This window comes from Amblyomma maculatum, chromosome 6, assembly GCF_055883805.1.
Source record: "Amblyomma maculatum isolate TAMU_Amacu chromosome 6, ASM5588380v1, whole genome shotgun sequence".
Classification (NCBI taxonomy): Eukaryota; Metazoa; Arthropoda; class Arachnida; order Ixodida; family Ixodidae; genus Amblyomma; species Amblyomma maculatum.
The window spans coordinates 66,024,901-66,092,339 of NC_139349.1; the positions used below are offsets into that span (position 1 = coordinate 66,024,901).

The 67,439-nt window shown below is 45.2% G+C and overlaps 3 protein-coding genes across 3 annotated transcripts; all 3 read right to left on the bottom strand.

Annotated features, from left to right (window-relative positions):
- Window positions 1-3,719: 3,719 nt before the first annotated feature.
- On the bottom strand, window positions 3,720-22,407 carry LOC146185902 (uncharacterized). The gene is made up of 6 exons (XM_084607945.1): window positions 22,241-22,407; window positions 19,013-19,135; window positions 14,476-14,648; window positions 13,498-13,657; window positions 5,039-5,188; window positions 3,720-3,861 (listed from the first exon to the last, which is right to left on the bottom strand). The coding sequence occupies exons 1-6, from the start codon at window positions 22,405-22,407 to the stop codon at window positions 3,720-3,722; spliced, it is 915 nt and encodes a 304-aa protein (XP_084464071.1).
- Window positions 22,408-33,708: 11,301 nt separating this feature from the next.
- Window positions 33,709-38,172, bottom strand: LOC146185903 (uncharacterized). The gene has a single exon (XM_084607946.1). It carries the CDS (start codon window positions 38,170-38,172, stop codon window positions 33,709-33,711), a length of 4,464 nt encoding a protein of 1,487 aa, XP_084464072.1.
- Window positions 38,173-39,007: 835 nt separating this feature from the next.
- On the bottom strand, window positions 39,008-43,266 carry LOC146185904 (phospholipase A2-like). Its single transcript, XM_084607947.1, has 4 exons — window positions 43,220-43,266; window positions 42,773-43,035; window positions 40,824-40,983; window positions 39,008-39,164 (listed from the first exon to the last, which is right to left on the bottom strand). Exons 1-4 carry the CDS (start codon window positions 43,264-43,266, stop codon window positions 39,008-39,010), a joined length of 627 nt encoding a protein of 208 aa, XP_084464073.1.
- Window positions 43,267-67,439: the final 24,173 nt, after the last annotated feature.

Genomic DNA, 67,439 nt, shown 5'->3' on the forward strand with positions numbered 1-67,439 from the left:
TTCCGACACATTTGGCGATCAATGCCAGTTTATGGCATCGGCGTCCTTTAGGCGGAGCAGGCAGTATACGCTATCGCTTAAAATAGGCAGAGGTTTAACTTCGCTTAAGCCAATTAAGACATATTAACGCAGTTTGGTATTGTTTGTATTGGTATTGGTTGCTTGGCGGTTTGGCATTGAAAGATTGTCACAGAGCTTGGCAAAGTATTAAGCGTTTTCAGTTGGTTTGTGGCTTGGCGAAACAAAGGCGCGGGTACATTTCCCACTTCTGAATGGACACCTATATTTACAATTTACGGCACACAGTACAAAATACATATGTCCTTGGTTCGAATTCCTACCGCGAACTAGTAGTCTCCAACTTGACTAGATATGGATCTAGTCAAGCTGCATACAAACATAAACGGCTAGCTGTATTACAATTTCGATGCAAAATCACATGCCGAGTTTTTCCGAAATATTTGGAACGATGTCGAGTGGGTGGGTTTGTGAGTTTGTGGGGTTTAACGTCCCAAAGCGGCTCAGGCTATGAGAGACGGCGTAATGGACACCTATATTTCCAATTTACGGCACACAGTACAAAATACATATGTCCTTGGTTCGAATTCCTACCGCGAACTAGTAGTCTCCAACTTGACTAGATATGGATGGTAAATGGGAAGGCGCCCTGAGCGCTGCATACAAACATAAACGGCTAGCTGTATTACAATTTCGATGCAAAATCACATGCCGAGTTTTTCCGAAATATTTGGAACGATGTCAAGTGGGTGGGTTTGTGAGTTTGTGGGGTTTAACGTCCCAAAGCGGCTCTGGCTATGAGAGACGGCGTAATGGAGGACTCCGGAAATTTCGACCCCTGGGGTTCTTTAACGTGCACTGACATCGTACAGCACACGGGCGCCTTGCTTTTCGCCTCTATCGAAAAGCGGCCGCCGAGGCTGGGATTCGATCCCGCTTCCTTGGGAACAGCAGTCGAGCGCCGTAACCACTGCGCCACCCCGGCGGGATGGAACGATGTCAAGTCGTTGTTTTTTTTAAGGAAACGCCTCTTCGACGATGCCGTTGCGTAAAAGAAATCGAGCAGCTTGTTTAAAACTGGGTTCAATGAGCAATACAAGCTAATGACGTTATACGAAGCAACTAAGGCAGGATGACTAAGTGAAGACTCCCGCGAGTAAGGTTCATCGCTGCTGAACCGAATATGGAGCGAAAGCATTAGCTGCGGGTAACCAAGAGTTCTTCTTCTTCGTCGGTTTCTTCTTCCTCATCCTCTTTTCCTCTTTTTCTTCTTTCCCTCTTCTTCTTTCTCTTCCTCCTCTTCTTCCTCTTCCTCTTCGTTTTCCTCCTTTTCTTGCTCTTCCTCATCTTCTTCGTCTTCTTTCTCGTCCTCTTTTTCCTTTTCTTCTTAGCGGCTGTTTAAGGTCATTCATGACTGCGGCCACGGACTACGCGACGGGCCTAAACCTGGCGTAGTATTGCATTCGCAAAGAAGTTCAATGACACTTTACAAAAACTCGTTTGCACTTCAAAATGTGCTTGAAGAACAGAGCACCACAATCTAAGGGCTATATGCAAGCAGCATATGGATGAGCCGTCTTTTCAGGGCCCAGAGCATCTTTTCTTATTCATCATCATTCTCAAAGGCCCTTTGATGCAGCCTCAGTCTAAGTATGCTGTCCAATCAAACACAAGGCACAGTCCTCCCAGTCAGCAGTCAATCAAACGCCTCACTGCTCAGAAATTATACACGGGCCGGTAATGCGTAGGCGAGGTCGCTCGTGGCCGCCAGACCGTGGGAACGGAGAAGATGCAGGTTTCTCCTCTTCTTGTATAGTCGAACTACGGCGGTGCAGACGCAAAGGTTCCATACGGCGTAATGTCTGCCAGTTCCGAACAACTGCGGGCGGCCCACTGTTAACAAGGCTCCTTACGAATGCGTGTAATTGCCTTAATACCAGGTACTTTTCTTCTCTCAAACTGTTGCTCCACGTTCATTCTAACAATCCGCCGCTGTCAACTGGCGGAAAGGATTTCCGCATCGAGTAAAGTATGAAAAGATCCAGCACGCCCTTTCTCCATGTAGGACAGCAATTTCGTCCCATCTCTGGCTGGTCAGATGGCACGCCGCCACCTGTGCGGTCGCAGCAGCAGCAGTCAAGCAGCTCTATAGTATCGGCTCCGCAGGTGCTGCTGTATGACTTCCTTTCTTTCGCCCTAAGAGAACGTTGCACCAGTGAATCATGATGTCGAAATCCTCTATAAAATATTGGTGACAGTACGCGAGCTCCTACCATGCGTTACGCGTCATGAGATAACCATCTAGAGCTGCTCACAGGCATATCTGGCGCAGATGTTGCGGCATCGTGATTCCGGCAACAGGTGCTCGTGCGCCAGATTTTGTTTTCATGAGACATTTTCATGGGATCACAAAACAGTGCATAGACAGTTTTTTTTTTTTTTTTGGCCCCAAAATCCGGCTCACAAGGTTCTTTATTTGTACGTGTCAATAATACACGTTTTTAGGCTCCTTCGCGTCGGGAACAAAATTTATTTCACGTTATGCAAGTGCACTATGTCCTCGGCAGTTTGGCACGAGGCGTTCAGTTTCTATGTAGAGCCAATGTTGCGTACTTCTAAGAGGAGAGAAAAAATCTGACACCCGTGGATCTGCCTTGAAAACATAAAGATGCATTTATATCTGTTCTTTTATCGACTACCATTCGCAATAAGCTAATGGATAATCTTTCAATAGAGGCATGCTCTATGACTTGAACCCGCTATAAATTCACGGAATGGACTTATTTAACTTTGAATGAAGAAGACGGCTGCAGTCTTTCCCGGAGACGTTCTGATGCTGATGGCTCTAATGTGCATAAAAGTGAACTTACACGAATCTACCCAGTCCAGCATTAATTCTTCAGCGGCTGAGTTGGTAAACGTTGATGTATTGAAGAAATGATCAGAAGAGGCACAGAACCCAGAGCATTTGGCAGAAATATTGCAAGAGCGACTGACGAAATGGAGAGAGTAAAAGCGAAAAATTAAAGAAGGAAACGATGCGACCATCTTAATTCATAGTACAGGAGACCAGCACTGGGTTAGAAAAAAAGGATATCCTCGAGAACAAAAGATATTTGACCCGCCTCTACTTATGTTTGGTCAGTTTAGTAGTTCGTGCCGTACGTACATTCTCCTCAAAAGCCTATGGTAGATCCGTTAGATGCGGCACGGAAGCACCTATTATGTCTACAATGTATTGTACTTTCAAGCCATTCAGAAACACGGCGGTGTGGACGTCAAGATCAACCCCTGCGCTAGAAACACTCTTTACTGTGAAAAAGCCATTAACGACACTACAGGCGCTAAATACAGCATAACTACAATTTAAAAAAAAAGCAAAACTTATTTGTCAACAATTCAATTTCTGGCATTCATTTCATATTCAACCTTTGTAAAAGTTTCTATTCGCAAAGTCTTCGCGCTCGCTGTTAAAATTTGCTAGCGAGGCTGACGTAAGTAAATTCTCGATTTGCTGCACTTTATAGTTCAGACGATTTATTTGACACCTGATTATGTGCTCACGGTGGGGGCATTGTACCTGGAATGCAAATATATGTTTTATTGACGTAGGTAAAAAAGTTTATTTCGCGTCTCCTTTCGTAGTGGCTAATCTCGTTTGGTGATTAAAGAACAATACGAAGAGTGCAAAAATTACCACTTTATTTCCTCCATATGCTCTTCGTTTGTTTATTTACAAATGCCTCGAAAAAATTCGGAGGGTAGGCAACACTCCATATCTTTGGTTTCGATTTGTCTTCCACAAGCTTTTTACATGGAGGTCGAAGTAGCAACATGCGAAAACTGGAAGCAGAATGAAGCAATCGGGAAAAAAATAAATATGTCAAGAAAAGTCAAGATGATCCAATAAATACGATCAGCCAACCATTTGGTCATGATGATTCCTAATGTACTAAAATTTACCTGTATGGAGATAATGCGGTAGAAAATCAAGATACCAGTTTTGGATATGAGTCGTATCAGGGTTTGTAAGCTGATGTAACCACCAGAAATGTTTCCCCTACCAGAGCAACAAAGATTAAAAATTTGAAAATTATTGACAAGGACAGGTTACATGCATCATCGCCGCAAAATGTGACACTGGCCTTGCGCCTAGCAGCTAGGACCTGGCTATAAAATATTTTTAATGATATATAGCGTACCACTGGACTGTAAGTAAAGCTTTCTTAAAGATGTTTGAATTGTTAGCCAAGCCTAAAATATTATAAGGTCTGAATTATGACCATATTGTCCGCAATGATATAATGTTTTCATGCTAGCAAAATTTTCTGTATACGCGTGTTCTTCGCTAGCTCCGTGCATTTAAAACTGCCATAGAGAAACAACGGGCTGAGGTTTTGGAAATATATAGTGTAGGGAGGAAATTACAAGCGTCTTGAAGGGGCTTTAAGGATATATGGATTGCTAAGTTGCACTCTTACGATATGCGAAAAATTCGTCAACATCTGGTTGAAAAATGTTTGCCCAGAATTTTTGCCCAAGAAAAAATCAAGAAATAGCTACCAGACAGGTTAATCCAGGTATGAATTCCCATCAAATTGTTTTTTATGTGTGTGCTTTCATGCACATTTTATAACTAAACATGTTTGTTGCCCGTAGGACGAAAGCAAAAATTGATTCTTATAACTAACCGTCAGTATTTTTCTATAATTATCAAAATCTTGCTAAAATAACTAAAAAATTGTCGCCGCATGTTGCACTTCTAAAACATGTGACCCCACCTCATGAACGTGTATTCACATGACGTGCTTTCTCTCAATATCCCACAAGGTGGTTTACATTGCTTTACAGCGCCTGTCGGTCGGATCTTCATTTCACCATTTTATAAAGTAATGCGTTTGCTGATAATCACAAATATCGCAAAAAGAGTTCGATGGTAGCAAGTATGAGCTCTTTCATGTGATGCAATGTGTATAGTATGTGGTTCATGTAGTGCATAAATACGCAGTAATAAGCTTACGGGTTGTACTTTGCGCATTTAGTTGGATGGCCGTATTTAAAACATTTGGTCCTGAGCACATCGAAGTAGGCGATACCTACGGAAGATGCAACCACGTCACCAGCAGCCACCAGACAGCTGAAGAACTTTTTATCGTCTTCGCAGTTGGTCCTGTTATGTGTTAATAAAAATACTTTTGTTGAAAAACAAAAAAAAAAGGAATAATAACACCATAAGAGAGCAAGAACCGGATACAGTGTTACACATACTCATTAAACATATCAAGGCATTACTGCACAGCTCGCGACCACTTTGCCCGGCTGTTGAAAAAAACCTACACAGCCGCATCACGCATTTCGTTCTGCGCAGAGGGATCTAGTCCTGAGGTATCGCTAATAATTTCATTTTAAGAATCCGTGCACTCGTAATGCTAATTATTAAGGCACACTTGTAACATAACTGCCGATAGGTAACGCTAAATAGTCAAGGCGAAGACTCTTTTTTGATTGCAACAAATATTTCGTGTATAACGAAACGGCACAAAGGGGGCGTAGAGGCCGTGCGGCAGGAAAGGAACGAGAACGAAGCGTTGCGCGAGAGCGTGGATGCGGCAACATCAAAAGTAGGACAGTTCATCGGCGGTTTGCCGCAGAATTCTTGTGTTCGTGTATTCTTATTCCACCCCCACCGCAACAGTATCTATAGACACAAAGCTTTAGAGGTAGCATCAGCAACACAATAGATGGAGCGAAGGAGTATAGCAGCGGGCAACATTTCAAGAGGCTGGTCTGTGGACGAACTAGTGGATGAGTGACGACGCAGATATGTACACTCTCGAATACTTCATCCTTTTCTTCATTACCAAATGAAACTGAGGGGACACTAAATCTCATCCTGAAGGTTTTGATGCAAAAGTTACTTCTGAGTCTCTGGGTAGCGTTAGAACCGAGAACTCGAACAAAGACGAGCGAAAGCCACCTGCGAACAGAGGACGCTAGAGCATGGCCGGTCTCGAGCGGCGGCAATGGCGACAACGCGCTCTCCGCTCGAGTACGGCCGTGGCTGGAGAAAAAAAAAAAGCGTCCCACTGCGACATACGGTCTGCAGAATGAACGACGTTCTGATCGCACACCATCTGTTGAGGCAACGGCGTACATCACACCGCGGGAGTGTCCGAGTGGCCACCGCACGCTAGTGCCACTATGCCACGTCAAGAAACGATAACAAACGCGAAACTGCGCATTGCATTCAACTAATCGCTACATCCGTAAACTACACTTCTTTCATTAGAGATTTATTTATAGCAAGGAAAAGGCGCGGTAACTGTCTCACTTGTTTTCTGTGGACACCGCAACCGCGCCGTAAGGGAAGGGAGGAAGATGGGAGTGAAAGTGGAAAGAGAGAAAGAGGAGCCGTAGTGGAGGGCTACGGAGTCATTTCGACCACCTGGGGAACACATGCGTAAAAACCTCCGCTTGTATCGAAGTTACGCAAGCGTGCCACTGTGGCCTATTGATTCTGCTTCGGACCAAGGTCGGGATAGAACGCAAAACGTCTGGCTCCCTGGGAGCAGTGATAACAGCCGGTTTTTCCCGCGGAACATCGTTATTGCGCAATATAAAGAATTACAGGATTGTACTGCCACCACAGCTTGCCAGAGAAGGACTAAAACTATGGCTATACTGCACTGTGACATCACCGGAAGGCCTTACAAAATAGGTTTTCGCCAGCAGGTGAACGAATATTACGCAATTGAACATATGGGCTGTATCGGAGCTACACCAGATGTTGCACATATGTTTAATAAATTTCCGCAGCGAAGGGGCTAAAGGAAATTCTGCTTTCACCGGGCGTATCATTTTTGAAACGGGAAACAGAGTACGCGCGTTTTATTCAATACTAAAAGGCAGGAAGGGTGGCTTAAGGTGCACTGGCGTGGTTTCGATGTCAGCAACGCTAGAATGAAAGGGGAATTCGCTTAACTTGGGGAAGTAAAAGAAGTCTCGGGGGATAGGCGGGAGACGGGTAGATTTGCAAACACTGACTCTAATACTCGAGTTGTGTGGTTCCACTTTCGAGGAAGTGCAAGGCTCTAGTGCATACACCCTCAATTGCGCATTGTTAACGGTACAGTGTTGACCGTTGTGTATCGGCGCGCGTCGATATGTCTTCGTCACCCCAACAAGGGTAACGTTAGGTACGGATGTCTAAATGCAGCCAGCGTCAAGCGTCTGAACATCAAGAGGTTGAACGCACTAGGTTTTAGCCCGTACCACTAATTGAAGAACACTAATTGAAAACGAAGAGCTGCATATGGACAAGGATGAAGCTGAGAAAGCAGCCTCTAACTCAGAGGTTCAAAGCCCAACGACCATTGTGAAGAGTGATGCAGGAAGGCGCCATACCAGTGGTCCCTGCATTCACATCCAGCAAACCCGATTATATATAGGTCTTTGCTAGTACGACTGAAGGTTCGCCGGAGAACATCCTGCAGCACCCCCCCCCCCCCCCTTCGCTGAAAAGAAATTAAGGGGATACTTGAGCTTCACTTCTAAGGGTAGCATAGGCGAACACCCAACATATAAAGTCTTGCTTTAACTAAGCCGTATGAACGTTCCTGGATAGCCTCAGGATAGCGTGCTACACTCGACATCCAAGAGAATTGGAAGGTTGATTCTTATTCCACTTTCCCACCTTTATCGAATAACCCTATAGTTGGCAGCTCCTCCCGTCTTTGACACATGGTCTCATTAAGTCGCACAAGCCATCGAAGAATAAATAAAGGCTCAGACATGTCAGTTCCCAGCTACCACCTGAGTGTTGTGAGCGAAACATCACAAGCATGGCGCTACTAGGCGGTAGCGGGCAGCTGACATGCCGAGCGCTGGCACATTCACTCGGGCCTTTCCTTTTTTTTTTTTTTGCAGCAATACACAAACGAAAAATGGAAAGTGAAGACCATTCCGACAGTACCGTGTAACCTTTCAGCAGTCGATCTGATGTTTGCGCATCTGAAGCGTTGAATATTTCCCCAATTGTACGCTTTTAATTTGTCATTATTGAGGAGTAGTTTTAGAATGGGTTGAAACCTGCAATTTCAGCGGCCACTGGATTGCGTACGGTATTCGTTTTCCGTTGTCTGCTACTGTTGTGATACAGATCGCCTAGCCGTCTTCGAGATTTGAAGAGCTTAAAAGCGGCACATTACAAATTCATTTGAATGACCTATGGAGATGCGACCATAGCCTGTCGTAACGATAACGTTATCGCTGTCATCTAGATGATGTGGGCGATTGTTTCGAATGCGGTGCTGGCGTTCCTTTCACCCATTTTTTGGTAATGAGTCACGCACATTTGAATGAGGCGTACATATCTGTCGAGCTGTACCCTACTTCGGCAATTACTTCCTGCAATCAGTGCCGTTCAGTGACCATTTTCATAATTTATTTTGTAGGGTAAAAAACAGGAATAAAACTCTTTTGGTACAGGAAAACTGGAAGGCAAAATTCTGAAATTTCTCAAAAACGATATCCTTGTGGCTCTCAGAGTAAGCGGTGCACAATTTGGAAATCGCCTAGACATTTTGGGTAAGTGACCCTCAGAACATCCGAGTAACTCGCCGGAGTAATTATTGTAGCTATTGAAAAATCGGTGGGCACCCGGCGTCACCAGGGATAGAACCTGATAACTCCCGAATGCCTTGCGGATGCTCTATCACAAGGCCGTCGCTTCTCTTTTTTTTTCTTTATTACCGGTTACATACAGGCAAAAAAATTGTTAGCCTCCTTTGGCTAAGAAGATATATTAAAACTTCTTCATATTGATCAATCAGTCGACCACATCCACTCACTGAGGTTGCTCAGGCCATCTGTGGAGAACATCTCTGAGAAATTTTACGCTTTAATGAAGTTTTTCCTGACAGATCGTACATTTTCTTCTGAGTGCCTAAATGTCATCCGCGTTTTTCAAATGCTGTGGAGACCCAACATCATAATCATGTCGTACGGTACCTCGTCTCTTTGTACAGATAGAAATCGCTTGCCATAATGATTAGTGGTAGTTCTTTCTTTAATGTTCTTTGTAATATATCCTACAGAAAAACAGGATACCAGATGTCTGTATAAACATGACCTATGGTCTCTCTTTTATTACGGATGGTGCACTTGAGTGTCCAAGGTACAAATATACCTTTATCATTAAGCCACGTTTTTACAGGAAGGATACCACGTGAAGCTTGAAGAAAAATGATTTTACGGTAGGTCACCGCTTTGGTATGAAAAAAAAGGGCTACATATGGGCTTCTGCCATACGAAGTGGACTTATGGTTGTCCAATGACGGAACAATTCACTGGCCCGTCGGCACATTTTGGTCCATGACCCCTTTCCCAAGCATTTCACCTCAGAAGAGCGGAGTACCAGGCCGCGGGAAATCTTGTACCCATTCAAAACCTATTGGCACCCGGCGACATTAAGTATTGAACCTGATACCGCCCAAATGCAAGGCAGATGCACCACGAGGCCACCGCTTGGGTATGAAAAAGGGCCCCATATTGGTTTCTGCCCCACAGGCGGACCTATGGTTGTGCAATGGCGGAACGAATCACTGGTCCATGGGCGCAACATTTGGTTCACGACTCCTTTCCCAAGCATTTCACTACAGAAGAGCCGAGCAGCAGGCAGGGTAAATCGTGTACCCATTGAAAACCAGTTAGCACCAGGAGGCATTAGGTATCGAACTGTGTGCCTCCCGAATGCGAGGCGGAAGCTCTACTACAAGGTCACCGCTTCAGTATGAAAAAAGGGCCACATATAGGCTTCTGTCACAAGACCCGGGCGTACGGTTGTTCAATGGCGGAACGAATCACTCGCGCATCGGTGCAATATTTCGGTCCATGATTCATTTCCCAAGCATTTGATCACAAAAGAGCCGAGTACCAGACCGGGAGAAATCTGTACCCATTGAAGACCGGTGGGTACCGGCGGTACCGGGGATGGAAACTGGAACCTCCTGAATGCGAGTCGGACGCTCTACCACAAAGCCACCGCTTCTAAGAGAAATGCGGCGGTGATTTAAACAAACAACAAAAATAGCTGCTATTTAAAGATCGTTAGCTATAAAGCATAAGCAATGAACCAAAAAAAATGTGCATAAAAGTGATCTGAAATTCTGAAGAACGCAAGAATCCGAGCATGCAGCCGCAAGCATCGAAATAAGTGCTCTGTCAAGGAGAATTCATAGAAAATACAAAACGTACGGTGTCAAGGTGTAACTGTGAAGGCGAAGACACGACGCCTTTTAGCGTGGAAAGAGTTTCACAAACGAGCTCTCAGCTTGGAAATGAACACAGGTGTAAAAACAACACCGAAATTTAGATGCAAGAGGGTAGTGTGTTTTGTTAATACGGGTGTAAAAAAGATATTTAATGAATATTACAGCGAGCTCTTTATGTACATTAAAGTCAGAAGCAAAGAATTCAAAACATTTTTCTTGTCTTCAACGGCAAAGTTGAGTCATGAACCGAAACAACGCTTAAAAAATAACGATACCCGCTGAAGAAATCAAGTTAAGATTTCCTCAACTCTATAATGTCTCCGGGTCCAGATGGCCTATAGTAATATCGTCCTATAGCGCATTTAAGAAGGATTGCGTACCGGTGTTGTATATGGTGTTTAATGAGTCTTATGATAAGATGAGCTTTCCCCGTCGTTTCTAATGCCCGATACGTTTTTTGCCAATAAGCAACTATGAGGCTAAGCTACAAGTTGCCAGTACACATCCCAATAAATGGGACAAATGTAGGTTGTAAGATCTTCATGAAGAGTCTGCCCAAGAGGCTGCAATCCGCGATAAAATAATTAGTGCGGCCTCAAAAAACCTGGGGCATTACAGATCGTGCCTGAGCCCCTGAATGTCGATCAGAAATTTTTCAGGCTGCCCCATAGCGTACAGTCGATTCAAGAAGCGGTAGGCAGTAAATAAGTTGGTAGGTGTGCGCATCCAGTGGCAACTCTTGGTGCGTCAGGGTTGCCCTCTATCACCATTGACATTTTGTTTGTGTATTAATTCTTTCTGTTTCTGCTTTCTTGAAAGCAGCAGGGTTGGGGATTTTCTCCTGCATACGACAAAGGTACGCATTCTTGCATATGCAGCCGAAATTGTCATAGTCTGGGCCTACAGCGAAACCTTTTGTGGTGTTAATTGTTCAAATTGCAAAATAATTTTGTTCTACAAGCAGGAACATATAAACTGGCTCATCACCTGGGGTGCTGGCGTGGGAAGTGGCCCGCAACCCCAATCGATTCGCTGACATGACTTGGACAACGACCCCTTTAAAATATTTAGGAGTGCCACTGGTCATTTACCACGCCTGTGAGCCATCATGAGGTACTGACTGGCTGATGGTCATGGGAATGCTGAGATAATAAAAGGCTACAGTTGGTCTGCGCCTGCACGTGCTGCTAAGTGTCGATATGCCCTGCAAGCAGTTCATTGTTTTAAAGTGAAGGAGCAGTGTATCGAGTTCTTTTTTTTTTATTGTATGAGGAAGCTTGACAACGGTCAAGGTAACCACCTCGTTTGATCGTGTCCGATTTGAAGGAGCTGGTCTGGTGAATTTGTATTTGCGCTGGTTGGTTAATCATTCTAGATTTTTTTTTCTTGACACTGGATTCCTTTCTGCGAACGTCATGTTAGGTTGGCCAAAATATTACTAGTTTAGAAGTTCTGCGAGTACGTAAAGAAGTATTTTGACTATTTAGATAAGTGTGCATGATATGTCTCTTCTTATGAGTGCGATTACTCTTTAAATATTGTCGGCTGCGTAAAAAAAGAAACATTTTAATGCCATGCGCGACTCCATTCTTCCGGTCCCCTTGTACCGATCAGTTTACTGCGCAGGTACACGGCACACAACTCTAATATACGTGAGAAGCACGGCTGTACGAGGTGAATTTAAAGGTTTCTTCTCTAATATTCGTAAACACACAAGAAGTCAAGATATAATTAGAAAGGAAGATTTTGTGCGTTGGTGAAGTCACTGTTTCATATGTCAAAGGCCGGATAGTATCAAAGCATTTCTCTAAACTGTGAAGCGTGTAGTTTTGTGCAAATTCTTCAGCACGCGATAAAAGCGAACACTTCACGGCTGGTGCTTTTTCAATTATACCTCACTGGGAATTAAGACTGGGTTCCATGCGGCATTTTCATGGGACCGTAACTACACAATATTTGTCGATAAAGGATGGCGATCAGCCCGGCACATATTTATGTGACGCCGGAAAAAACAGTATGTTCGCGAATCTGTTGGAAGGGTTGTTGAAAGTTACAAGCTGTAATACTTGACGCCGAAATGGGTTCCGACAGTGGAAGCATTGCTAACCATGTGCGAACTGTAATGATATCGCGTAGCCCGGAGTCAGGGTGGCAGATTTTTAGCATATATGACTTGTTTCTTTTTTTTTTTTTCAGACTATTGTAGACTTTGGCTGGAGTAACCATTAAAAGAAAACCCACATCGGCCAGATAGCGTACCGACTGGGGACCGAAGCGTTGTGGGTTCTAGTCCCGACAGTAATGTGTCAGTGTTTCTACGTACAACACAATTATTGTGTACATGTAAATCGGTTGAGGCACGCGCTGACATTTACCTCGCATAAAAGGTCCCACGTTCAATTATTCTCATCCTGGATACACGTTCGTGCATTCCCTATGACTAGCAGCCTTCAAGATGGTGTTTTAAAAGTTGTCAGCAAGTATACGCCGGCTCTATGTGTAATCTTTAACAGACCATCGAGCATTGTGCCCATTATGCTTTGCTCGCAGCAACAGAAGGAACAAAGCATATGACATCTATCACAGCAGAAAAGAATTAAAGAGCCTGAAGTTACTGAAATTGTCGGCTGCCTAGGAAATCCCACTTTGTTCCTGCCTCGCCGTAATGTTCAACTTCCACCACTGTGGCTCAGCTGTTAGAGCGCTGATTAGAGCGCTTTCTGCTGAACCCAAAAACGACGCGCGTTCAACTCCGGCAGCGGAATTCGCTTGTCAGTGCACGTTTAAGAACCCCAGGTCATCGAAATTTGCGATATCCTCCACTACTTTGATATTTAAGGAATCCTCGTCTACGGCGTCCCTCACATCCTGCGTCGCTTTGGGACGCTAAACCAACTAAACCCTCTAGACCAGATTAAACCTAATCATATTTGTTAATATCGCCAACCATAAAGTGACCCTAAAACATCTTAAGAGACTTATTTTCCACGTGCTTAGTTTATAAAAATGCGAGATTAATAGGACAACCATTCTACGTTTACGTTCTGCGCCTGACATGCAGCCGGTCAGCTTAATTGTCATCCATCCTGCGCATTCATTCGCGATAGACCTAAACTTGCGCTGAAGCCATTTTAGTGGCATATGCTTTCAAGCACGGCGCCGAGGATTTTTGCAACTTGTTCTGTAGTATCTTTACGAAGCCACTCACATTGTGTAGAATCTATCATTCTCGATTCCATGATTTGTCTCGAAGGCAGGTATGTTATCTTGAGAATGATCATGATCACGGCAGCACATGTCGACATTTCTTGCAATACCCAAGTCATTGTAGTTCTTCGCAATATCTCCAGCCCCGCACCATTTCGTTCCTGCACGAAAAAAGCTTCGTTTTTTAACCTGTTTCAAAAAATGAACTAAACTAATCGCATTCATCTTTTTTTTTTTTTTCGTAAACCAAACAAAAATGGAATCGCTTGTTTCCACGAAATATTTTAGATCAATTCTTTATTCGCTGGTGCTTTATTTTCGTCTTGATTATTCCAAATTGTCAGCTTGAATGCCAGCAAACTTAGGAAATGACATCACTGGCGTAGACGTGTCATGAAATAAAAGAACATGGCTGCTGTTCTTGATGCCTCGCTTCTTCGTGTGTGATATATTTCAAGAATTTTGACTAACCTTACCTTACTACTTCTTCAAATATCCTGCTAAATAATCTATGACGTGAATCCGACGAAATGTGCGTCTCGCTCTGGTTCAGTTCTGTTTAATTGCTTTTGACTAATTCACTGCTAGTACAGTCGTGAGCAAAATTGATATACAACACGCAGCCGGTGGCAGAGCTCGAGAAAACTGAATTTCAACACCACCTAGCCACAGCTATTTGAAATAGAGACAGTAGTGGCGGTGCTCCATTTTATCGCCATGCGTGTGTCCCTTTCTCTGTCCCTGTCCTCGTCGATAGATGGCGTTGTATTGTAAGAATACAACATACAATTATCTCGCGATTGTGCATAAGCTGCAATTCGTACATTCACCTAAACTCTAAGTGAAACGCGAATAAATACAAGGAAAGCAATTACAAAATCTGAGCAATGAACGCCGTTTTAGCCCCAATAAACGAGGATGCCGTGTTTAGAAAACAACTTAGTCGGGGTGCCGTAGCCTTTCAAGCATGCACATTTACCTGGATATATAGTAAGGCTTTGAAGAGCCTTGCCCAATAACTGGAACAGAGAGGAGCCTTTTTCCTCCGGAGTTCTGTCTGTGCACTTATCCAGAGTTTTGTCCATTTCCTCGGTGGTTACGTGGGTGACCAGCGTCGTTGGAATAAGCGTCAACAAGTGTTCTATGAGAACCCTGTCGAAAACATGTAGAAGTTCTTAAGCTAACGGTCCATTTTATGTCATCTATTCAATCTTTTTGACTGACTATAATATGCTCAAAACGTAGAAAACGTACACTTTATATGACATCCAGGTCTTCGTTTTATTCAACCAAATGAGGCATGTTGAAAATAAGAGACATATCCTGAGTATTAAATCTTTGCTTCACTGGCTGAGCTGTGCGTTACGTCACTGTCTTCGACTTTGTAAACTTCATCTTGGTCACTCTGTTTAGGCGTTTTGACTGCAGACATCTCTCGGAGGACATCATTGAGGCTCGTTGCCGGAGGCTTCGAAAGCTCTCCAGGAGCAGTTAACTTCACTTTATTAGCAGCGTTGGCCTTACACCTTACCATGCTGACTGATGATGTGTTTGGACACATTACCTCTCTTTCTTCTCTATTGCCAGCGAGCGTAACATTTTATGTTCACTATTCCCCACCAGATGTGTAGAGTAACGAGTGAAATTATCACAGCCCGGACCAACCTGAATGGCGTTTTTGTAGTTGCAGGTTGCATGATCTATTTCTTGGCAATTTTGCACCAATTTATTTCTCAGCGTTCACAGTCGCCACTCTGTGCGGCCGACGTCACCACGGTCGTAGACTCCAACCTGGCATAGGCGCTAGTCTCCCAAGGACTATCGCTCTTTGAAACATCTTTCTTCCAATGTATTTCAATCAAAGAAGAAGGACATTGAACGACTTGAATTACGGCGCCATGTATTACCACCATTCGGATTTCTTTCTAGTTGACTTGAGTACCTACTACCTTGCTCCCCATCTATTTCTCGAGGAATGTACAAATACAATCAGTATAAAAATGACTAAAATATTGCTCCGTCCTCCAATCGTTGCCGCTTAGGCAGCGGCCTATGGTCTATCACTATAGTGGTTCCATAAGCTCGTAAACAATACCGAAAACTTCATCGCCAGCTGCACACAAGATCTGCTTGATAACGGTAGTTCCTGGAATAATGCATTTGTCACAGTACTTCAATATCTTTACTGGTCACGACACGTCGGCACAAATCTGATATATAGAGACAGGAGTAGCCACTGCTTGCGCCTTTTCCCGCCTGGTGGCACCGGAGTGGTGTGGCGCCGGCTTTCTGCGGCACACGCTATAGCGGAAAGGGTGTTCAAATATACGTGAAAATGATGACCGTATACCTTCCAAATTATCTTGCTTTGAAGGAATTTCCGGGAGGATTATCCAAGGGCAATTTAGCTTGAAATCGAGGTTTGGAGCAAAAACTTAGACGACAAAGTATACATGATATTTGTGTTATATTCTGCCGCAATAGAAAAGTGTTTCTTTCGTGTTGCCGAAACATCTTAATGTTTCGGGAACACGAAAGAAACACTTTTCTGTGCCACAGTATAAATCTGTGGCAGATACAATTTCATTCAAAGAATTTACATGACAGTTGTACGCCGCACGATTGAAGTAAATGCAACTCTCGGCTGCGCGCATGACGCATCTTTCGTGTGTCCTGTGCGTATATGCACAGGTCTTTAAAATCTCTTATCTTTATCGGCACCAGCATTTAGTTTCATTGAATGTGGGCTTCAAATGAAACAAATTGTAAATACCCCCGGCTAAGATTTACTTGAAATGGTTTTTTTACGGCTTAGGCGTATGTTTATTCTTTCTTGTTTTTTTTAATTACGGTGTCGTGGTGCGCATGAAAGCAATTTTGCTCCAAAATTATTTTGCAATTTCAGAAATTTTTAACCAGTGTTATCCTGCTCGCAAGTTGAGGCTGGCACTAAATTATCTTTTCGACATAATTATCAACCATTGTAGATGCCTCTCAGTATTCATTAAGAGCTGATCGCATCTCGGGTCAGCAGGTCATATCCCTGCTTATTTCGCAAGCGGGATTTGTCGCTCCACCAAATGCATACCCTAGGCCAGTGGAGGCTTAGTAATGGCGCTTACAGTAAGCGGCGACCTGCACTTGGGAAGGAAGACCAGTTAATATCCGAATGTTCCTCGTAATAAACGTGTACATTCCATAACGTTTTTACTTCACGTATTATACACAACTGATTAACCTGGATGGCTGAGGTCCGATGCAAATAAGACAAAATGAAGGCAGACCACTTTCAATTACCAGAGTTCGGAGAGGTGCTGTTGGAGTTAATCTACTTACTCATGAAAGCTGAACTATTACTTCAAAAGTGAAAAGAAATGTTTAACGTGTCTTATTTTACAGAAATATGACATGGCTACTTACCCAGCAGCCGGTTGGCTCTTCAAATTAATTCCTCGCTCCTTCTGGCCGGATATAATGTGCGCGCGGTTACCCTTTAGTGATTGTGTTTTTCTATGTGAATAGATGCAGCTGGATCCTAAAAACCAATGTGGCCAACTTTATGTGGTTGGCGGAAAATACGATGGACAGCCCACATTAGCAGAATGAATTCAACCATCATGCATTAGGATTTGTGTATTTGTGTACACATTGATGAATGGAACCTTGTAAACGATGAACATCTCTACGTAGTCATCTATCATGTTCACAAGGCCGAATACGCTGTCAAAGGCACTTGTTAACAGCATTTTGCTTTTATGAGAGTCGAAGCACTCGGTGTCTGATATCATTCTTGAATGACCATATGCAGCTGGAGCATGTCCCCGTTGTAAACTTCTTCGCGGGCATGCAAGGAACAAGTATGCAATAATTACCATGTACGGTTACCTTCATTACCTGCACCATTCTCCGCAACAGCAGGTGTGTCAGACGGGCACACGTACTCTTAGCTCCGAATGTCTGATAGTTTTAGACAACATTTCGTACGCTTTTGCATGATAGGCGAGCGATGTCCAAAGAATACGCTAGAAGGCCTTTGAAACCCTTTGAAAATACTTGCCACGGCGTGTAGTAAATATTTTCGAACATCGCGTTCCAACATCACAGCCACACCTTCAACTAGCCATTGGTCTGGGCAAGCAATGTGACTCGCGTAGAAGCGCTTTTCGCAAGCATGCACTTGCGAGGAGCCAAACGTCAAGCAACAAATTTCTTTAAGTGGTGCAGCACTTCTTCATTTCCGACTATTTTCTGTCAGAAGGTAGACATGATATCGACCCTTTTTTCTTTTACCGTCTATGCGGTAACGCATCACGTGTGCAGCAAACACGCGCTATCTTTCCAGGCTGTTATGCACACCTTACCGGGCACAACACAGTATCGAAGGGGAAAGAAACTGCGAGTTGACTTGCTACAATACAACAGCAGCCGGCAAGTGAAAACGGTCGCCACCATCGCTGCCATCTGCCCGATGCCCCCAGAATTTTTATTCCCGCTGCCCAGCATGTCCGCAACACCGCGCCGCGGCCGCCGCTGGCAGCGCACAAAGCTCTCCCATAGAGTTATGGCGGCGTGTCATGACCAGAAAAGTATTCAAGGACTCTGCCTTTATTTTCTGTTAATATAAGGTGGCCGAGATATGTGTTTCGTAGTTTAAAGCGTTATATTTGCTTATCGGTAGTCGGCGCAGAATAAGGTGTTTGCCCAAAGCGATTCACTTTGGGTAGTCCGCCTCGTTGTTGTTGCGCGGCAGACGACGCAGCGCAGTCAGTATGGAGTGCCGTGTAATTTTCGACAGTCCTCCAAACAAACACGTGGTTAGGCGTGTACTGCTTCAAGGTGCATGAAATACGTCGCCAGAATCCTTAACGTTCGCGTCGACGATGTGCCCGAACAATGGGGCGCGCTATGAAGAATAGGCGAAGCAGTGCGGTGTGGACCCGTTCACGCCATGCGCGGACGACTGCACTACGCGTTTGGACTTATGGTCGAGCTTCGACACCGCCGAGATACATGAATTTCTAGTTCTGAGGACTAGTTTGGTATCTGCCTGGATTGTAGTCGATCTTGGCTCTGTCAATTTGTACGAGCCATTCGCGTCATCGTCGCTCAGAAACCTGCTTTGTTTTCTTGCACTCGCGCAGGTCTATTCTTGGAGTCCTGAAGAACACTTATTCTGCGGACCGGTGTTTAGTTTCTGTGCTTTGCTTTGCGTTCAGCTGACCCAGCGTGCCACAGTACAGTTCACCCTCGCACCAGCATCGTTTGCGATCACTACGCGACTATGTAAGCTCAGTCGTGTTGCACACGCGGCGACTGCATCGTCTGCTGCCAACGACGAAAGCATGACGGACTAACCAGCATGCATCGCTTCATGCAAGGTGTCTATATTTAAACGCTCTTTTTTTTTTTTCACGTAGAAATTTAGTTTTGCGTGTTAAAATCATTTCGAAATTATTTGAAGCGACTTTTATGACCTCTCAACGAGTTTGCTGCACAGTATTTATTATAACACTCACCTATCACCGATCATGTTGCAGGTGAGATCGGCGTCATCGTCTCCCAAACCGAAGACCTCCACAAATCGGTGGCCTCCATGATCTACATCTGTTAGAAGGCGTTGACCTATTGCGAACTGGAATCTGGAGAATAAACAATTCTCAATACTTCGCTAATCCGTGGTTGGCATCATAGGCGAATACAATGACAATCGGGGTGGCTCTACTGTGTGTACTCTGTACCAACACTTTCCTTGTTCTTCTATAATAATTTATATTTAGGTTTAAAAGGAATCCTTTTCGCTGGTTGTCAGACAAAACCTTATTGCGCTTTTTATAGGACGACCACTTATGCTAACAATTATGCTCCTGACTGCAGGATATTTGCATTGTCTGCAATACCTCAATACTTACATTTGTTCGTCGAGAACAGTGCTGATCTGCGAATAGGCTCATAAGAATCGTTTAAATTAGTAGAAAGTGCAGCGTGACGCATATTACGAACTATCGTTATGAATGGAGTATTGCGGCATTATATACCCACAGTCCTCCAGATATTACCAAGCGAGCGGTGTTGTGAAGAGCTACGCTTACAGATATGCCCTTTTTCATCTGCTTCCTATGTCGTGCTTTTTCACCATGTGATAAGCAAGCAAATCTCCATACTCCATTTTCTCTTGAAGTCATACACAAAAAAAATATAACGAGTGTTCACTTTGACAACCGAATACGAAGTAAAGTCTGCAGGTTCTCTCGACCTAATGACGTGACTTGGAATCGGCAAAGAGGTTAGATGCTCAAATTTCAGTGTACTTATTGTGAGAGGAAACTATAGATGGACATCCCTTCAGTACTCCTGAGTTTTCTACCACAACATACGTCCAAGATTTAAGCATATAATTTCAACATTACATACACACAGTCCTCTAAATATGACCGAACAAGTGGTGTTGTGAAGCACTGCGCATAAACATATGAACCTTTTCATCTGTTTCCTATGCTGTGTTTTTTTGGTCTTATGGTCCACAGTCAAATCTCCAGAGTCTGTTTTCTTTTCAACTCATAGCCAAAAATGGTTGAACAAGATTTCGCTTTGACCACCGAATAAGAAGTCAAGTCTGCAGGTTCTCTCAACGTAATGATGTGACTTGGAAGCGTCAAAGTGTTCAGATGCTCAAAGGACAATGTATTTATCGTGAAAAGAAACTACAGGTCAATATCACTTTTGTGCGCCCGACGTTTTTGCAGCAACACACGTCAAAGGTTGTTCCTTTTTTTTTTATTTATGCTATGACTAAATTTTCACTAAAAAGAAATTTCTTGGGAGGAGAAATAGACAGCACGCCACAGGAGAAGCATTGAATGCAGAACTAAATTATAGAACAGAAACAATTACAAACGTAAATAACATCCATATACAGTTTACATTTTTCGGAATATTTGCTGGCGAAAAATAGAAACAATGTAATTTAAGGTCCCATCGGACGGTAATGGTCGCGGGCATCAAATTGCTCAGCACTAAAACATGAAATCAAAGAAACAAGTGAAGGAGGCAAATAACATTTGAAATTTCAATACACAAGAAATTTGTGTTTGTTAGATTATTTTCGAAGGTTGTCTACGATTTATGGAGCAAGGCTCCATCTAGGATGGGATGCCTGTTTTATTGCTGAAGGCTCAAGTTTACGGAAATGAAATTTGAAGGCATAAACATTAATGCTCGTTCTGTCATTTCCGCAGATATAACAAACATAATTCAGAACTTTCCCGCGTTCGCTGCAAGTTACTTTGCCCATTTAAATGCAGCAATTTTCTCTGAAATCAGCTGCAGTTCCTGGCAAGCTAACGTTTTTATTTCTCATCGCTTAAAGTAGGTAGTCTTCATGGCGTGGTTGAAGGTTCTATTTAAAGGAAAGTGCCTCAACACCTGCTTTTCGGAGGCGGTTGTACTTCAATCGGCTTTATACTGAAATATTATGCATAAGCACGTTTTAAAGGTAAGTAGTTTATGAACGAAACTTTTTTCATGAAGTGTAAGATTTCACCACCACAATCGATATAAGTGCAGATGATCTCCCGGGAGGCTTTCATTTTTTATCTTGTTCTTAATGAAATAAAATTAGCCGGGGTCAAACCCGGTGGATTTTTGTAAGCAAAGCCGACGTAGCTTCTTCTTCTTCTTCTTCTTCTTCTTCTTCTTCTTCTTCTTCTTCTTCTTCTTCTTCTTCTTCTTCTTCTTCTTCTTCTTCTTCTTCTTCTTCGCGGCGAGGCGTGGCTACCGACCGGGCTTACCTGACGGCTTGGAGAGGATCTGCGGTCGCTCTAAAGGTCAAACGTGGCTACCAGCTGGGTTAACCCGACGGGCTGAAACGTCGCGTAGTATTGCTTACGCAATAAAACGCCCGGCGTTACCTTTTTTAGAGCCGGCCTTAACTACTCGGTACAGTGCAGAAGAAATCTAAAAGCCAGCGTTTGCTCTACTTCGGAAGATAGCAACATACTTATCAATATGTTCGATATATTGCGATATTCCACAGTTGCGTCGCTAATACAAGTGGTGTTCCACGGAGCTGAACTTGGTTCGCAAAACGACCCCGTTTGTAGTTTTATCCGCGATTTGGCAACCCTGCAAGGCTTGAAGTGCAACACACATTATTGTGCTATACTGAATAATACTTTAGGACAGGCAGCTCATACTTGAAATAGACAACAAAATGGACACCAAGGAAAATCGCGTTTCTTTCCAACTTGACTGCTGCATAAACACGTCGCAAGCGCACTGCCGGTCGTCTCATGTCCGCTGATTGGACCCTTGCATGGGTACATAGATCTGCCGTAGGGCTGGGAATTAAGCAATAATTAAAATTGTGTACTTATGGTGCCTTCAATGCGTGTTATATTACTAAAACGATGCCTTAACCCAGTCGAAAAAAAACTACAGAACTGTGTCAAAAATACGACAAAATATCCTGTAGTTCTGTCGTAACCATCAGATTTTTCTGTAGTCCTCTAGTACTTTTCTGTATTTGTGTAGTTTTTCTGTAGTATATTTCTGTTGCCTGTAGTTCTGTAGCACTTTTTTGTTGTGACTACAGAAATGTCTGATGTTACGACAGAATGTTCTGTTGTCACAACAGGTTTCAAGTCAAAAACCGCACAGAAATTCTGTCGTAACATCAGAAAATTTTTTGTAGTTTTTTCCGACTGGGTTTGTAGCTACGTGTTCCGAAATGAAACAATGTTGTTTACCTGTTGGCTATGCTTGACGCTGCATTAACTACGGCAGCCGAAGCTCCTTTCACGGCGCTTTTGATGGGTCGAAAGACATTTGGTACAGATATCTCTCTCGAGTACTCCGTCCCATGAAGAGAGTGGAAAGCGGCAAGGAATAAGGCAAGAGCGAAACTTCCGGGCATTTCTGATATGAAATAACTGCAACTGCGAGCAGAAATACAGTTGCGCTACACTGAAAGAACGCGGGCGAAGATAATGCTAGAAAATATAGCCTCAAAATGAAGGCTAAAAAAAAAATATGTAAACCTACGGTCCCCCGATTTCACGTTTAATGCGTGTTCTAGCAGCATGTCATCGTAAGGCTATTGGTGGCGACGCACCAGGCACTAGTCTCGGACGAGGGAGACCGAGAAAGTTCCCTATAACAGAATAGTCTAAAACAGCTCTGAACGACGCTCATCGTAACAGGCGTATGAAAGTGGATATAGAAGATTTGTGCTCTGATGACTGAATTGTGTACTGGGAGAGTTGGACGTAACAGGGAGGGAATAATATAAGGTAGGCATTTAACCTCCCCTTTTAAATGTATGACGCTATAGCGTTAAGCTAATAAGCTACCACGCTACTCAGCTGTAGGCGATCGTCCGACATATAAACCCCGCTTTACCCAAGCCGTATAAACGCGTCCCTGCGCCTAGGCGTAGCTGGCCTGACTCGGCATCCAAGAGCACCGGAAAGTTAATTCCTAATCCACCTTTCCACCTCCGAATGAGAAACCCCAGTTGGCTGCTCCTCCCAACTTTTTGATATCACGTGGTCTCGTTTAAGTCGCACGAATAGCCGAAGAATCAGTACTCGGTCATATCAGCTGCCAGCTGTCACCTGCCAGCGCCATGTGTGCGATTTTTTGTTTGCTCACAACACCGACGCCGGAGGTTCTGCATAACAGTAATACACTTTGCGGGACAAGTTGGTCCATATCTTCGAAAACGTTAAGCTCAACAAAGCGGCACACAGCGAAAAACCCACAGGGCATGCTCTTCCTGTAGGTTCTTCATCTTTCCTCGATCTGTGTCTTCTATCTGTGCGCAGTCATTGTTAAAGTCGATTTCTTATAATTCTTCGTACGTGCTCTTTAACACTCGTTAAAGGATGTAAGAAAAGGTTTAATGAAACGTCCAACTTAACTTTTGCCTTCACATTATTCTAAAGTTAGGAGCATACATTGCAATTTCTTAACTAACATAAAATTTGCACAAGAGAAAATGAAGCTTTACCTTGGCGCAGAATTGAGTAGAATGAATATCCCGCCGTCAAATGTATACATGCTTATCGTACCACATTCTGTAGTTATCGATATTTGCAGACATGTCTTCCATATATTTAGCTCTGAATTGTTGTCTAAACTGACCTTTCTCCTCTGGTTAGTCCCACGTAGAGCGACTTCAACTGTCCTTCGATGCAAGCAGCGCCAGCATTCATCAGGGGTTTCCACAGGTCGTAGGAAGTGATTGACAGGCAATTTACCGGTGTACCATTGGGACGGGAGTTGAAGGGTGGTTCACGATGTATGGAATATTCGACGTCTGTTCGATTAACAAAGCTTCATTTTTCATGCAGCTATAACAGCGTGAATATTGACCAAACGCCTTAGTACAGTTAGGCACAAAGTAAACGTCACGAGCTCGTGCACGCTCAAAGATGAGTAAGCACCCAAGACAAAGAAATCGTAAATTACATATTTGCTGCTATGCCGACGCAAAGCTGAACCTTCCATATAAGAATGGAATGCCTTGTTTATGACACCTGTGCGTTTTATTGTAGTTTCTGAATATTCCTTCGAATGAGAAAACACCGTAAGTAGTGTTGCGCAGGGGTTACTTCCCTAGAGCTGAAATAGGGAACCATATAGCCCGATTAGCCCGATACTTGTGTTCGTCTTCGAATTACACCTATGACCGGAAGGCATGGGCTGTCTTGCATCGAAGGCGAAACCATTTCCTGTTTCCGCTCTTTTTTCATCTGTGTTGCTTCTTTCAGACGCCATTTATTTATTTATTTATTTATTTATTTATTTATTTATTTATTTATTTATTTATTTATTTATTTATTTATTTATTTATTTATTTATTTATTTATTTATTTATTTATTTATTTATTTATTTATTTATTTGCTTACAAATACTTCCAATCCAATCCAGGATTACTGCATTTATATCACATACAGGTGCCGCACGTTATATATCCGGTAGTAACAGTTGGCAAATATAATTGGCGTTATGCTCGTATGGCCAGGAAACCTTAGGGGTCTTCCGGCCAAGCTCAAATACTAAGAAACATCAGAGGAACAAAATATTTGCATGCTTCTTCAGCTACAGCTATAGCACACTGCACTCATATCGTACTGCACCTTATTGTCACTGATTTGTAACCTTTTGTAGACTGTAGCTCAAGTTTTTCGATATCATTCGGTGGCGCGGTTAGATAATTACTTGCTTGGCCAGGTTGTGATATTTTTTGCTGATGTTGGGGGGTAACATTGAAGGCTGTACCCAAACTGCTCTGGCGACCATTTGCTCAAATCAGGTATCGTTATCTCATTGTTGCTACAGGATCTTACGTTATATTGATACGTCGCGCTCAGAAGCAGTAAGGTGAGCACAATGGCGTTTGGTAAATTGCTGTTTCTGCTGACTCCCATACAGCGACAGAGAGGTTGAAGTGTCGCGCTGAGCAAACTGAAAAATATTATATTTTGTGGCACCTTCGCAAACGGACACAAATACAACGCTGCACTCATGTGGAGTTTGAAAGCCGATTCCTTTTGCGTCAATTTTTTTCCCTCTAACAATTTGTATACAAAAGTGACAAAATTAACAAATATCACGTGCACATATTTTACAAATGTACAATACTTATAATTGCGATCTTGGTCAACTTGCTCTTTCCGCTACTTATGAACAAAGGTGGGCAGTCTTGTTTTTACGGGCTCTTCTCCTTCTCGTCGCGAACACGGGAAAAAACGTGCACCTTAACACTATACCACAGAAAAAAAAGAGGGGTATCCAAATTTGGGTGGACTGTATCTGCTTCATCTTTCTTACGCCCCTGACTTGGCACACTGTAATTTATGTATTTTCATATATATATATATATATATATATATATATATATATATATATATATATATATATATTGCATTGGCACCACCTGCTGCGGCGCCGACATACTACCCTAACTGGCGCCCAGCCCGCCCTGTTTGTTATTACTGCGGGTACCGAGGCCATATTTCCCGCTTCTGTCGTCGCAGGCTCCAGAATGAACGCCGCGGCTACGAATCATTTGAAGCAGACTACCCTCCTCGCTTTTCCGGCTCTAACCACCGTTCATTCCCTGATTATCCCCGACGTTCATCACCCCCGCCAGAAAGCCCCGCTCCGCCTGCTGGTTACAGGCCTTCAAGACGCCGTTCTACTTCGCCTTTTCGCCGCTCAACCTCGCCTCTCCGTCAAGCTTCTCTGACGACCCCCCGCTTGTCGGAAAACTGACCACTGCAGTTTTAGGAGGGAAAACTGCACTCTTCGACCATCCCAAAAATCCTCCGGAACGTCCCTGGAATATTATTTTAGTGCGGGTTGAAGGTTTGTCTGTTGAGGCTTTGGTTGACACGGGCGCCGCTGTTTCTGTGATACACACTGACTTGTGCTCCCGCTTGCGAAAAGTGAAAACGCCTTATGATGGACCTGAACTCCGTGGAGCTAATGGTGCAATAATTCGGCCTTCTGCTAAGTGTACTGTACAGTTCTTGCAAAAACCTCCCCGGTCAACTATCGCGTCTCTCCTCTTCACCCTCCTCCGGACAGTCGTTACCGTGGCACTGAAGTTGTCCACGTTTCACGTATGAAACCTTTTATTCGGCGCAATCCTGCGGACTAACTGCGGCCAGGCTGGCCGCTTCAACTGCGCGGGCGAAATAGTGTGAGCACTGTGTGGCGCTTCTTCTTCCACACGGCTGAACGTGCTGCAGCCACCGTAGTGCTGCTTCATCTTCATCCTGCTCCCTCTTGTAGATACCCATCGTCATCGCGGAGTGTGTTTGGCTGCAGTGTGCGACCAAGGCTTCAGGTCTGCAATAAAGCCTGATTCCCCAAGTCCGACCTTCGCGTTACCTTACAATATATATATATATATATATATATATATATATATATATATATATATATATATATATATATATATATATATATATATATATATATATATATATATATATATATGATGCGAGAACATTTACCATACCAGGCCGCTTTAAAAACTATAGAGCGAAGTGCACGCTTCATTTAAAGAAACACTTATTGGACTCGACGTTTAGACCAGAAGCTGGCCTTCATCAGGATATATATATATATATATATATATATATATATATATATATATATATATATATATATATATATATATATATATATATATATATATCTTAAAATGAGGAGTGTGTCTTTCGCGCTGTGAAGAAACGGCTGCGCCGGAGGAACACCTTCTCGAACAGCTTCAAAGTACGGAAGATTGCCTCAAAAACTAGTGTATCTCAGTTGTCTTTTTCCCCCAAAATGATACACTATTGGAATAAATTGCCTTCAGACACTATTTGTGTTATGCCCAATGAGGTTTTATTTTCTAGAGTATAATAGGGGGAAGTGGGGGTGGGGGTGGGTGGGGTGGGGGGTGGAGCATTTCAGTTTTTTGGGCTGTGCGATTTTTTTATCTCTTTTGTTTCATCTTTGCTTTTCGGTGCGATGTTGACTTGTTTTCGCGGCTGACACTGCTTGTCTTATGTTTTCATTTATGTATACGCCCTCCCCCCCCCCCCCCCCCCATCCTGTAATGCGGCTTGGCACTATGGTTAAATAAATAAATAAAACAGAAGACATGTATGTCCGCATTGATCGGTGACTCAAAACTTAACAAATTGACAGATAGCAATAAAAAGTGACACAGGTTTGTCAGATGTGCGACTGTATTTCTGATTATATCTTAAATTTTGAATGACCAGTGTTCGAAAAAAAAAATGAAGGGTATCATCTTTTGACATCCTTCGTACGTTAACCTCGCAAAGCGTCGGAATACCGTCAAGTTGATCACGCTGAAAAGATATCAGCATTAGCTGCGAAGTAGGCTGACCTCAATAAGGTAGGACTTGGCAACTTCTACTTGATCTATGAGGTAGACGACGACAGCTATGTCTGTTGGTGATGGTGATAATAAAGATAATAACTAATATATGTTTTAAATTGACTCCGGATATTTGAATAGGAAGGCGGTAAAATTATTTTGTAGAAGGCGTCGCCCGCATCGCGCATGCTAGTGATGCTGTCAAATTGCAGGTGCAAAACAAATCAACAAGCGATGCGTATACTGCAGTCCTAGAAAAACATTCTGAATTTTAGTGATTGATGTTTTTTTACATGCATCCTAATCGAGGATGAAAATGGTCCCTTTACGGAAGAAACGTAAATGTGAGACTAAACGCTTTTTCTACCTTGTATCATGAGCGCTACCAAACATATCCAGCTACAATGTCCGCATTCAGACGTGGACGTTTACATGTTGACCGCGTGCTCAGCCTAGCATCATCAGTTCAACACCAAAATGGAACGTTTGACCACGGCCTTGTTCTAGGATATGAAAGGGTCATATAAAAGCGTAGCTCACAGCCCATTTTCGACGCTCTGGAATCTGGGGAACTTGGCGGTCTGCTAGATGCACAGTTATCTGCTCAAGAGAACGCTGTTTATGCACACTGAGGGCGGATCAACGTCTTCCCATTTCACTTCCCGTGGAGCCTAGCTGGCTGGAGTGCCAAGCCCAATGCTCTTCAATCTTGCACTTGTCGGACTACTAAGACGTTGCAATGCTCTATCTATCCGGACGGCATCTGAATCTGGCCTTCAGGATCGTTACGCGTCCACAACATCGAACAAGGTTTCACAAAGCACAAAGCATTCTTATGACCAACCAACGCCTAAAAAGCTTGAAGATTTCTACTGAAACATGTGCCATTCTTGTCTTTACACGTATGATCAGGGAGTGTTATGCTGTATGTATCAATTGCACAGCAATACCTGCACAATTGTTTCCTTGGAGCAATCAACGGTCGGGATTTATCGTGGACCCCCCCTTCCTTAATTCGGTCAGCGCAGTAGATACAACGTACTTAATGGCATCGGTATATGTACCCCGTAAAACAATGACTGCGCATTTCGTTTACTCAAAACGATTTTTTTATTTTTTGCTTTGTTGTCTTAATTTTCTCGTTTCTGCCTTCCTGAACGCCTCACCTCCAGCCGGGGACCTCCTGTGGCCATTGGCGTTCTCCCCTCTGCTAAACTGGTACTGCCGATCATTGCATCTCCGCTCTATAGTTGTACGTAATTGATTACTTGTAAATAATTATAGCTTTCAGTGATTTTGTAATCTGTTAATTACTTTTTCAAACAGTAGCGTTTCGGGTATTTCAATTGTTTTTTGGGCGCTAATTACCAGTTTTCATTGCTTCTTTGCAGAAAAAGCTGCTTGGAGGAAGTTTCTGTGACGATGTGATCGCGTCATCCAGGTAGCACCGAACAACAGAATAAGGTTATAAAAGATTTATGTAGTTTGCCTGAATGTTGTCTACCATTTTGTGACATGAAATGACATTAGTAAAACATACATATAAGAAACATTTACTAATGTGCTAACTTTTGAATGTTACTGTAATGTTGCCGTTCTGTCTGAAACACATTAATGTTACAAAGAAATATTATTTTAATATAGCCTTCTTAATATTACAACCATGTGTGAATTATAACTATGAAAGAACATAGCAAATATATTTAAAGCACTGAGTCCCAGCACTTCTGAACTTTTTCTTCTATCAAATGTGGTTTTAAGTAACACGCATAGCTTTACTATTTTCTTATGAAGCTTGGCTTGTTATCTATTCACCAGTATCACTCATGGGACATCCACCAGTGATGGGTATGAAAAACGACTATAATATTTCTTCAACGGTGAGTGTAGGAGTTGTACTGCTTGTACTGGGGGGGGGGGGGGGGGGGGGAGTGGAGCTGTAATGTGGTCTGTATTGGGGTTTTACAAAGAAATAGAAAGAGTGGAAATTTTATTTCGTATTTTTATCTCGGAGAACCTGAAATCTGAAGTTAAGCTGGTGAAGTACGATGCTTTACCGCTGCTCCGCGCGACACGCCGGCGAGATTAGTCGATTTACGTCGCTGTTTTATTGCGAAAGCAATACTACTCACACTTTCAAGCCTTCGCGTGGCCCGGCCTCAGTTACGTCTTACCCACGTGACGCTGTGACGTCACACCCCACGTGACACACGGGCTAGCAGGAGCTGCCAACTTGGGTCTCTCGTTTCACATGGGATATCAGAATCAGCCTGCTAGGACCCTGGCATTCACGTTACCCCTATAGGCCACTAAGGCACGTTCATATGGGTTGGTTAAAGCGGGGCTTTATATGTGGGCTGAGGAAGAAGAAAAAGAGAAGAAGAAGAAGAAGAAGAAGAAGAACGCTCGGTCACCCGCAGCTAATGCTTTCGCTCAATATTTGGTTCAGCAGCGCTGGACCCTTGTAATTGTTTTTAAACAGAAATCCATTTAAATGCTACATAGTAAAAGTAGCCTGCAAATAAACATTTCCTTGTGCTATATTACTTCAAATATCAAATGAGGCAGCCCTAACTGCGAACGGTCTTTTTTTATTTACTACTGATAATAACGACATTGCGAAGGCACAATATTGCTTGTCTGAAAGAGTTTCTAATACGTGCGCCCCGGCGCCAAGGATTGACGCTGCCACGCGGTATACAACCGGATCGTGGTGGTGGCGCCAGATGACGCCACTTGACCGACCTTTTGGCATGCACCCTCTCCCCATTCCTTGGCTGAAAATGAACAGCCTGACCTAGATATGCATGCACACTACATAGCCTCCGCGATCGGCTAGCCAGAGTGGATCACAGAGGCCGCGCGGAGTTGATATTCTCGACAGGAGTACACGATTAATGACGGTAGTTGTCAAGAACTTAGATCACCACGTCGCAGGCACAGCAGCCGATCGCGGCTACTTTGCTGCATCTACCTAGGTCGTTTTCAACCAGTAGCAGATCAATTTCCGTCTCTCCTTAGAGGGAGCCACATCTTCTGAAAAAGGCGGATTCTATATTTAGCTAACCCTTCGCTGGAGCTTGAACAATCATTTTTGCTTCGGATATATCACTCTGTCAACTGCAAACTGTGTTGCTAAGACGCTATGACCTAACACAGTGGCATCGTCATTGGCGAAGCCTTCCACGAGTAGTGCTGCCGATCGCCGAGAACTCGATCTTCAATATAGCGCTAAATGTTGTTCCGTAACTATGCTTTTCTTTCCGTCAAGTTACAACTTCCTACATCAACTTTCGACCAGCAGTATTTTAGTTGCTCCGTGCAGCTCCATTCTTTCACAGTCCGACATCCTTTTGCAACTTTTTGGCTTCAAGAAGAAAATAAAGCCAGAATAATCACCTTTCGAAAAAAAAAGAAAAAAAACACCTTTATCCAGGATATAGCCGGCATGGCTAGGTCCTTTATGCAGTAACTTCTGGTCTCTGTAGCCTGTACTGCAAGAAAACGTGTCTGACTTGCCACCACTCAAGATAGGTTTTGCAAGCCATCGTACAAAAGCATTGCTGGAGATTAACAAGCTTTAAAAAGGAAATTGTTTCACGCAGGAATGATACATGCGATTTCACTGAGAGCGGCTGGCTCTTAGCGTTTACTTAGGTAATTGTTCAAAAAGTTGCTCGGAGTATATGTTTGCCATATCGGCGTCGATGTGTCTATTTTGAATCTTCGGCACGTTGTTCGAAGAATGGTTCTGAAAAAAATTAAAATGCGTCAGATCATGATCATGAAAAGGAACGAGTATATATGAAGGTAATTATCTTCATATGTATTCGGCTATATCATAAACATCATTTCGCATCGCTCCACATATCGCCTAGTTCGTTTTACATGCGCGCATTTGATAAGAATATTGTAAAGCGTAAATATCTTTTCACTGCTCTACACCTCATTTTTATGGAGCTTATCATTACGAGACAGGAAGCGTGCAGAGTGGGTCTGAGAAATAACTCAAGTTACCAACATTCTAGTGGAAATTAAGAAGAAGAAATGGGCATGGGCAGGACATGTAGTGCGAAGAGAGGATAACCGATGGTCGCTTAGGGTAACGAACTGGATTCCAAGGGAAGGAAAGCGTAGCAGGGGGCGGCAGAAAGTTAGGAGGGCGGATGAGGTTAAGAAGTTCGCAGGGATCAAGTGGATGCAGCTAGCACAGAACCGGGTTAAGTGGAGAAATATGGGAGAGGCCTTCGCCCTGCAGTGGGTATAGTCAGGCTGATGATGATGATGATTATGATGATGATGATGATGATGATGATGATGATGATGATGATGATGATGACATTCCATTTTTTGCTATAGCGTGAAAGTGACAAGTCGCAGAAAAGCATGTATAGCTGTCGCCGGTGTCGTTGCCTATGAATGCAAAATTCTGATTGGTCGACAGGGTCACCATGCCACAGCCAGGGGACCTCGTGCGGAAATTTCAAGCACCCCACAATGCCCGCATTAAACGTTGACGTGATGCTATGCGTGGAATGAAGTTAAATGTATGACGCAATACGAATTATTGTTCACTCTATGCTTGAAAACGATTTAATTTCACAAAGTGATTGATTTCGCTTAACAGAAAATTTCAAGAACACGTTTTTAGACGACTCCGGACCACGACCCTTACTTAGCTTGCGAGTCGGAACACCTTCTCGGCAACACAAAGCAGCTTTTTCCGGCTTGGATGCAAGATGAGGTTTACATGTTGTCTTTCACTTAAAGTGGCGTCCTACGACTGCACGCTAATAAATATTTCTATAAGTAGACAGGAGAAGAGACCAGTATCCGGTTCCCTCTAAAGCGAGGCTTTAATGTCCCCCTACGTCTTTTGCACATCTAGCTCACATTCAACCAAGATATCACTGCTCGTCTCAAGTACCACGTAAACTTTCAGCTGGAGTGCTGCGTTGTATTTAGATCACAGGCGCAAGGTAAGACGTGTTTTTTAAAGAAGAAACAGGAGACGCTAGAAATCGATGTTACAAAAGCGGTGTTCCCCTAACCCATTAAAAATATTGATTACTGAATATGCTACAAATTTTTACTTCAATCTATAGACACGTGGTTTTGATTAGTATACTCTAGGAATGCGATTGAAAATATCCTCAGGTCAGCGTTAGTATTCATTAAAAGATCGAACAATTTACTTTGAAAGTTTAGAGAACGCCATCTCGAAACACGTGAGTAGAGAATAGCTGGCATTGCTTTTAGAACGACAGCCAGGATGATGGTGATAATGATGGCGGTGTTGGTAATAACACGCCCTTTGGAGAAAGTCTTTAGCGCTTACATTTTGTAGTCAACACAGGTGTCACTACATATCTAGAACGTGAGTCGAAAAACCAGAGAGGTGTACATCTCGAGAAACAACTTTTAGTATAACCATAAACAACAAAAAAAAACAAAAAGAAATAGGTTACAGGGCACCAATTAGCATGCACACATCAGGCAACACCACACGCAGGTGGATTTAAGGATCGCGACAATATGGTCCTAATTGGTCTTTAGAGTCCTTCACAAAACAAAAACGAATCGATGAGTAGGCAAATGTTCAAATCGGTACTTAGCGGCGATTCAGATGAGGGGTGTCGCTCGAGTTGTCCTCGCTGGGGCCTCCGGAGCGTAGCCGAAGGAGCGTCTCGACGATCCGGATCGCGGCCGAGATACGTCGGCCTAGGAGGGCAGCCTCGATGCGTCTTTCTCACTCCAGGTCCAAAACTCGTCTCCTCTTCCCTGCCCCCGGGGCAGCCGCACGGAGCAGGCGTCGTCGCATGCATACCGTTCTCCTCTCCCGCCGGGAGCATTGCGCCCATGTATCTTCCCGGCCGTGGGATCCGTGAGTTGGCGTGACCTTGAGGTTCCCGAAACCGCGCGGTTACGACGTCTGGTCTTCTGTCTAAACGATTATTGCTTCCGCGCAGACGCGCGCACTTTACGCCGTCTGCCTCGCTCCGTCCCCGTGGTATACGTCTGCGTCGTCTTTTGCGGGCCGGTTGTTTCTTCGTTTCCGTTCTTGTTAATTATTTGCTTTCCTTCCTGAGGCGGCGTCTTGCACTCACACGTGACAAGTACCCCCACACTTAAGAGTTTTCCCGCACGGAAAACTACTCACTGGCGTAATAAACACACACACGCACAGGCAAACGTCACAACAAACGGCACTGTTCACATAGTACAAACCATCAATAGCAAAGCTCGAACACACGTGTTTACTTCTTTTCTGCTGCTATATGGACATGCTACACACGCTGACAAATATAGCCTTAGTTCAGCCTACTTAGGAAGTCCGCTCCTACGTTTTCTCTCCCTTTTATATACTCGATGTCGAAGTCGTACTCCTGGAGCGTCAGACTCCACCTCATCAGCCTTCCGTTTGACCATTTAGTTTTTGTCAAACACTGTAGGGGCTGGTGATCCGTCTGTACTTTGAAATGTGTTCCGTACAAGTACAAGTGAAACTTCTTTACTGCCCACACCAGTGCTAAACATTCCTTTTCTACCGTCGAGTAGTTCTTTTCGCACTGGCTAAGCTTCTTGCTCGCATACGCCACAGGGTGCAGGATGCCGTCTTCCTCCTGCATCAGTACTGCGCCCAGAGCTGTGTCTGATGCGTCTGTGCGCAAAACAAATTCCTTGTCTACATTAGCGGCTAGCAAGACGGGTGGTTGCGCCAAACATCCTTTCAGTTGACTGAACGCTTCTTGGTGTCGGTCAGTCCAGTGCACCGCATTTGGCGCCCCTTTCTTTGTCATTTCTACGAGTGGGAGAGCTTTGTCGGCGTACTGTGGGATGAATTCCCTGTAATATCCAGTTAATCCTAAAAACGACTGCACCTGTTTCTTGGTGTTTGGTCTTGGTGCCGCCTGTATTTTTTCCAGGATATCTGGCTTCGTCGCTATCCTGCCCATTCCTATCTCGTGCCCGAGAAAAGACACTGATTCGAACCCGACCTCGCACTTTGTGGGCTTCACCGTCAGGTTTGCCTCACGGAGTCTCTCGAACAGGGCTTCGAGCGCATTCAGATGTTCTTGCCAAGTATCTGTGGCGACCAGAATGTCATCTATATAGTGGTGTACATTTGGAAGACCGCCCAAAACCTTTCTCATTAGCTTAGTGAACGTGGCTGCGGCAGTCTTTAAGCCAAACGGCATGAATCGAAACTGGAACAGGCCGTTAGCGCATGAGAAAGCTGTTTTTTCTTTGGAACCTTCCTCCATTGGTATTTGCCAATAACCTTTCGCGAGGTCGAACTTCGAGAAAAATTTCTTCTGCGCGACGCTCGCAAACACCACATCGATTCTCGGAATCGGCTCGCTGTCAGGAATTAACACGCTATTGAGCCGCCTGAAGTCAACACAAAGTCGATTGGAGCCATCTGTCTTTTTGACGACTACGAGGGGTGAGTTATAGGCAGACTCCGTGCGTTCAATTATGCCAAGTTCCAGCATATCTTCTACTTCTCTCTCGACTGTCTTGTGTGCAACCAGTGGCAAAGGATACTGCCTGACGTGTATGGGCTGCTCGGTGGTCAGTCGCAGCTTGCACTCAAGAAGCTTCGTCTTCCCGGGCAGGTCTGAGAAAATGGTGTCATATCGCTCCAGCAGACACCTGACTTGCGCTATCTTTTCTGCGTCCAGAGTCGGGTTAAGCGCCGCGTCCCTTGGTCCCGATGTCTTTCTTGTGTTGAAAGTAGGCACTTCCCCCGCGTCCGGTTCATCATTGATGACCATGCAGGCGATTGTATGGTCAAGATCAGGACGCCTCTCTTCATAACCTTTCAGCATATTTATGTGGAATACTTTTTTGTTTCCGTTCACGAGTAGCTCGTAGTCTACTTCATTCTTCTTTGCTGTTACTGGAAATGGGCCCTTCCACTGCATTGTGAGCTTGTTCTTTTCACTTGGCAGCAGGATCAAGGCTTTGCCCCCTGGCTTGAGCTGTCGATTCACCGACTTTCGATCATAAAATTTCTTATACTTCTCCTTTGCGGCTTCCAGGTTGCAGTGTGCGATCTTGCAGGTTTCTTCCAACCTCTCTCTCAGCTCCAGTACGTAGGTATACGTGGTCTTCTCTTCCGTTCCCAATTCTTTATTGGACCAGAACTCTCGGAGAATGGTTAGTGGTCCTCTGACGGCTCTGCCGTATAGCATTTCAAACGGCGAGAACCCCAAACTTGACTGAGGGACCTCGCGATATGCAAATAGCAGTGCCGGGAGGTATCGATCCCAGTCGGCCGGTCTTTCTTGGCACATTTTCCTCATCATGTGCTTGATTGTCCCGTTGAAGCGCTCCACCAGGCCGTTGCACATCGGGTGATAGGGGGTTGTCAGCAGTTGCTTCATTGACATGAGTCGGCTCACTTCCTGCATCAAGACCGATGTGAAATTGGATCCCCGGTCTGTAAGCATCTCTTTCGGCACACCATATCGCGAAAACATCTCGAGTAGCGCTTCGGCCACCTCGACTGTATCGATAGTTTTCAAGGCGATAGCATCCGGGTACCTAGTCGCCATGTCGACCAGGGTGATGACGTACCGATTTCCTCTTCTTGAGGAAGGTGTCATAGGCCCAATGATGTCGACTGCCACCCTCTGGAATGGCATTTCAATGGTCGGCATAGTTGCAAGTGGTGCTTTCCCGACTCTTCCTTTCGGTACCGTTCTTTGGCATATGTCGCAAGATCTGACATACCGCTTCACGTCACTCTGCAGGCCAGGCCAGTAGAATTCTTCGGTTATTCTGTTCACTGTGTTCTTGGCACCTTGGTGTCCAGCCATAATCGAATCGTGACCCAGACACATGACGGATGGTCTCAATTCTTTTGGTGTCACTAGTTGTAGGGCTTCCCTTCCTGAGTTGAAAGTACATTTTCGGTACAACAGCCCATCTTGGATGAGAAACTGGAATGTCGTCCGGCCTTTCTTTCTTTTTAGAATTTCGCCAACCTTCTTGAAACAGTCCGCCAGTGACGCGTCGTTGCTTTGCTCCTGCGCTACCTTCTCGGGAGTCACCTTCAGTAGTTCCGCCGCAGGAACCTTGAGTTTGGGCATCTTCCCTTGTGCTGCTTTTGCTGCTCTAGTCTGTACGGCAGACGACACTGTGGGTGTTTCGACTTTTCCTTCAGCCGGCTCTAGGTTTCCGCTGCACTCTCTTGAAATCACGTTGGAGGGAGTCTTCACAACGGTTTCCTCTTCATCTTTTTCATCCTGATCCGGGAAATGTTCCCCGCTGAGGGTCCAGTCGGCATCGGGATCGTCAACTTTTCGTACGCCCGCGATGTTTCCTAGCACCAAGTCATATAGGGGTGCATCTAGGCATTTCGCCAAGACCGGCCCCGAATAGTACGGTGTAGAAATTTCAATCATTGCCTCGGGAAGGTAGCGAACGGTGCTGTCAACCAGTAGCACCGCCGCAAGTTGACCGGTAAGCTCCTCATCTTCAACAAGGCTCCTTCTTACTAGGACAGTGTTTGTGCCACTGTCTCTCAACACGCTCACGCGCTGTCCGCGAATTTCACCTTTAACTACAGGCATCGACTCGCTGACGGTTGTGTGCCTTGCCGTTTCCCCTTCCGATCTCTCACCCTCTGCCGTCTTTTCGACTTCCTCTGCGGTCAAGTCAGTTTGTCGGGGATGTACGATACACGCGGCTTTCTCTTGCGTCCGATATCTGCAGTCTTCTGTACGGTGGCCCCTCTTGTTGCAGTTTTGGCAGAATGTCTGCGTCTGCCCTCTATTTCCTCCAAGCCTACAGTCCGAGGCGCGGTGTCCAACACGGTTGCACAAGAAACACCTCGGGGGTTGCCTAAATGTGCCACTTTGCACTCCTCGCTTTACCGCGTCGACATCGGAAGCTCTCCCGTTGTCTTCCTTGACCTTTCCCAGGTTTCTATGGCCTTGGGCTTCCATGAACTGGTCAGCATATTCTGTAAATTCCTCTACTGTCTTCAACTTCCGCTCTTTCAGAAATATGGCCAACTTCGGGTGACAGCAGGCCAAAAACTGTTCTGCCACCATTAGATCTCTCACCCCTTGGTATGTTTTTTCAACCTCTGCCATTTCCAGCCATCGCTCAAAGTAGTTCGACAATCGCGATGCGAACTGCTTTGCTGTTTCCGCATCATTTGGTTTACTGCTTCGAAACCTATCTCGAAAACCTTCCGCGGTTAAACGGAACCTCTGCAGAAGTGTTTTCTTCACTTTTTCATAGTCCGTCGACTCTGATGCGGGCATCCTCCCAAAGACTGTTAATGCCTCGCCCACCAGACAAAGGCTCAGGGCTGTTGCCCATTCGCTCTTACTCCATCCTTGGCCTGTTGCGATTCTCTCGAAACGGTGCAAATACGCATCCAAATCGTCCCGCTTATCGTCAAAAGGAGCCATCAGCTTCCTTGGACAGACCGCTGTTGGGCGTGGGGCCCCAACACCTGACGAGAGTCCTGTTGCCTCTGGCACGGCTCCAACGTTAGTGTTCGCAAGGCGTAACCTGAGTTCAAGCACTTCTTTTTCCTGTGCCAATCTCTTTTCTTCTACCTCAGCCATCCGCTTAGCTCTCTCTTCTGTTTCACGTGCCTGCTCGCGAGCCCTGTCGCTCTCTTCAAGCGCCTGCCTGTGCGCCAACTCTTTTTCCTCTCTGTGTCTCGTTTTCTCTTCCTCATAAAGAGCCATTGTTTCCTCTTTCGTGAACCCGAGCTTTTCGGCTCTAAGCATAAGCTTTTGGAGGTCCATCTCTCTGGTTTTAGCACGAACACAAGCGTGTTGACTTTAACGTTCAGACAAAATGACTAAAGAGAATCCTGGCAGGCTCGCCATAAATTTGTCACTACATATCTAGAACGTGAGTCGAAAAACCAGAGAGGTGTACATCTCGAGAAACAACTTTTAGTATAACCATAAACAACAAAAAAAAACAAAAAGAAATAGGTTACAGGGCACCAATTAGCATGCACACATCAGGCAACACCACACGCAGGTGGATTTAAGGATCGCGACAATATGGTCCTAATTGGTCTTTAGAGTCCTTCACAAAACAAAAACGAATCGATGAGTAGGCAAATGTTCAAATCGGTACTTAGCGGCGATTCAGATGAGGGGTGTCGCTCGAGTTGTCCTCGCTGGGGCCTCCGGAGCGTAGCCGAAGGAGCGTCTCGACGATCCGGATCGCGGCCGAGATACGTCGGCCTAGGAGGGCAGCCTCGATGCGTCTTTCTCACTCCAGGTCCAAAACTCGTCTCCTCTTCCCTGCCCCCGGGGCAGCCGCACGGAGCAGGCGTCGTCGCATGCATACCGTTCTCCTCTCCCGCCGGGAGCATTGCGCCCATGTATCTTCCCGGCCGTGGGATCCGTGAGTTGGCGTGACCTTGAGGTTCCCGAAACCGCGCGGTTACGACGTCTGGTCTTCTGTCTAAACGATTATTGCTTCCGCGCAGACGCGCGCACTTTACGCCGTCTGCCTCGCTCCGTCCCCGTGGTATACGTCTGCGTCGTCTTTTGCGGGCCGGTTGTTTCTTCGTTTCCGTTCTTGTTAATTATTTGCTTTCCTTCCTGAGGCGGCGTCTTGCACTCACACGTGACAACAGGTCACAGGGTAAGTTTGCCGGAAGCATTGTGCACTAAGTATGTCGAAGTAAATAGTTCCGACGCAAGCTGACATCAAGCTGCTGCCACTGTCGTCGCTTAAAAGACAGTTGTAGAACCTTTGGTCATCTTCGCAGTTTGTCCTGCAAATTGAACAAAATGTGGGATCTGAGGTTTTCACAAGGTCATTCACCACAAACCATCTTTTTATTTTACAGCAGTCCTACGTACCGCACTTCATCATGTCAAGGCAATGCGCATAATAGTCACGCTTAAACCCCTCTTGTAAACCAACTAAATAGGGAGTTGGTGATATGATTTAACAGTTCCACCGAGGGTGACGGAACGGAACCTTTGCCAACCTCACCTCGCTCAACTTATCTTACGTGCACGCTGCGAGCATGCCTTCGATGTTTTGCTCGCATTGTTTATCTCGCCAACCATCTCGCTAAAAGTTGCCGTTCAGGAGCAGCTTTTACCCACAGCCTCTTCCATCATCCCGATGGAAATAAAGATTATTATTATTATTATTATTATTATTATTATTATTATTATTATTATTATTATTATTATTATTATTATTATTATTATTATTATTATTATTATTATTATTATTATTATTATTATTATTATTATTATTATTATTACTGTGTTGCAGCACGAAGATCATGTGGTTGTTCCTGAGCACATAATAATGATTTATTGATTTATTTATTTATTGTTATTATTATTACGCATTGCTCAGCGGGCTACGCGCACACTCAGATTCGTCGGCAAACTTTCGAGTGAGTTCCGTACTCTACTTCCACTCCTAGAGCTGTACCTGTCGATATGCTTGCCGCTGTTGGATTACGCGTCGGTTGTTTGGAATAGCACTTGTAAGTCGAACTGGGACAAGGTTGACAGAGTACAGCAAATATTTGTACGGATATTTCGATATCGCTTTCCTTAAGCCACTTCCTCCTCTCGCTCCCCCAGGAGCACCGAACTGAATCTTCCTCCTCCTAACTGCCGTCGTTCACGAGTAGACGCACTTGTTGCGCCCTCAATGGTTGTTTAATTCGTGTATATTTCTATATTTCTATATTACTATATTCAATGTCAGTCATTTGTTGTTGTTTTAACTCTCTATAGTTTTTTTTTTTTTTTCGTGATGTGCTTAACAATTCTCTCACTGTGTATATAAGACATGGTACTCATTGCTTGTTTTTTTTCCGTGACACTTTTCGTCTCAGTTTCATTTCATGTGTTATTTATTTCTTATTTTGTTTTCTGTCTGTGTGTGTAAAAGTTGTGTGTGCATTTTCATTTTTTTCCATTTCTTTTTTTTTATTTTTGTTGCAGCACGAAGACTACATGGTTGTTCCTGCGCACATTAAATAAAGGTTGATTGATTGATTGATTGATTGATTATTATAACGAAGTCACTAAGTAAGGAACTATAAGACTAGGTGCAATATCTCTACTCCAATTTATTTTAAGTTAGACTTCGATTGAATTAAACAGCTGCGCTGTCAAGAAGTGCTACAAGTGCTAAAGCTCGTATAAGCGCTTAATCATTTTTATACTTCTAGGTGCAAGCTAACTTCAAAATTAATGGATCATGAAAACGCATAGCAGCTGTAATAATTTGCCATTTCCCTCTGTTCTTTTCATTTCAGCGCAATTCACAGAGGTCTCGTTTCCCTGTCCGGTTCACAATAGGCAGCGCATATAACCCGCTCTGGAGTGTCCTTTTACAGACTGACCGTCATTCGCAACTTGTATAAGGAAAGCAGAGCAAGATTCATCTTTTATCATACATTGGCCATAAGCGCATGTTCTTGATTCCGTATTTCGTCGAGAGCGGCTCGATAAAGTCCGCGGCATGGTCATGCTGGCGGCAGCACATGTCGGTGCCTCTGAAACGGCCAAGGTCGTTCTCGCTCGCGGATATGTTCCCTCCTCCGCACCACTTTGTACCTGTAAATATTCAAAGGGCCACGGTTTACCCACCGGTCGAAGATATTTTTTTTTCCTGGTGACAGTGAGGCTTCGCCCCTGGAACTGAAAGCAGCGAACATTCTTTCAAAAGAGCAATTAGCGATGGAGGCGAAACGAAGAGGCGTCCTGTGCTGTGCGATGTCAGCGCACGTTAAAGATCCCCAGGTGGTCGAAATTACTCCATAGCCCTCCACTACGGCTCCTCTTTCTCTCTTTCCACTTTAACTCCCACCTGCCTCCCTTCCCTTACGGCATGGCTCATGTGTCCACAGACACAAGTGTGACAGATACTGCGCCTTTCCCTTCCTGTGAACCAATTATTATTATTATTATTATTATTAGCGCAGTTACAGCCACTGCAATGAACCGAATCGGCGCTGTTTATCTCCTCGACTCCCTAGCGGAGAGGTTTCCCTCTCCTGCCTGACAGCTAGTCTAGCCTCCGCCGTGCCTCTGCAAGTCAAATTCCCCTCTCTTCGTCCTCCGCGTTTGGCGGGAGGCGTGATGTCTGTAGAAAGGCTTTAGGTAAGGCGTAACACAAAGGATGGCTCCGGAGTAGGGACACCGCGTTTGCGAAAACGGTGGGAGAGATTCGCACAGCGAGCGGTTCACACAATTAGTGGCCTCCGCCCACCCTTCACCCGTCAGTCGGAGAGAAAGACCAGTTCGGTGCAGTCTTGGGTAAGCCCTGGGTTTCGACGTCACAATTCCGGATCGGCGGCCAGAGTTGAAAGCAGAGAAACTGACTTCCGGAAGGGGGCATGAAAGAGCTTTGATTTGTATTTTTGCTGCTTTGCGATGTACGCATAGATGTAGTATCTTACAGAGCCTATCTCCGATAGCTGATAGTTGCTTTGGCCTTATTTGTTCAAAATGTCATACTCTGGTCAGCGGTCCTATAAACAGTCCGTTAGGTCACCGAATAGAGAAAGAGAAAAATTTAGTTTCGCCAATCATTAAAAGTCGTTGAATTCAGGGGGATTCTTCTCCTCTATCACGTGAAGTGGAAAAGAGTCCTTGCTTTTCTACGGCTTCAAAATCCTAGAAAACCATCTGCAATGGAGCTCCGGGGTGAGGGCTAGACACCATAGCCTACCAGGCCTAACGAAACGGGCCACCTAAAACATTTATTTTACCCTTGGGTTTACTGTTGGGGTACAAGCTTTCATATCTGTAAGGCGAAAACCATGTATCGCCCATTATGAGAAAAGGGCGGCGTTGTGTCCACAGATGATCCTAAAACTATCTTATCAAATGGCCGTATTCGCAAAAGCTTTATCATGCCTCGATCTGTTCGTGAGAAACGCATCCGCGACCGAGGGCACCGCCTCCTCAGACAATATTATACCTGCTGTGCATAATGAAAGAACTTATCATGCAACGAACCAAAAATAAAAAACGCTCTATTAGTAACAGCTATAAGAGAAAATTTAGTTTCACCCACAGGTATATTAAAAATCTCCCTCATTGGTACTTGTCTGCGTAGTTGCTCAAAAGAATGAAATAACTAACGCTACGCTTCTCATTCAATCTCGCGGGAGCTGGAAGAGGTTTATTGCACGTTCAATGTCCCTGCTTATTTTCTGTGCACATATTTAGGGTAGGGCTCTGAAGGTACTACTGGTTTGTTTTTAACCCCTATGTATCAAGCAAAACAATCCTATCTTCGTGTTTTGTGCTAAAGTTTAGGGATTGAAATCTTCTGCATTTACATACCTGTTCTGTGCACAAAACTTAAAACCTACGAACTGAACGGCCCCTTGCTTACCTGGGAATATGAGCAAGCGCTGCAGGTCAAACGGCGATGTGAATGTTTTGAAATGTCCTTTAAGCACTGAAGTGCAGGTCATGAGTAGCTTCATTTGCCTAAGAATTCTTGGCCCTCTTTTCCGCTTCAGAGAAGCCGCTTTAATCTCGGTGTCGTACCACGCGGTGACATTCCGATAAGCGGCGATAATCTCATCCACTTGCTGTGACGTGACATAAACGGCCCCTTTCTCATTCGCCGTCGCTACAAAGTTCACTGTCAACCTGAAAAACAGAAATTACAAACAGCTGCAAAGTCCTGTTCGAGAAGTTCAACAAGCGCTAAGAGCAAGAAGGTACAGTTAGTAGCTGCAGAAATACCGCAATTCCAGGTTTTTCTTAACCTCGTGGTGGACTTCAACTCCCAGAATAAACAAAACATATCACTTTGTGTTCTTAGACACTTTACCTTGAGATACCCGTGACGACTCCTTTACCCCGTCCCCTCTCCTTCATTATTTTCGCAGCTGGTGGAAATGAATCATGACCAGGCACCTTTCTGCAGCTTCAGAAGCACTATAAACAAGCATCGGTGACCAGGGGCAAATTTATGCGAAATGCAGTGGGTATCGAAAAGCCGTGACGCCCCTTTATATCAAAATGCGCTTCTTTGTCACCTCGAAACATTCATATATGTGTTTCTCGTGCCAAACCTCATTTAAAAATGTAATAGGTATCTTCAGCCAGGTGGCTGTAAAACTTGTGTCTATTGGTTCAACATTCGCAGAACGCATATTCTGAGGCGTATTAAGCGTTTATGTTTCTCGGAACATATATTGAACATAAATTGTATTCTAAACGAGTCAGTCACGAAGTAATTACTTTTTGTAAAATACGTGATATCTGAGACACGCAAGACCAAGGTCGAAGAATAGGTGTACTATCGGTGACTTATTCACCACTGACTGCCACTCTGCCAAAACGTTTCACATCAAACCCCATTCTACCTTGCAGATTTTGTGTGTTAATCGCGCATTACAATACAGAACAGGTAGTGGTAGCGAAACCAAAAAAATATATCAAAGATCTAACTGCTCATAGTATGTACCCGCACTGACATTCAAAGATCGGCGAAAAGTTCGAGAAAACCTCCCAAGAATCACCATCTGCCTGTTAGTTCACGTTGTTTATAAAAATTATCAATTCAAATAGGAAAACTACTGTGAGAGGGACAACATTAAATCTGGAATGAAAGCCGCGTGGTTCATCCTGTTACGAAAGTTGGCAATTTTTTCGCATTAATCGTTGCAGACCGTCAGTTTTGCTTTTTCAGTCATAAAGCGGTCTTATAGTTGGTTTTCGAGCAGATTTCCCAGTCTTATATAAAACAGCAAAATAAAACAATACTCGACCGAAGTCTCAACGATAAGCCACCAGTCTATTTCTCTGCAGTGTAAAGGATGCACGCGCAAAACAAAGCTAAGCTGAACAGTGCCACCAGTATTTGCCGATTTATATTGATATGGTTATTCCTACTTATCTCTGTCCAAACAATAACAGTTTTGACGGCTATTTCTAATTCATTATTATTTAAATGTGTATCGAATGTGTGTCCGACAGTCTATTTCGCAGCTCCTTCTAGGCAGCTAAAAATTACCAGTCGTCTATTCACGTTCTTTAGAAGAGCATTACACTTTTTTAGCCACTGAGAGAAACGACAGCGCTAAAACATTCAGCGGGTTATTAAATACTAGAAACGATGTTTACCACAGTTTTGCTAGCTGTCCGCACGAACAACGAATCCATTGCAATAGAAACGAATCTAAAAACTCACGCACTGCAGATGAGAGAAATGCATCGTACATCTGGAGCCATATTCGATTATTTAAATGACGTAACTAGCTGTATAAAGTATAAATCTACTATTGCTATACCAAGGAGGATTAATTCACTCACTAAATATCGATGCAATCAGAGCTCTGACTCTCGCCCGTGAACAATACGCGTGTTGTTCGCCACTGAAGGTTCAGAACGCAGGAGCGCTCGCATCTGTATGCAACGGGGTATGGCACTGATGAGTACAATACTATACGTATCTGCCGCGGGGCTGCCTCGCAGCTAAATAATAAACCTGAAAAATCGGCTGCTCTCTCAATATGTCTGTCGGTCGATGTTTTGGCCAGATATTCTTCCACTCATTGGCGAGATTGAAATGCGTTAAGACTAGGGATGTTGTAAAAACTTTTCAATAATGAAACGCCACCTGCATAGAAAGAGGCTTGCTCATAGCGGCAGTTCCTGAGAAAACAGATGCTTCTGAATGCAATATTTCCGTCAAAACGAAAGTCTGAGTACTTTTTTAAGCAGCCAATTATCTTGTGTGCATTGGCCTTGGAGCACTCGTTCAATTTTCTTCTCTATAAAAGAGAAAAAAGTTGGAAATTGATATCTGCATTATGAGTGGGTTTTTTTTTTCGGTTGTGAAGGCACTTAGCATACATGCATTAATTGAGATTTTTTTTATTATTCTGACTAATTATTGGTAATGTGTTTGGTGTACTGCACAGAAAACACATCATAATCCCTGAGAGCAGTGAACTTGGTGCTTCCACTAGGTTGTATATACAGGCATGTGTTACCTGTTAGAAACAAAGTAGTCATTATACGGCCAGTTAGCAGTGCAAGGTAATTGGCAAAGTTTCGACTCGCACTACAAATAACCTCCAAAAGTAATTTTTCACTACATCGCTTATGCCCGTCGTTTCTGATGAGAGCTTAAAGCGCGTTCGATGGTGAGTGTTTCCTGATTTTTGTTACGCGGTGTAAAACGCGAACACAGTGTGCGCTACCCCTGGCTTAAACTTTGGGTTTCAGTCTATCTAAAAGGGGAGGGACGGGTTTAAAATCTGGTCTGTTATTTAGTGTTGTAAAGAACACGTTAGATGTAGGTATAGTTACCCGGTCCACGAAGCTGGTACTTTGAAAAGCGACATGTTAATTAAGGAAACGACTAACCCGTCTCGTGTTTGATGCTTCGGACTATAGGTTTCGATAGAATCTAGCCAGAAATTGCTCTAAGAGGTGCGATCTCTAGTCCTGTGTTACTTTTTTCGCTACACTTCACCTCTTTTCGTACAGAGGCTGTAAGACAGCCGAAGCAAACTATACTTGCAGGCTCAAAGTTTTTTTGCCATCAATGCAAGTAGGTAATAAATATATAACTAATAAACATTCCGTTCAATCAGTGGAAGCTATTATTCTCCTGAAGAAGGACCAAAAAACTCTGCCTTTCGAGTAATCGATATTGTAATCAGAGTTCCCTCGAACGGATTGTTATGACTGATTAATCATTTAGACTGGCAGAGCTGAACAGCATGCTTTAAATTAATATGCAGAAGGCTAAAGTACTGTTGAGCCATTTCGGAAGGGGCAGCATTTTACAGTAGTGAGGCGCTGGAAGTGGAAAGGAAATACGTCTACTTGCTACAGGAAGTGGGCGCAGATCGTGGCCTAGAAGGGGAAATAAAACCATGCCAATCAGATAGGGGCGTAACGCATTCGGCAAGTATACTCTCAGATCATGAATAGCATCTGACTAGCATTCCTCCCGAGGAAAGTATGTAACAGTAGTACGCACCGGTACTCACCTATGGGGCAGAAACGTTAAAGCCAACGAAGGGGGTTCTACTGAAATTGAGGGCAACTCAGAGAGAACGGAAAATTGTAGGTGAAACGTTCAAAGCCATGAAGCCTGCAGAGTGGGCCAGAAAATGAGCTCCTGCTAATTATATTTTATTCGAAATAAAAAACAATGAACATGGGCAGGACATGTATTAGGAAAGCAAGATTGCCAATACTCCTTAGGATTTACCGACTGGATTCCAAGGGAAGGCAAGAGTAGCAGAAGTAGTAGAAAGTTAGGTGGGTGGATGAGATAAGGAAGTTAGCGGTGGTCATCTGCATGCAGCTGGCAAAACACCGGCTTAATTGAACAGTTATCAGAGAAGTATTTGCCCTTCAGTAGGTGTAGTGCGGCAGATGATGATGATAATTATGATGATAATGATGGTGATGGTGGTGGTGGTGAAGAAGGAGTAACCATGAAATGATTTTATTACCTGCGTAGTAGGTATCGCGTTCAACGTCTCCTGCGGGGTCTTTTCGAGTCATCGAGCGGTAGTATGACATGCATATTAATGGCGCCATGAGATATGTAGCGCGTAGTTTCGGCAAGGAGGCGTTTTGCAACGACAGCTCACTGCACACTGTCCCCTCGCTCGTCGTGTGCAGCCAGGAATGTGCATTAGCCACCCGGGCTTGGAGTTCAGAGCCCAGTCCCCTTTCGCCGCGCTTTGCTTTGCCCATCACGCATGCGCTAATCCAGCGACAGCGCAGCATGTATGGACCAGGGTATGAGGCACGAAACTTCGAAACTTCGCTAAGGTTCAGTTTACCTTCGTGTTCCCTTTTCTGGCGCCAAGGTCACAGGCAGCCGGTGGCGCGAGGGCAAGGCGAGCTAATAGCATTTCATGCCTGAAACGACAGCTTCGAGAAATGGAAAACGAAGTCAAATCAGTGATATTCAAACCAAACGGCGGAGATCGACGGGGCGCACAGTGAGTAAAGAATATGAAGAGGGGCCTTTTAGGCTTATAGGGAAGGCACCGATTCAAGGAAAATTCCTCTCGTACTTGTCTATAGTCAGAGGAATAGATTAGACGAGCGGAGTTGTTCTGATAAGATCGAAGAGCCTGGTGCTTGAGACTGGCTGGCAGTTTTTTTTTTTTTTTTTCAATTATATTTTTGCTTTGATATCCTCTTAACAGAACTGACAATGCAAAAAATGGGGGAGGGGAGACGCCCCAAGTCTAATGCAACCCTGCTCAAGTTTTAAGATAAGGCGGAAATAAATATGCAGCGATTATATCAGAGTTTTTGCGCGTCTCACATGACCTCAAATTATTCCCTTCAGACTGCGAAATCGATCCAGTCCTACCTTTCTAATCGAAAACAAGTCCGCGGCAATGGCTTCTCGTCTAGAGTTTTACCTGTTGGTGCTCGGAGTCCCCCAATGAAGTGTCTTTAATATTGTTTAGTTTTTATGATATAATAGTGATATCGTTGCCTCCGTTGACACTACATCTGCCAGTACAAGACTATTTGCGATCAAAGCTGTTCGTGAAACCGATGGGCAAGTCTTATTAACCGCAACCCGAATGCAGTCTGCTAAAAGTGGATATTTTGGTTCACGGAAATAAACAATAAAAAATTTAGGGAACACTGAAGCTTCGCCTTAAACGCATAACGGAACAGCGTCCCGTGTCTCACTGGGGTTCTGCATTCTGAAATCGATGTATAGGAGTAGCTTGCGCAGTGATCGGCACTCTGAAAGCCGTTTTCAAACTTCAAATGCGGAAGCGTCATCTGTCTTGCCAACGAATTCATTCATAAACCTTTATTCATGAGGATGACCTGAGGCCTAGAGGGGAAGGGCGTGGGTTAATTAGGTGAGGTTGAGGGCGCCAGACTCCGACATGAAGTCTAGCAGGGCACTAAGCTTGCGTTTGGCGTTGGTATTGGGGGCTGTCCAGTCTTCGTAAGACTGAATGTGGTGAGCAGATGTGTAGCGTGCGCGGAGGCCAGCCGTGCTAGGACAGGTCCAGATTAAATGCTGCAGGTCAACGGCGTCAGCAGGGAAGTTGGGGCAGCTGATCTTGGTTCGGAGCCATTGACTCAGGATGTCCGGTGTGTACGCTGCACCGGCTCGCGCCTTGTGAGTTAGAACTTGGGCAGGACGAGAGAGGACGGAAGGGATCGGAGGAGTTGCGGGGACAAGGTCCCGCAACAAACCCCTCCGCTCATGTTTAGGCCGCGTGATGACAGAGTCCGGTATGATGAAGGAGACGGGAGAACAGTAAGGGTGGTCTGAGTTGGACGGGCCCATATCAAGGCTATGCCGGCGGTCTTCCTATAGCTGCGTGCCAGCGGCTTCGCGGACCGTTCTGTTCCCAGTTCCTTGTGCGTGATGTCCACGTGTCCAATGAATTCGTACCGAGACTTGTGAGGTCTCTCGAAGGTAGCGGCAGCGCTGTTTGATACGGCGTTGTACTGAGGTCTTGTAAGAACGGGCTTGCAGGGTTTTTATTGCCCCTTGACTGTCGGTGTAGATGTGGATGAAACGATCTGTTCCTTTGGTGCCGTGTTGAAGGGCCTCGTCGATGGCCGTTAACTCAAATTCAGTTGCGGACCAGTACTTGCGACCACTGTGGCTAGTAGCGTGCTGCTGTGATCACTGCTGGTAGTAAATGGTGGCTGCGAACGTGATGCCGGTTTCATCGTCATGATATAGAACGGCGTCGTTATAAATTCGGAGACCAATGTGCTGGTCTTGTGTATCAATTATGTGACGTTGTCGGTGATCTCTTCCTGGCCCTTTGGTGTTGGTTGGAAGGGGTTTTGGATCCGTTACCAATGTTTCTGTCCATGGTGCTAAGGTGGTCCAATATGGGCAAGTGCAGGTTTGCTTCGTCAAAGATCCGAGTGAGGAGGCGATGCCCCTTGGGTGTGTGACGCAGGCGAGTTTCATGATTGGCTCGATGCGTAGCAATAAGTGCATCCACTGGTGGGAGTTGAGCGAATCTGAAGCTCCGTGATGCATTCGATCTCGATGGGTTTTGATGGCCGCCGCGTGATGGCGTTAATTTTGCAGACACCTTTTACTCAATCCTGCCTGGAGCACGGCCGCTCAATGGAGGCGCGCCTCCATTGAGCGGCCGTGTCTGGGGTATGTCAATGGCGATGCTGTCAGCAATGGCCAAAGCAACAGGGACGCCTTTTCGACCGAACGAGCTGTAAACGCTATTGGGTAAAATACATCTTTCTTTGAGCAACTCAAAGAAAGAGCTCGTTTCAGTTTTCTTAACACATTATTGAATATTCACTAGCCCAGGTCAATGAATAAAATATCTGAATGTAAAGATCGCTAATTACACGAACTTCCGCATTAACTAATTTGCTCATCATCCTTTCGGAAATTAAGTTTTATTCGTTATAAGTGGAGGCCATTGCTCTGATATGTTAAGCTGCTTCCGTACAATACCCGCATACATGCCCATTGGGTCAATAGTCACCGAAACCAAGAAAAGCACTAAGGAATGTTCGTTTCCCTCCCAACATGATGAATGTGAAAACTAATGTAATTACTTTAAGGCTGAAATTTAAGTGAATGAAATGTAGCAGAAACCAACCATGAGCTGTCGGTAGGATGCGTACCCGCGACAACCCTTGTTGGACTATAAGACTCGAATACGGTTATGTGGCATCGGAGCCTTGCCTAAAGAAGACGTAAATAAATTGATGTTGTCAGAAAAAAAAAAATGTTATTCGTTTTACATAGAGTTCATGTATGGCAGACTAGATTAGTGTTTGTATCTCATGACTGCTGACAACATTTCAACAATTAGAAATCAGAAGAAGTTTTGGCAGATTGCGGTGCCTGTTCCTGCTCTACAGTCAACAACTAAGGGTCGATTCGAGACCGTCCGTTGATCAACGCGTGGTTTCTGAAACTCGGCACACCCATCTTTACAACCTTAAGCCATAATTTGCACCCACTAAGAGATTTGAGAGCCCCATTTTTCCACGATATATCGCCCAATGGAATGCATTTCCAAATTATACTTCTGCATGTTTAGCTTCATTGCTGGTGCATGCATGGTAGCCCTTCATTTCTTTTGTTCGTTAGCCCTCCGACTTGGTTATCAATAACTGCGGTGTATTTTAAACAAATAAAGAAATACTACTCACGTTTTCGCACGCGTAATTTCCTGATTGTATCCTTGGTTTTGAATACTAGTTTGCTTAATAAAATTGTACAATTCTACCGCGTTCGTTATGTTCCATACTGAAACAGCTCGCTTCTTCTCCAACGATTCGTGGCTTTTTCCATTTACAGTTGCAGCTTCTAAATAAAGCAGGCATGCTAGCGCCATGTCTGTAAGAAACAAAAAGCGAAGTCAAAAGTGCATATCCCTACTTCTATCAAATTTGTGGGTATAATATATCCAGAATACAGGCGAAGCTCTAAAACACAGAGAAAACCATTTTGTTAAACGGCGAAAGATTTTCTTAAACACATTCATTTGCGGCTGGTGAGTGCAGTATAATCGCTGCACTTCTTTGATTGTTGGCTGTCACCGGCTGCCTGACCTTGCCAAGCTATCTTGACAGTGTTTTGTGAGCTAATTCAACAACAATTTATGTACTTGAAATAAATATGAACAGAACTAAATTGAAATGAGGTCATGAGATATACCTGAACTTCTCTGCACAAACATTTAACCTTATTTTAGGCGGCGCGGGATTGCTGGTAACCTATATACTGACCAAAAACATCGAGTAGCGTCAGTGTAAATTGCACAGGCTCACTTTAGGTCTAAAGGCAACTAAAGTTTTCGTGATATTTACTTATCATAAAAACTCTTGTTATATCTAAAAATCACTGGTGCTTGCGATTCACATTAGAGCTGGGGTTCCTGGCGAAAAACAAGACGCCTAATAGATATTCCCTGTTGTCAATATTTATTAGAATTACGCACTCTCTCTCTCATAATACCATAACCTGAAAAATAAAAAGATTCTTTTTTTTTTTGCAGCAAACCAAGCAAAGTCCTAAAAAAAAGAAAAGTAAAACGAAACTTGGTGCTTACTCATTCCCCCATTCATTGCGAAGAATCTCTCAAGACCTCATGTCAGTCGAACATATCTCATATAGAGCTCGAAAAAAGGCACACTAAAGAGCGTCGTCAGATGTTTCAAATGCAAAATGCCGACTTGCAGCATGCGATACATGTGCGCCGTCATTGACCTCATTGAATCTGGGTAGCGTGCAACTGCTGCATTGCAGAATTTGTCAAACTAAAGCAACAATTAGAACAGGGACTTTGTATCTGGTACGCAGCTGGGCAGTGAGGGAATCTTACTCTACTCTATATAAGGAAAGCACACCGCACAGCCAATGCTACAAGCACGACTTTCAAACTTGAAGCACACCGTACACCATAAAAAAAAAAAAGAAAGAATACCTCTCAGAAAATAGCACATCCTCTACCCCACTTGCTCTGTCGTGCCCTTGCTTATGCATTCTAACTGACATATATTGTCACGTGGTGGCGACAATGCTGTAATCACAAAACAACAGGCAAGCGTAGCAGCACTCAACTCTTTATTGGGCTGCCTTGCGCTCTCAAAATAACTGAACAATTCGGCGGCGGTAATAGCAGCACACGCGCTAGCTGGTCGTCGAATTGCTACTCCCGTCACACCGAGAAACGCTCAATTTAAAGGCGGCAACTCCTAAGGTAAATTGAAGAGCAAACAATAGACGGTCCACGTAGTCCTTGTGTTTGCCTCTTCTTTATGGACCATGTATCGTTTGCGCTTCAATTTACCTTAGGAATAATGCACCAACTAGCCCCAACCAAACTTTTATTGAAAGACGACGAGGAAACATCTAGATAAAGCCACAAACGGTGACGAGCATAGCCTGGAACATTGTAGAAACTGACGCGATTGGCCAGAATCTTCGAGATACACCTCGGCGCATCTTGCGCGACAAAGAAAATGATAAAGTAGCATCTCGCGACAGTGAGCAGGAACAAATTAAAACAGAATCGGTCCGTGCGCTAGAATCAGTGATGAGGCCGCATACCGGTGGCTGTTCAAAAACAACAAATAAAGATTTGAATTTTCGTGGCATTACTCCTGGTTTGGTTTTGTGGGGTTTACCGTCCCAAAGCGACTGAAGCTATGAGAGACGCCGTAGTGGAGGTCTTCAGAAATTCGGCCACCTGGGGTTTTCTAACGTGCACTGGCATCGCACAGCACACGGACACCACTCCGTTTCGCCTCCATCGAAACGCCGCCTCCGAGGCCGGGTGTCGATCCCGCTTCCTTGGGCACAGTAGTCGAGCGCCTTAACCGCTGCGCCACCCCGGCGGGGCCGTGGCATTACACCTGCCCTTAAAAAGGCATCGCCTCGATGCTTGCAAAATAAACACAGAAAGGAAAACAAAATACTGGATATTAAAATAACGGACCTTCAGCGCTCAGAATAAGGCTTCAGGCGCACCACATGAACGATTTCTCGGCGCCCCCGGTGCCGTTGGGATGTGGTTAGCCGTCGGGGATGACATCGCAGTCCAGTTGTCCTATGCACCCGAAGGACTTTTTATGGGCCAAAGTATCGGCGTAGTAACTTTTTACTTGGTCCACGATGGCGAATTGGCGTCCATCGCCATCGACACTTGGTCCCCTAGCTTGTACCTTGAGTGGCGTCGTCGTAAGTGTTGTCGCCGGGGGTCGGTGCGCTGCTGGTCTTTAATACGTAGCCGTGCGAGTCGTCGGGCTTCCTCTGCACGCTGCAGGTAGGCGGCGACCTCGAGGTTGTCTTCTTGCCACGTGTGGCAGCATCGCGTCGAGCGTTGTCGTTGGCTCCCAGCCGTACACAAGCTTGAACGGGGTCGTTCTGGTAGTCTCCTGGGTGGCTGTGTTATACGCCAAGGTCACGTCCGGCAAGACAACCTCCGAGGTCTTGTGTTCGGCGTCGATGTATACATGTCGATTATATCTGCGATGATTTTGTTAGGCGTTCTGTAAGTCCGCTCGTCTGCGGATCGCATGGTAAGCAGTTGTCCCCCGGTGGCTCATTTGGCTGTAGTTCAAGATAGCCTGCATGAACTCCGCCGTAAATGGAGTGCCTCTGTCCATGGTGAGTCCTTCAGGTACGCTGCGTCGCCGGCGAATTTGTTCGACGAAAAACTTAGCAACTTCAGCTGCGTTACCGTTAGACAGGGTTTTCGCTTCGACGTAGCGGCTTATGTAATCGGTTGCCACGACGATCCCTTTGTCACCCACTGATGAATTTGGAAAAAGGGGCCCAGGAGATCAAACCCAATTGGCAGAAAAGGCTAAATCAGGGGCAGTATTGAGTTCAGTAGGCCAGCTGGTCTGATTGGGGCGTCTTGCGTCACTGACCCTCATGGCACGTTTTCACATAATAAGCAACGTCGGCAGGTAACCGTGGCCAGTAATATTTCTCCTGTATCCGCTTCATCTGGTGCGTATTGGTTAGGCGGTCGGCTGGACTCGAAAGTTGCGCTTCGTGTCTTCACGTTGTTTATGCTCCGCCGCTCGTACACTCGCTTCCACGTTCAGCTTTGACGTTGTAAGCATCTTAGTATGTATTCGTTTTATGGCGATTGGGTTCGTCCGCGAAGAGAGTTGTATTTCAGGTCCTGAGCTACGCCGTTCAAGACACCCGTTGTGCATGCATGTCGGTTTGGTGTAGCGCGTATGCAGGATGTGCTCGTTTTGTTACAGCCCGCTTGCTTTGCTTATAAACTCCAACAAAAGTGGCAGTTCCCGCTGCTATATATTGCAGAAAACTACTCAAATCTTTATTTGTTCTTTTTTCGGCAGCCGCTCGCATGCGGCCTCATCACTCTGATTCTGGCACACGGATCAATTCTGCATTCTTTGTTGTTGAATCTACACCGAGAGTGCGGAATCCACACCGAGTTTCACCGAAAAGAACGCCATCTCTTCCGTTCTCCAAGAGTGATAATCCAGGGACGGGTTCACTTGCATTTTTTGTCCGAAAAATAGGCGGCGAGCACCAGCGCTAAAGCGAGCTAGAATGGGGTAGTAGGCTCACCATAGCTACTTCCCTGACGCAGGGTATGTTACATGCTCCACCGGCTACTTCAATGTAGCTCTCTGTTGGTAGAAGAGCTGTGTTCCTGCGACAGAGGCCTTCTCGCTTTGGAAAAACGAACCGTCTTTGTCTACAATTGTTATATTTGGATGGGGGAGGCATACAGACGTTCGATAATGCCACATGCCTAGCGCCGCGCGACAGCCGTGTTTGGTGCCGACGACGACGAAGCGGTTGTTGGTGCTGGACTCTGTGATTGGAACTACAAGCCGACCTTATTCTCGGGTCTTCGGCTACGTGTACCTTCACGGCTCCCTGTGACTTCAGTCGTGACACTGGTGTAGGTGCTGGGTGACGATCCGGAGCAGCACAATAGAAATTTGTGCTGCTACCGGAGCTATATACAATGAAGAAAGAAGTCAGACCTTTCTAACTGCATGCAAACGCGCGTGCGATTTCTCTCCGGCGTACTTGCCTCTAATTAGTCCAGAAAAGTGAAGAAACGCGTATATGAAAATGACTGCGGCACTCGATAGCCATATTTTCTGCGGTTTATTAATAACAGCCGCGATGATATGGGTGCAGGAACACGTAAGTTCGCGGGAGTAACATGTAAAGCTGTTTCCTTGTTCCTAATGGGCCGCAGCTTTCAGCACTATTTTGTCACGCCCGCCTTCTGGATCGTGAAATTACTGCCGACGCTATTCCTGGAAAAAAAAAAGTGCTTCAAATTCGCCACAAGAATATATTCAACACATCTTAAAAGCCTGCAGCTGCACATTCTCCGTGCACTATCATCAGTTTAATGTGAAGTTTTTCAAATAACAGCACAGCGTGTTTTTACATACGCTATCAAAACTAATTGATTGGGAAGAAATGATGCGACATCCAGGACCAAATGGCGAAAGAACCGCCCGAAAACAAAAGGGGAACGAAGGAACACGCAAGCACAGGACGGGCTTGGTCTTAAGTTTGCGTGTCCCTTCATCCTCGGGTTTTTGTTTTTGTTTTGTTCGCGCTGTTTCTTCAACATTTAGCCATGAACCAACTAGCTGAGGCAAAGGATTTGACATCCAGGGGTTCTAGGAGTATGAAAACAAGAATTTAATAACCCTCCCTAGTTGATTAACAGCGGCTCAACTTCAAATGCTTAGCCTTTTCCAGTTTCCTGGTTATTTGGAATTTCTTGCTTGAAAAAAAGAATGCAGACGGGTTAATGTTAAGTGAGAGATATAAGGGAGGCATTTTGTGAGAATCCGATTTCTTGCGAGAGTGTATCACTTAAGTATCAAGTGTATCAATAAGTAAACAAATTATTATTATTTTTTATTTTTTCATTTTTTGTTTGCTGCCCGAAGGCAGTTCGGGGCATGAACAGCACACCGTGAACATATTTTTGTGCCTGCCCAAGAAACTGCGCAGCTGAGCTCACGAGTAAAGCAGTCCTCCTTTTATCGCACAAAGTTGTGCGGAGCAAGCTGAAAGCTTTCTCTCGGCGATGCCGCTGTTGGCAGGCTTGTACAAGCTTCGAATTCGTTTTCGTTAGACCATCTTTGCAACATGTCGAGCAATGTAAAATATCAGCCTAGAATCTCAACAGATGTCAGTGCAGTAACTGGCTGATCTTATCGCTCGTGTCTCGCTTTGTGCTTCCTTGATGTGACAATGTGTCGGCAATGAAGCTAGCTGGCGCTGCTTGCACTTCCGATGACTCATTGTTTCCACATGGTCATAGAATGAAAGATAACTCGCATACTAGGCTGGATCGAGTGGGGTGGTCATTGCTATACCTGATGATGGTTCCATCATACGAAATAGGTTTTAGGGGGTCCTGACTGGTTTTGAAGGTCATCAAATATTTGTATCCACTAGGGATCTAATTTATATCCACTTCCACTATTTTCCTAGAGACGCATATTTAGGATTGTGCTGCTTTTCACGTAGGCGTAGCGTGTCTGGGAGCCCGGCGCAATGGTTTTGCGGTCGGGGTGGAATCATCGTAGCAGAAGTCCATTCACTGGGTCACATCGCCCACAGCAAACCAAAACCTTCACAGTGCAGAGAATAAAGACTGAGGAAATTAATATCACACGGCAAAGGGGCGAAGGCAGGCAAAGGCAAACTGCAGCGCGGTGCTGACCGCGCAGCCTCTCCAACGCGCGCCGCTATATTGAAGGCGGCGGGGGAAGGGGGCTGCGGATTCGCGCAGAACTAGAATCTACAGAGATAGGCGGTGTCATCGCACTGTACGGCACCAGCTCAGGAGTGAGCCCATTACCAAATTCAGCTCACTTTACCCGCACTGAGCACGGGCTTTGCAGCAAACGTCCGCCGGGGTGGCGCAGTGGTTACGGCGCTCGACTACTGTTCCCAAGGGTGCGGGATCGAATCCCGGCCTCGGCAGCCGCTTTTCGATGAAGGCTAAAAACAAGGCGCCCGTGTGCTGTGCGATGTCAGTGCAGGTAAAAGAACCCCAGGTCATCGAAATTTCCGGAGTCTTCCACCACGCCGTCTCTCATAGCCTGAATCGCTTTGGGACGTTAAACACCACAAACCAAACCTTTGCAGCAAACAAAGAGAGAGCGCAAAGCCACCATCTGGTAGCAGAAAGACAAAGTGTGGCGGACAGACCCATAGAACGTAGCTGGCCGGGTGCCGCAAAATACACAAGTTCTCTGTAACCTCCCCCCCCCCCCCCCTCCCTTCCTCCTAGAAATAAAAACGAACTCGCAAAACGCTGAAGGGAACACAAAACCCTGAGAGGTGGCTGCATTACAAGGTTCCATATTCGGCCGCAGACAACAGTTTTGATAAGGTACCATTTCTCTAGCACGGGTAGCTCAGGCGCTGGCCATGGCCACCTTGCTGTACAACTAGACGGAAATCCACACCGAAACCAAATCCTATATCTTTCGTGCCTCATCATCATCATCATCAGCCTGATTATACCCACTGTAGGGCGAAGGCCTCTCCCATATTTCTCCACTTAACCCGGTTTTGTGCTAGCTGCATCCACTTGACCCCTGCGAACTTCTTAATCTCATCCGCCCACCTAACTTTCTGCCGCCCCCTGCTACGCTTTCCTTCCCTTGGAATCCAGTTTGTTACCCTCAGCGACCATCGGTTACCCTCTCTTCGCACTACATGTCCTGCCCATGTCCATTTCTTCTTCTTAATTTCTACTAGAAAGTCGGTAACTTGATTTATTTCTCTGACCCACTCTGCACGCTTTCTATCTCTTAATATTACCCCTACCATTTTTCGTTCCATAGCCCTCTGGGTTGTCCTCAAATTAAGTAGAACTTTCTTGGTTAGCCTCCACGTTTCAGCCCCACAGGTGAGTACAGGCAAGATGCAACTGTTGTATACTTTCCTCTTGAGCGATACCGGTAAGCTGCTAGTCATAATCTGCGAGTGCTTGCCAAATGCGCTCCATCCCAATCGTATTCTTCTTGTTATTTCCTTTTCGTGGTCCGGATCTGCGGTTACTACCTGTCCTAAGTACACATATTCGCCTACTACTTCCAGTATTTCGCTACCTAATGTAAACTGCTGTTCCTTCCCGAGGCTGTTAAACATTACCTTAGTCTTCTGCAGATTGATTTTCAAGCCTACCTTTCTGCTTTTCCTGTCTAGGTCATCAATCATTATTTGCAGTTCATCCCCCGAGTTGCTTAGCAAGGCAATGTCATCAGCAAATCGCAGATTACTGAGGTGTTCTCCATCTACCCTTATCCCTAACTGCTCCCATTCCAAGTCTCTGAATACTTCCTCTAAACAAGCTAAGGGAGATTGTGTCTCCTTGCCTAACACCTTTCTTTATGGGAATTTTGTTACTTTCTTTATGCAGAACTATGGTTGCTGTGCAGCCACTATATATATCTTCCAGCACTTTCACGTACGGCTCGTCTACCCCCTGATTTCGCAATGCCTGCATCACCGCCGAGGTTTCAACTGAGTCAAATGCTTTTTCGTAATCAATGAATGCTATGTATAAGGGCTGGTTATATTCCGAGCATTTTTCTATCACCTGATTGATGGTATGGATATGATCGATAGTAGAGTACCGTTTCCGAAACCCTGCTTGATCCTTTGCTTGATTGCTGTCTAAGGTTGTCCTGATTCTATTAGCGATTACCTTAGTAAATACCTTATACGTAACAGACAGTAAGCTGATTGGTCTGTAATTTTTAAGGTCCTTAGAGTCCCCTTTCTTGTGAATGAGGATAATGTTTGCATTCTTCCATGGTTCCGGTACCGTCGATGACACCAGGCACTGCGTATACAGGGTGGCCAGTTTTTCTCATAATGCCTCATAATGATTGCCAAGAATGCGGATGGTGTCGCTGCGCCTAATTTTTAGAGCATCATTGGGACGTGATTGTGGCCTGCCGGTTAAAAGATATTTACTTTTATCAAAATTGAGAGCGACCCCGGACACATTACTGTGTCTATCGAAAAGATGAAGGCAGCTTACAAGGCTCCCCTACCCGCCGGGGTGGTGCAGTAGTTGCGGCGCTCGACTACTGTTCCCAAGGGTGTGGGACCGACGCCCTACCTCGGCATCCGCTTTTCGATGGAGGCGAAAAGCAAGGCACCCGTGTGCTGTGCGATGCCTGTGCACGTTGAATAACCGCAGGTGGTAGAAATTTTCGGAGTCCTCCACTACGTCGTCGCACGTGGCCTGAATCGCTTTGGGACGTTAAGCCCTACAAACCAAACCAAAACCTAGCCATCACACCCCTCAAGCGTCGAACCACTATGGCAGCGAGAGCCTTGTGGTCCACGTTTAGAAGAGTAATCGGCTTTCACACTTCTACACGAGACAGCCCAGGATCACGTTTTCGGATCAGTCAAAATTGTTTTCCTTCTCCGAAAGTTGGCCGGCAAATAAAGAGCATTGCAACGATTTATGTGAACTGGTTATACCGATTAAACCGCTCACTTATTCGCCCTGAAATTTGGCACACTGGTGGCATACAATCATCAGTAGCTTTCAATACAAGTTTGGATGATGTACTTTCCTGATTCAATCAGAATTCATTGGAAATCTGCGTCGGCTGGAACACAGACGACTCAAAAGAAGCCCCTTTGGCGTTGGTGACACTGGTGGCGCCATTTGGCGAATATGGGCGGAACTTGGCAGAAAGAGAGTGGACGATGGAGTTTAGCGGCTCATTTGAAGATGGTGTCTCGACTTGAAAGAACTTGCGCAAAGAACGATTGTTCGTTGATCTTCAGTGCATTCCGTGCAAACGTTATATTCGCTCAAATGAGACACTCAACCTCCCCTCCCCCCTCATTCTCAATGACTGATCCATTCATTCAAAAACTTTATTCATAAGGACGACCTCAGGCCTCACTCTCTCATTCCTTTATTCATTCATTCATTCATTCATTCATTCATTCATTCATTCATTCATTCATTAATAAATGCTTATTCATAAGGATGACCTGAGGCCTAGGGCGAAATGGGTTTCTAGGTGAGTTTGAGGGCGCCATACTTCGACATGAAGTATCGCAGGGCACTATTCTCTCTGTCTCTTAAGTTTCGCGGATATTCAACAGATGGCGCAACTGGTATTATCTACGCAAGAGAGAGAGCGAAAGAGAAAGAGAACTTTTATTTGTCAAACATAGTGACAACCCAGCGCTTGGGGAGGTTGAACGCGAAGGTTGGAAGTCGCCTTAGTAGCAGGCCGGTAGCAGCGGGACACATTTTGTCCACGACAGCATTAGTCTTGCTTTCGCCTAAATAAAGAATCACTTGCGGAAGCCTGATAGAATGGTTTGGATATTGGTAGTTTGTTTGCAGTGACCCTGGTTCGAATCCTATGCGGTGCAATATATGCTGTTTAGAAGCGAAAAGCTTCACTACCAGGGTCGGAGCCGAGCTCCGTGTATGCCGTATGCCGCGACCGAGTGGCGTCACAGCCAAGGCCCTCCGCAGCCCCCTCTCCAAGCTCTGCCGACGTTTCCTAGTAACGCTTAAGAGGTGCGCGATGAGATTAGTCTCCATCCGGGAATCGAACCACCATCCCTTGGATCTTCAGCCGAGCGCTTTACCGCTGTGCCACACCCCGGGTCGTGAAACGCTCTTCATAATTCCGCCTGTCTATTTTTCTTTCTTGCATAGGAAAACTTCCGTAAAAAAAAGAAAAAAACTCTACCTAAACTTGTCCTTGTCTGAAGTTACCGGGCTGCTCAATACAAGCCCGTCATATCCCTAGCCCGACACTGCACCATCATCAAAACATCAAAGTTCTGGGAGGCACGCACATGCATCTAGGTACGGCATCCAGTTTGGAGGTTCTTCGCGTGCAGCATATACACTCCTCACCAAAGCACACTGCTTCCGAAACACTGATTTGGACGATCTTGGCGGACGCCCGTCAACTGCGCCGGTGTAAACGGGTTCGATGGTTCGATCAACCGATGCCGACCACGTCGGCTGCATTTCGATGGAGGCGAAACGAAGAGGCGTCTGTGCGCTGTGCGATGTCAGCGCACGTTAAAGATCCCCAGGTGGTCGAAATTACTCCGAAGCCCTCCACTGCGGCTCCTCTTTCCCTCTATCCACTTTCACTCCCACCTTCCTCCTTTCCCTTATGGCGTGGCGCTGTTCAGGTGTGCACAGAGCCCCGCCGGGGTGGTGCAGTGGTAAGACGCCCGACTGCTGTGCCGGAGTACCCCGGTTCGAACCCGACCTCGGCGGCTGCGTTTTGATGGAGGCGAAACGAAGAGGCGTCCGTGTGCTGTGCGATGTCAGCGCACGTTAATGATCCCCAGGTGGTCGAAATTACTCCGTAGCCCTCCACTACGGCTTCTCTTTCTTTCCACTTTCACTCCCACCTTCCTCCCTTCCCTTTCGGTACGGTTGAGGTGTCGACGTAAAACAGGTGAGACAATTACCGAGCCTTTCCCTTCCTATGAATCAATCAGGTGTGCACAGAACAAGTGTGACAGAGATTGCGCCTTTTCTTTCCTGCGAAACAAATTATTATTATTATTATTATTTTATTATTATTATTATTATTATTATTATTATTATTATTATTATTATTATTATTATTATTATTATTATTATTATTATTATTATTATCCTCTTCACGGCTCGGCATGCCTGTCCATCATACGGCTTTTCCAAAGACTGAACAGTCCAATCAACACAAATAAATCATAAGGCACGACAGAGTTTTTGTCAAGAGGCAGAAATCTAATAGTATATGGTGTAATTTCAATATCCTTTTTAAGGGTTCTTTGTTGTCTGTCCCAAAAGAATATAGCATCACGACACAGAATAAAGCAATGATCAATTGTCTCAAGCACGTTACAGAGACGGCAATTCACCGTCCAGGGCACCAACAGCTTTATGAAATCTCTTGGCAGGCAACGTCGCTGTGTGTAGTTGGAAAAAGGCGCTTTTGCGGCTTGCGGAATGCACATTTGTCTAACACGCTTTCGTACAGTGGTGTGTAAAAACCCATTACAAAGCCGCCGATACAACGGTGTAGGGAACAAAGACAGTGAGAACCTGGGTCATCTGCTTTCTCGAGAGGCTATACAAGTAATCTATAGAGATGCGCACTGTGAGAACATTAGGTGTTAGCAACCTCCTTAAGGAATCCCCATAAAGGCCCCTCACGAGCCTGCCCAGTCGGTGTGAGTAAGTAAAGCAAATGAGGACTGGGGCGATTAATAAGCACTACTACAAGAAATGGGAATTTTATAATTCCGCTTGTCTACCGTGAGGATGATAGCAGGATTCCGCGAGTGAAAGATACTGCGATTTGCGCGCGATTTGAAGGTACCAAAGGCTAAAATAGTAAAGTCCCTCAATTAGGGTGACGTCAGCGATGTGACGTCGCCCATCTTCCGTCAGCTATAAGGACCAAGAGGGAACGAGTACGCTCCAACGCCGCCGGGCGGCAGTGACAGTTGCTGCGCCTGTGAGTGACAGTTGCAGCGCCTTTCCTTTCCTGTAAACGAATTATAGAACGCCGGTGAACTTAGGCGCGCTCAACATAGAAGTCAAGTAAAGTTTAGCTGCTGGCCAACGCCGCAGAAGACTGGAGAAATTAACTTCTTCTGACCCGGTGGTAGTCACTACTTTTCGCTACGCATATCCAGGCATAGCAGAGGTAAGCCATCTTTCCTTTTTCTGCTGGACACCACTCTGGAGGCATATATTTTGGGTTTTCGGAATAGTGCGCAGTGGTTTTCGAGCAATGTCCACGCGAATATGCCGTGAATTGGAGCCAAATTCTTGCATGCTTCAAAGAACGGAAAATTACGACTCAGGAGGGCGCATCAGATCCACATGTAGAATCTTTATTTGTATGCGTCGACTTTTTGTATATTCGGTGTTTTCTTGCTTTAAACTCCCCCCTCACCTCTACTTATAAAACATAGACTCATGAGGTTGTTCAATGCGTATAAAATTGGCCCTAAGAATTATATAGGACTGAAATCGCACAGCACACGGACGCCACATCGTTTCGCCTCCATCGGCGGCTTCGTTTCGATGGAGGCGAAACAATGTGGCGTCCATGTGCTCAAGAGGAGGAGGAGGAAGAGAAAGACATTTAATAACTAGAAATGAGTATTACATACAGGTGTGATTGACCATGACCAACTCCTTACCCTTAAGGGGTTGGTCCTCACAAGCACTAGGTAAAGTCTCTAGAACGGAACATCAGTGGCGTCGGCCGCTGCCCGGGCGCGCTCCACCAACCCCTTTGGGCCTGTAGGTCAGAGCAGCCAAGCAGGGTCGCCTCCCAGTCCTCCCGGGTGGGGTTGGGGTTAGGGGAGAAAGCAGGGCTGGATGGGCAGGCCCACACCATGTGGTAGATGTCTGAAGACTTCTCCGCACAGTGCGCACAGCTGTCCGAAAAAGCAGGGTCAAAGTGTTTTACAGCTGCTGGCCACAGCAAAGTATTAGCATAAAGTCGGAGCAGAAGCCGCTCCTCCGCTTTTGAGAGGCCTTTACATGGGCGGGGATAAAGACTATGACCAGATCGCTAGTGCAGAACGCTATCTTTGAAAGCGTAGGCAGGAGTGAATTGTAGTTCCTTATTGTCGAGGTCGGAGGGGAATTCCTGCTGAGAGAGCGCGCGGGTGGCGGCGTTAGCTGCCTCATTTCCCTCAAGTCCCATATGCGCAGGATCCCAAACAATATTCTGTAGAGTAGAGTCATCGGTATATATGCAGTTTTGAAGGAGGCGGTTGTTGTTGCGACTGCAGAAGGAAACAAAAATGCACAGGCCTGCTACTGGCTCTTTAGCTGAGCTACCTCCGCTGCCTCATGCGGACAGGAGAGAGAGATGCGCATCGCAACAGCCGTCGCACACCACCGAAACTGTAGCGGGTGCAATGACGGCCTACAACAGATATAATTATTGTGACAAGCTAGCCCCCGCCGAAAGCGGCAGCGACCTAGCAGTCCCAGCCCCGTAGGGCCAGGAGCAGCCACCATTCAGCCTCCGTAGAAGACAGTAGGCTAGATATGGCACCCAGCCTTGCTCGACGTTCCGACAGGCCCCTCGCAAATGTGCGATGTCAGAGCACATTAAAGATCCCCAGGTGGTCGAAATTACCCCGAAGCCCTCCGCTACGGCATGCCTTTTTCACTTTCCGCTTTTACTCCTACCTTCCTTCCTTCCCTTACGGCGCTGTTCAGGTGTCCACAGAAGAAGTGCGACAGATACTGCACCTTTCCCGACCTCGGCGGCTGCGTTTCGATGGAGGCGAAACGAAGTGGCGTCCGTGTGCTGTGCGATGTCAGCGCACGTTAAAGAACCCCAGGTGGTCGAAATTTCCGGAGTCCTCCACTACGGCGTCTCTCATAGCCTGAGTCGCTTTGGGACGTTAAACCCCACAAAACCAACCAACCAACCTTTTCTGTGAACTAATTATTATTATTATTGCAAGACAAAGTAAGGAAGGAGCCTTATACCTCTGTCCCATGGTCATTTTTAAAGGCTATTGAGTCGATATATTCGATCATTGAATAACTGGCACTAATATTCGATTCCCATCAGTTCAGAACATCATTTGAGGGTAAGAATAATTCATACTGATGATTTACTTTCTACATCTCAGAACATATGACTTAAGAATTCAGATATCACAACGTTTAAAAGGTATATTGCTGGAGTGCCAGTTTCAACTTATGACACAGACCTGAATTCACACAAAATGAACGATCACATTGGCTTCTGTTAAGCAAATAGCGTTTCTTCTTAAAATAGTCCCTCTCTTAAACAATACAAAGCATTGGCCACTATATTTCCTTATAGCCTTGCGCTTTGCGTCCACATAAAAAAAACATGACAGAAAAACAACTCGAACCATCCAGGTGTCACAGCCCATCCGTACATTTCATTCGAGGGCCTCGATCTGCCGAGCGCAAGTCTCATTGTTGTCGAATGATAAAGGACAGTCAAAGGCTTTTCTGAAGCTTGGAGTGAACGCCACGAGTGCCACATCTGCCATGACCTGGTTCTCAGATTCCCTGCCACCAATAAGGCGCAAACAAGCCACGTAGTAGATGTAGCGCAGATAAAACACCTGGCTTGTTGATGCCTCCCACAAGCTCCAAATGAAAACGCGCTTGAACCACGTGATGTCCCGAGCTGTCCAGGCTGCTGTCTGCACACTTAGCGCAGGATATCGAAACATGCTGCCTGTCTCTGAAGCGCACGTGCGAAGCCTGGCCAGCTTGACCTCCGACGTCGCAGACCAGGTAGTGTCCTCCAGGATAAGCTTCCACAAAGTGTCGGAAACTACAGGGCCAATGGCCGCACACCGCTCAAAGTGAGCTTCCGGTTTGTCACTGGACACGAGTCCCAAGACGGCTGGGGCAATAAACAGGTGATTATTTGTGACAATGACATATCCCTCGTAAGGGGGTCGACTTATGATATCCGTGAGACTCATCCTGGCATCGATGTCTGACAACCGCAGCTGAAGGTTTCCATGCCTCATTTTTCAGAAAATTGCTGAACAGATTACTGGATACGTTGTGCACGAAATTTATGAGCTGTGCAACATATGAAGGTACAACAACTCGGAGCTCCGACAGGGTTTTAGACATTCTAGCGATGTCACTTTTGTCGACCAGAAGCGATAACTTTTCCATCATGATGGACTTGATTCGTTCGACAGTGGCTACCACTAGTCGGTCTCTAACTGGATTGCTGAGTTTCTTGGCGTAATGAATAAACATAAGAATCCGGAAGTTCTTCACGTATTCAATGCATAAATTAAATAATTCATATGGCTTGAGGTCTTCTATTTGCAATTGTAGGAAGAACGTCACAGTCGCTTCGAAAAGGGCGTATGAGATGGCCTTCGGCTGATTAGCTGGGTCGACTAAAAATTGCAGTATTTTCCTGAGTATAATATACGATTGTACTACGACCTTGGTTTTGTTCGGGAACGGGTGGATTTTCTGAAGAACGGACTTGAAGGTACTTGGCGCTCCTTGCGGGATGAACCCTTCAAGGAGTGAAAGGTTCCCGGCTACATGAGGCTCCGCTCTCCCAAAATGAGATATATCGGTTCCAATGGTAAGTGCTTCTGCTATTGAGAAGTTAAACTTGCTCTCCTCATTTAAAGCTACCATCAAACGCTCCAGAACTGCTGTTTTGGATCCTTCGTTGTCTTCCGGCAGAAATTCCATGATCATTGAATTGCCTGGCACAAATTCGAGCTGGTATTTATCTCCTGCCCGTTCTGCATTGATGTAGATTGGGGGAAAGCCTCTATAGATAAGCGAGAGTGTTAGGATAAGCCGAAGATTATTGTCCAACCGATATGGTGGGACGATGAGTGGCGACAGCACTTCCAGAATGCCACGTATCAGGGTCTTCTCTATTGGTTCGGGCGACCCCACGGCGGAGATGCAAGACATGTATATCCTGTGGAGGGTGTGGCCAGACTCACTTAGGTCGGTTCCTTGCAGAACGGATGAGAAGGCGTTCTTCACGGTGAAACTCGGCGTAGAGTGGGCACTCTGCTGCTTCCAGCGGTGGCATACGTAGTGGAACGGCTCCTGGCACGGGTCCAAAGTCAGGTTCACCATGGGTACCAGAGGATCCAGGAGCTCGGGGCAACAGAATCGACGAGATTCGTTCATACTGCGCCCATTCCAGCGTGGCCAGAAAGCGAAGATTACGAAGAACGCAGTGCACGTAAGGGCAAGGAATGTACATACAATGACCACGTAGAAGTCTCGAGTTCTGTTTTGCGGTAACGAGACTGAGCGCATTTCTTCTTCGATTCTTCTTCTTCATCTTCTTTTGCCTTGATAAATGACATACCCCCGAAGGGGGGCTGGCCAGGGTTCAGTGTGGACTGCCAAGTGTCCTCAGTTCAGTTCAGGCGTTCAGTCGTGTCCGACTCTTCGTGACCCTATGGACCATGTCACGCCACGCTTTCCGGTCTCTCACTATCTTCTTAACATCACATAGCTTCATCTGCAATGCCTCGAGAATGCCATCTAACCATCGCGTTCGCTGCCTACCCCTTCTCCGGCGACCCTCAACCTTTCCCAACATCAAATCTTTCTCCAGCGACTCCTCTCTTCTCATCAGATGACCAAAGTAGCTGAGCTTTAACTTTAGAATTTGACCCTCCAATGAGCAGTCAGGGTTTATGGTCGACAATATCGACTGAGTTGATCTTCTGGCAGTCCAAGGAACTCTTAAGAGTCTTCGCCAGCACCACAATTCAAACGCGTCAATTCTTCGGCGGTCAGCCTTTTTCACAGTCCAACTCTCGCATCCATACATCACAACTGGAAAGACCATAGCACGGGTTATACGGATCTTGGTTGGCAGACTAATGTCTCTGCTCTTTACTAGGCGGTCAAGGCTAACCATTGCTCTCTTTCCCAGAAGCAGGCGTCTCCTAATTTCATGGCTGCAGTCTCCTTCCGAGGTAATCTTGGCGCCCAAGAACAGAAAATCTGTCA

Bases quoted from the DNA above. Each gene is read 5' to 3' on its own strand.
- LOC146185904 (XM_084607947.1), bottom strand. From the start codon at position 43,266: ATGAAGGAGAGGGGACGGGGTAAAGGAGTCGTCACGGGTATCTCAAG. The intron at 40,984-42,772 runs GTAAGCAAGGGG...GAATATTTACAG, and splicing joins GCGCTTGCTCATATTCCCAG to GTACAAAGTGGTGCGGAGGA. The intron at 39,165-40,823 runs GTATGATAAAAG...TTCAATTTGCAG, and splicing joins AACATGCGCTTATGGCCAAT to GACAAACTGCGAAGATGACC.
- LOC146185902 (XM_084607945.1), bottom strand. From the start codon at position 22,407: ATGCCCGGAAGTTTCGCTCTTGCCTTATTCCTTGCCGCTTTCCACTCT. The intron at 19,136-22,240 runs GTAAACAACATT...TTTATTCTCCAG, and splicing joins GCGTCAAGCATAGCCAACAG to ATTCCAGTTCGCAATAGGTC. The intron at 14,649-19,012 runs GTGAGTGTTATA...TGTTTTCGACAG, and splicing joins TGCAACATGATCGGTGATAG to GGTTCTCATAGAACACTTGT.
- LOC146185903 (XM_084607946.1), bottom strand. From the start codon at position 38,172: ATGGACCTCCAAAAGCTTATGCTTAGAGCCGAAAAGCTCGGGTTCACG.